Source organism: Manacus vitellinus, unplaced genomic scaffold (assembly GCF_001715985.3).
Source record: "Manacus vitellinus isolate BGI_N305 unplaced genomic scaffold, ASM171598v3 scaffold_3_pilon, whole genome shotgun sequence".
NCBI lineage: Eukaryota > Metazoa > Chordata > Aves > Passeriformes > Pipridae > Manacus > Manacus vitellinus.
The window spans coordinates 23566670-23636477 of record NW_021940535.1 but is presented as its reverse complement, the minus strand read 5'-3'; the positions used below and the strand labels follow the sequence as shown (position 1 = coordinate 23636477).

General features: G+C 39.8%; 2 protein-coding genes across 2 annotated transcripts in view; one reads left to right on the top strand and one right to left on the bottom strand.

The window, feature by feature from the left end:
* MALSU1 (mitochondrial assembly of ribosomal large subunit 1) overlaps positions 1 to 7926 on the top strand; it is a 9519-nt gene extending 1593 nt beyond the window's left edge. The window contains exons 2-4 of the mRNA XM_029961772.1: positions 1244 to 1422; positions 4251 to 4332; positions 5521 to 7926. Coding sequence (XP_029817632.1) covers positions 1244 to 1422; positions 4251 to 4332; positions 5521 to 5699 — 440 coding nt within the window. The 3' untranslated portion in view covers positions 5700 to 7926. The remainder of the gene's footprint in view (positions 1 to 1243; positions 1423 to 4250; positions 4333 to 5520) is intronic.
* A 1429-nt stretch (positions 7927 to 9355) lies between these two features.
* IGF2BP3 (insulin like growth factor 2 mRNA binding protein 3) lies at positions 9356 to 52554 on the bottom strand. The gene is made up of 12 exons (XM_029961793.1): positions 52509 to 52554; positions 52353 to 52416; positions 43863 to 44147; positions 41555 to 41689; positions 40860 to 40982; positions 38349 to 38484; positions 36380 to 36511; positions 21248 to 21367; positions 17181 to 17255; positions 14315 to 14446; positions 12874 to 12987; positions 9356 to 11965 (listed from the first exon to the last, which is right to left on the bottom strand). Exons 3-12 carry the CDS (start codon positions 44075 to 44077, stop codon positions 11864 to 11866), a joined length of 1284 nt encoding a protein of 427 aa, XP_029817653.1. The 5' UTR covers positions 44078 to 44147; positions 52353 to 52416; positions 52509 to 52554; the 3' UTR covers positions 9356 to 11863.
* Between the last annotated feature and the right edge of the window lie 17254 nt (positions 52555 to 69808).

Below are 69808 nucleotides of genomic sequence, written 5' to 3'. Positions count from 1 at the left end.
TGGGAAGCAGTTACGGGTGGCTGGTTACGGACACCAGCCTCGTGTGCACAGAGCTGGTGTGTCCCGGCAGCTGTTCTGCAAACCTTCTCCAGCCTGGATCTGGCCGTGCCGATCGGCGTGGCACACCGTGCCCGGGGTTGTTTAGGCCATTCGCTCTCTAAGGAGGCACTGGAGACTTCACATGTGGCTACCAAGCAAATATTTAACTTTTGTAACCACTGCGTCTGGAGGGGCTGTGGCCATCGCTAATTTTCTGCATGTGTGACCACAGCAAAAAGTTGAAAGAGTGCATGAGTCCCTGAGCTCAAAGGCTTCCATTTACAGAAATCTGATCCAATTTCAAATCCCCGTTCATGCATATAATTGTATGTAGCTGTTGTTCTTGTGTTTGGTTTTTTCTTTATATTGGGAAATATGAAGTTTGGCTCTGTGCTGATGCTCCGTCTGCACTAACGTTCACTTTACAGTGGTAGACTTGCATTGCTGACAGATTCAAATTATGTCTTAAGTGTGCACACAAATTGCATCTCCCTAATTAGGACAAATTATAAATAAACTGATTTCTTGGTGTGAACACAAGGCAGTTGCACAGATTTAATGGTTTCTAAACTGGCTTGCTTAAACTGTTGAAGGACTAAAGCATGGTCTACAATATCATAATCTTCTGCAGCAGAACAGGCTTGGGAAAAAGAAAAAAGTGGCTTTACTCTATGTGCAGATAAAAAATATCTTCACACTGCATCACGTCAGCTCCATTTTCAATACATTGATTTCACCTGCTTAAGGCTCTAGAATAATTTCATCATGTATTATCACAGGTCTGTTGAAAAGCATTGTTTTGAAATATTTTCAGTTTTGTCTGTTGTTTTAATAATGTCTGTTGAATTACATAGGTTTCATTCATTTTAGTTGACAAGTGTCTGATGATATCATTGACTTGTAGATGCTAACAACAATAAATAAGTAAGTTAGCAAACATCAGAGTTTCATTTAGGTAACTTATATGTAGTGATAAAGTGTTCTTTACCAGAACACTGCTTAGTTCTCAGCTTTGATGATTTTAAAGATGTTTTTGAAAAATCTGCAGATCATGTTGCATTATCAGTATCAAACCAAACTTCATAATGAGTGACTAGCTTAGGCTATAATTCAGTTAATTGCTATTTTATGGCTTCTTAAATGGTTGATTTTTGGAATTAAAAAGATAAATTGCCACTGTGTTATTTTTTCCATCTGCTCCCAGATACTGTTCTTCAAAAATTCAGCATTGACTTTGTTGTAGCACTGCTGAGGCAAGAAAACGCTAAAGACATCTGTGTCATCCAGCCACCTCCAGAAATAAAATACTGTGATTATTTTATAATTGTGAGTGGATCTTCAACACGGCATCTCCATGCAATGGCACAGTACATGCTGAAAATGGTAAGACAGTTTTTGCTGCTCTCCCTGAGTTTTGGGGAATGGTTTTAGATGTTGTGAAAGGAGTTTCCTCAGGTTTGCATGTATAAGGTTGTGCCAGGTAAGATGAACCTGATTACATTATATCACTTAGTCCTGAATACATCTAGCAACTAACTATGCTTTTTCGCTTTGGCAGCACTACACAAAATGTAGTAATATGTTTTAAAAACAGACCTCACTGGATGTAGAACAGTGATGACATCAGCAGAGTTTGGTGGCTAGGACAGGAGTGATGTGAAATGGTGATGATGACCTGTGTCCACTTTTATCTTTGTCCAGCAAGCATCATAGCTGTTCCCAGTCATTCATAATACTTACTTTGACTGTTCTCAAACCCTAATCCCTAAAAGTTCCAGATTCTCAGGTATATTGTAAGGCTGGGAAAAAGATGGCATCCTGAGGGGCACAGGATCCCCTCCTGGGCTTAGTAAAGCAAACTGCTGTTTAATATTCACCCTGCTGTGCATGAAGAGGAGGAAAGGAAGCGCAGTGGTAGCCATCCTTGCATAGAAATCCTGCGCTGTTTGGCTTTGGTGGAATGTGAGCTTTTCAGTATAGAAATAGAAGTCAATAAAAATACAAGTAGAGCTTAGGGATGAGGACCAGACTCAGGGGAGGGGAAACTTCATGGCCAGAAAAGAATCATCTGACTTTAAAAAGCGCAGTGTGAGGAGTATAACCAGTCCCCATCTCAGTCAGCTATCTGGACTCAGCCTGGAGTTTGCTTTCTCTTCACCCACTTTCTTTCCCTTCCTGACCCCATTTTTCCTTTGGCTCTTGGTTTTACATTCTTCCTTCCAGTCCCATTGGTTTCAGCTGTGAGACTTGAGGTGGGGAGGAAAGAGGGAGAGACGGATTTGCTTTTCAGTGTATTTCTGAACAGGTTAGGGGAGCTTCTTTTGTTCTTTGAAGGAACTGATGCATCTTTGCAAACCAAATTTTTGCCTTAAGCTGGAAGTTGCATTAATGTGATTTGAATGTACTAAATCTAAGTGCTTTATATATATATATTCTGTTGTTTGCATAACTTGCAACAACTTAAATCAACAGCTTTCCATCTCCTCCAGACCAGGAGATATCAGTGAGTACTGCCCACCCTGCAAAAACATGGCTGTGCTTCATAGCTGCACCCTCTGGTGGCTGTAAAAGCAGCGATTTTGTAAAGGCAGAGCCTCTGGGGAGAGAAGGTGTCCCTCCTGGGCCTCCTGAAAAACCGGGAAGCCTGACCAAGTACAGGGGAGTGGCTGAGCTTGTCTCACACTGAAAGTTTTCTAGGCAAAAATAAGCGGAGTAGGTGCTCAGGAGTACTGCCAGGCACCTGGCAAGCTTTACCATTACCGTACCTAAAAGCTTATGTCAGTGCATGATTTAGTCACAATAAAACACAGAAGTGCTCAGGTGTAGCATGAGATCTTCCTGCTTTGCTTCCAGGAGCTTGTAAATGGCAAAGTCCCAGCTACTGCTTACCCATTCCCATCTGGTTTCATGTTAGAGGAAGAAGCTAACACTTGGCTTTATTATAATCTGTTCACCTTACACAGCCTCTAAAGACGGGGCTTGGAAACTTGCAGCAGAGATCAGCCTTTGCAGGCTGATGATAGCTGATGGCAGTGCACACAGGGCTTTTAGCATTTTAAGCCGACTTTCAGAGAGTCTTTGACAATTACCTGCTTTTGAAGATGTCTCACAAGCCATCTTAAAGATAGGAAGGTAGAACTGGTTCTGAGTTACATTTTGAAAGTAACTCAGAACTAGTAGATTTTAAAAGTTTTCCTGCTGGTTTTCAAAAGGGTCATTATCTGGCAGCCAGCGTTGTGTGGAGCAACCAGGAACAGTTGCATTTGGTGAGAATTGCATTCCCAGTGAAGTGGGACTCATTTCTTAGCCAGCTATGCTAGTATATGTTATTTTGTGTTTTGCCTCCATGGCAGAAAGGACTGTTAGAGCCCTTTCTATTGATGCTTCTTGTAGAGAAACAAGTAGGTTATGGGCAGATCCAAAAGTGACCATGCTTAAGCATCTAGTTGTCAAATTTCCTCATCTCTGGTGGGTGCTTGGGTTCTTCATGTACTGGGTGGGGAGAGCTAAGCCTCTTAAGCTAGCATTTACAAAAGCCACCCTGTGTTGCAAAGGGAACTACCACTTTCCCTAGCTGAGTGTGTGTTTTGAGCTGCCCCCTCGCCTCTCCCACAGCAGTTCATAGCTTGGAAACCTGTGTGCCTGTCATACTTTTCCCCAGCTTGCAGTGAGTGGTGAGTGTGTGCACTCCAGAGACAGGAGGCTTGCTTGAATGCCTTCCTCATGGCAGGGGGTGAAACTTTTTCACCTCACTCCCCTCTGAGAAGAGGATAAGCTTCCATTTCTGCATCCTTAACTAGCCAGTGTAAAACACCAATGAAAGGTATTGGAAAGGAAATAAAACTTGGTGGTAGTGGCAGTTCTAGGGACCCAGTAACTGAAAGACTACTGTAACACTGAGCAGTTACAGTATTCAGTATTTATCTCAATAAAATATGGATAACCTACCAAATTCATGGATAACTGTATGGGAATTCAGAGCATTAGGTTCCACGTTTGATACTAAATCCCACTGAGAAATCTCTACTTATTTTCTAGTACTGCAAGTCTATATTCTTTTTTTTGTGCAGACTCCAGAACCAACATGAAGTAATCTAACCCATTTAAGCTTTAAAGCAACTCAGCAAAATCTAGCTTCTCTGTTAAGTTTGAGTGCTTTTAAATAAATGCAAAGTACTTAATTTCTTGCCATTACCTTTTTTTTTTTTTAGTACAAGCATCTCAAAGAAGAAAGTGATCCTCATACACAGATTGAAGGAAAAGAGACAGATGACTGGCTGTGCATTGATTTTGGTAAATATTTGTGAATCTGACAAGTACAAAGTTCTGCATGAGCTCCTTGTTGACAGAAGCATCTCACCGTGAACCCTGGTTGCTATGGAGAATTCGCAATACTTTCCTGTTTTGGAATTCCAGTTGCTGCTTGAACTCATTGAGATATTAAATGATTGTTCATTAAAGATCTTTGGCACTGAGAAAAAAAGCAGTAACTACTCTTTAGTGGCTAAAACACATTTTAATAAATTGAAGATAACAGTAGTGGGGAAAAAAAAGATACTTTTGTCAATTTTCTCAGTTTTCTATAACCACTCTTTGGTTAAGTGGGTGCTTGCTGTATACTGCCTCAGTAGTGAACTATTAAATGGACTTTTTCACTGTCCAGATCATACCATGACATGGGGTAAAACATCAGTCCTAAGAAACTGAGTGTAATTCTTTATTCTTTAAGTTTGAAACTCTACACAAATATAAAAGACTGCATTCAAAAAGCATTTCTCCTTCACTGCTAATTCTAGAATATCACCCTCCAACTTGGTGTTTTGGCCTAAAAGAGAGGATAGATGAGTGAGGAACACTGCAACCAGTGATATTAAGCCTTGGGTACTTAACTGTCATAATACTTGACTGTAATAACTGAAAACCAATTGAAATTTAAGGACATATATATTTCCATTCTGTGCAAACAACAGTAGAGAATGTTTATTCCAGTGTTCATCTAATGCACTTTTGTCTAAGAAAAACTTATCAAAGTTTGGACCTATTTCATTATAAAAACCACCTGAGAAGTGTGAACAACACAACTAAGAAAAATTACTTGGCTATAGCTGGATGTTGTTGGTAATAAAAGAAAGCTGAAAATCCATCTGTCACCTTGCAGGACTCTTTGAAGTAAAATTCCTTTTGACTTATTTTCTTCTGTCCCATAGAAGTCATAACTTGGTCTGGAGTCTTGTGATAGTGTCTTATTGTGAAGTATTGTGCCTCATTTTTGTGACTGTAGTCTTGGAGTCTTTTGAAGGACTGACCAATTCCTAACACTGTTTACGAACTGGAAGCAGCAATTTAAGAAGATACCTCTATGAGCTGACGTGTTATATTGAGCCAGAATAGGGGTGGAAGACTTGAACTCTTTGCACAGCTGAAGGTGTAGTAGTGCTTTACAGTTCACATTAATTTATTGTGAATTTCTGTTCTGCACAGGTAACATTGTGCTGCATTTCATGCTGCCAGAGGCACGAGAGGTTTATGAATTGGAGAAGCTGTGGACTCTCGGTCCCTACGACGACCAGTTAACACAGATGACTCCGCAGTCCCTGCCAGAAGACTTTATATTTGGACTGACTGCTAACAGCAGTGACCATCTTGAGACAAGAACTTAATGCAGCTACTGTGTGGAAAGAGAATGAGTGTGCCTTCACAGATCAGAGAGAGGCTTGGGAACTGACTGAGCAGTCAGTACAGTTAGCAGTACAAAACAGTGTATTTATTGGATGTGCCTAAGCAAAGTTCTAAACAAACTAAAAAAGTGATCAGAATCATAGAATCATCAAGGTTGGAAAAGACCTTTAAGATAAAGTCCAACCATAAAATATCAAAGAGGCAATCCTATCAGAGCTTCCTGGGGGAGCTACTGTCCCAGTGGAGTTTGCAGTGAGAAGAGTGGGCCAAAGACAGCTGCTCAAGCTACTTACCCTGAAACTCATGCTCATCCTCTGAAGTAATTGTTTTTTTAGTATCTTTGAAAGACTTGCTTGTAGTGGCAGTGCAAAACAGATTTGAGTGCTGCAAGGAAAAACTGAAATAGTACAGCTGAGATGACGCTTCTTGTGTTAAGCTGTTTGCTTCTGGTCACAATAAAGCAAGTCATGGTCTGAGTTGAAGGGGGACAGAAAACAGACTGGTGTTACTGAGAACATAAAAGCCAAGAGCAGCAGTGACAAATAAATGTGCTTTGAGTTAACAGAACAGTAAGTCAGTTTTTTGGCCAAAGCCAATCTGTTTTTAATAATAATAAAAAACCCAAACTGAAGTGCTTCAATTAGTTGTCTTCAGTTAAAACATTCAGCTCAGTCTGCATGTGCAGTTGGCTCCTCCTCTAGCTTTTCTCTCACCTACTTTCTGAAAAGGGTCACTGAGACACACTCTGGCAGTATAAACCTTCAGCTCTTCGAAGTGGCCAAAAATAGTTCTATAGGAAGCCCTTGGTCACTGAGCATTACATACTGCAGATGTTGGGCACTCTCAGAAGTTATCACACAGCTTGTTCTTAATCTGATTGCTGCATGCTCTGCTCAGTTAAGAAGACCTTCAGGGTGGTAAGTTTGTCTGTGTAACACACTCCACTACAGGACAAAGTTTTCATCACTGGATTAGGATCTCTTCCTTCTGGAGAAATTTGCATTGCTATGCATCAGGAAGCAGAAACAGGAGATTCTGAGGGTAATCACCTTTTTCACTCCATAGCACCACACATTACTTCAAGCACTGCATAGTAGCTGCTCTTTGTAATGCTCAAAGTGAGCCTGGTCATTGTGCTTATAGCTGTGGTGTTTAGGAGGATGTGTGTGTGTATTTAATTTAAAACAAACAAACAAACAAAAAACTTCTCCCTCTATTTCACATCATATTCTTGCTCTGCCTAGCCTCTCTTCTTTCAGGAAAGACTGCCCCCAAGTTCACCTGCTCTTTGATACAAGGCAGCAGATAGTTCTGCAGTTAAGCAAAGGGCATTTATAAAATATAGTTAAACTATACAGATAAAACATCTTTGCCCACAAAACAAACATATTAGTGTTAAGTCTGAGTGCAGAGAAGGACTTTCAAAATGCTTCATGATAACTTTTCAAAAGTAATCATATGGGGGAAAGATAACCTGGCTGTTTTACAGCCTGATGCTTTCTAAATCAGGCATTTCCTCCTAGGAGTGATGTGTAGGAGTAAGTGACTCATTCCCTGAAACAATTTGCCTTTTACTGCTGCTTGAGGATCAGTAATACTAGATGGATAGAGGCAGGTTTAGCAAACATTAAACCATTATATGAACCCACATTTAGTAACCAGAACCACATAGAGTATCCTGTCTCCAAGAGCACAGTAGCAAAAGGAGCACCCAGAAAAGAACATTAAGAGATAGGGAATAGGTTCCATGGGAACAGGTTAGGACTCTTAAAGGTGAAAAGGGGTAATAGTCTGTAAGACAAGACAAAAAAAAAATTAACAAAGGAGACAAAAAAAACAGTAAAATTAAAAAGTGTAACTGACTTTACTGCTAAAGTATAATGTAAAAAGGAGTTCTATGGAACATCCACTGCTTGCTATTAAACAATCAGAACTACCAGCCCAGGAAAACAACTTTGTCCTTAGCCATTTAACAGAAGCATTGACAATATGTGCTTAGCTACTGCAATGCCTCAGACAGGTTACTTGCCTGCCTTGGTGAGACTTTGGCCTGATACTGTTAAAAGCTGGGGACTTACAAATTAACCAAGACAGTCTGGATGATCAGTAATGTGCAACATTGAACCCCTTTTGGAAAGAAAACTTTTGGAGAATTAGTTCAATGGGTCGGGTGATTTCTGTGTAAAATAAAAATAATTGAGCAGCTTGTGCAATGAGTCTACAGATTCATCGTTCAGTCCTCCTGTACAGAGGTACACGCAGGTTTGGCTCTGTGCAGGATCCCCTGATGATGAATGAACAGGGGAAGCCATTGAAGTGGAACTTTTGTCGTCGTTTCACTGATTTCCTGCACTGCATTTGAGTAACTTCATTTTCAAGCACTGTTTGTGTCCATCAGTTGAGCTAACATCTCTGTTACAGCCCAGCTTGAGTGCTTTCTCCACAATTTTTCATGTTTGTTTAAAAATCCTACACCCTAATGCCATATCAAGCCCAGGCTGTCTTGCACAGCACACATGCTTCATTTAATGGAAAGTATTATGAAGAGCGCATGCCTTGGAAATTGCAGCTTAGGAATAAAAGCTCTGGAAGGTTAGAAGCAAATAAAAATGTCATGATTAAGCAAATGCTTAAAAAAAGTCAGGAGTTGAGCTGTCACAAATGCACCCGCAGTACAGAGCAAGGCCTAACTTTATACATTGCTCAAATGGCAGGATGCTGGTTCTGAGAAGATAGCTTGATATCAGCATGGAAAAATGAGCTTAGGGTGCCCTGTGAAATACAATACTCTACACAGTGTCTTCTACAGACATAATTTCTTCAATTCCCTTTTTCTGCTGGTTGGACCCAGGAAACGAGCTGTGAAGACAAGTAGGCTGCAAGAGTTTGGAAAACAAGTTGAGTTTTCCACTTCTGTTCAGAAAGATACAGAATTGTGTAATTCATGATGTTCCTTCATTCCCCAACCCCTCCATCTCACTCTGAAACGTTCAGTTAAACATCTAGTCTCATTTCTATTCCAAATAATGTTAACAAGGATCTAAATGTATTGCCATACCACCTCACAGGCAAGTGGTGTGTGTTTGGGTGGTCATGGCTGGAGTGAGATACAGGTTGCCAGCACACTGGCTTGCTAGTGTGACTGGTTCTGCCTATAGGGCCATGTTCATTACACAGCTTCATCACACCAAAACCACCACAGTAAAGACTGGGTAGAAAACTGCCAAAAAAAAAAAAATAATGCATTTCAGATCTCACTTCAAACCTGGTAAAGATTCCTTCACATTTGCCCTGGGACAGGACTGTTGAGTTCACATCTGTTCCACAGCAGATCAACCTAAGAGAGCTGTGCAAGACAAACCCTGAACTATAGGTTCTACTACAGACTGTATGGCATTGTTAGATGGGAGGGAGAAGATGAATTATAAGCCACAGAAGTCACTGCTTATGTTGGGAAGTGCAGACATTGTAACGTGGTTGTCCTAGCAGCTATGGAATACCTGTAGGTGACAATTCATCCTTATCCAGTTGTTATTGTGGACAGAAAACAACTTGATCAAAGCACCGTAAATATTTAGAACAGTCTGTCCCTATGCCTCATTAATTTAAAAAAACACCACACAACTTTATCTGATGATAGGAGTTAAACTCTTTATTCCATTCAGAGGCATCTGGCAAGTAGAGCTGCATTGGGGGGCACATTACAGATGAAAAATGATCCATACTTTGTGGATATTGAAATCATTTACAGCATTTACTTTCTAGCTATTCCCAAATACTCCAAATTACCAAGTCTCAATTGAAAAGAAAAACATGAATTACCATATTAAGTCTAGAAATTTAAGAGAGATGACAGTATTTAAATCAGCAGATGTAAATGCAGCGCCTATCTGTAAAGTAATTTTTTATGGAAAATAATGAAGTCAAATCCTTCTCAAATGTTAAGAAAGGAACATCAGACTGACTTAAGCCTCAACAAAATTTAAAATGCTATGTACTTTTCATACTTCAGTAATTTTAAATTCATTGTAAGAAAAAAAAATATCCTAAAGGCTAGATGAAGGTCACTGTCAAAAAAGGAAAAGAAACTCATTTTTCTTTGCTAAAACTACAACATAAGTTTGTGGTTTTTAAACCAATTAGTAAAGAAGAGATGCAGGAAAAACACTTCAGACCATTTTCAAAATTACCTAATCTGTACAACAATGATCTTTGGGAAAATTATCTAGTCTATGTAGTAATGCCTCTATCTCAACATGAACCTAAGAGGTAGATAACAAAATGATGAAACAAATGTTTTTTGCTCGCTGTGCCCCTCAAATCAGTGCAGCATGGTGATTCTGATCATCTCATGCACAAAAAAACATCACAAAAAAGGTTCAGAGGTAATAGCATGGCTCTGTCGACCACACACACACAGGCGCGCACGCGCACACACACACACACAGCAGTCTTTATGCACCATGTGTTGCCACATTTTTTTTTTCTTAAACTGAGGTAGACTGAAGTTTATTGTAGAAACTTGAATGTGTCACTATTACCACAATCATCATTCAAATTACATTTGGAAATTATAAAATTTGGTAACTTTCCTGTTATCCCTGCCTTTTGACATTTTTTGTTCTTCTCTAATGGTTGGTTGCAGAACGTGCATAAATCCTGCTGCATCTATTATAAGCCAGGCTAGAGAGGTTGTTGTTTTGTTTTCTTGTAATCATTTTTAAAACCTTCAAAGTGGCTTAGTGTGGCCCATAACAGCGGCTGGATATGTAAACTTAGCCTTTCATTATCTTTCAATGTGATCAAACACTGTTTGACCTTCCCCCATCGTGGTAACTGAAAGCAGTATGATGTGATCTGCAGACAGCAGAGACCATCCTGGCCTCAAATATGCTCTAGCAGATCAAGTGTTCTATCAAACTGAAGATGAAGCTTGCTCTTTGAACAAAATGGCAAAGTCCAAATGGGCTGCAAATGGTTAAATGTAGCATTATTAGGTAGTGATGGTCAAAGGCACAAAGGGTTCATGCATTCAATCAAGTAGCACAAAAAAAAAATTCAGCCTCTTGCAGCCTTCTAAATTTTTCCCCCAACCCCAGCCTCTTGCCATCACTTCCTTGTCCTGTTCCCAAAAAAGTACCGTCACAAACTTTTTCATCCCATCTTAAAAGAAAACTAAACGGCATTGCTGCTATCAGAATGTTGGCATCATTCACTATCTTTTGAACATTCACTGAATTTTTTTTTTTAAACAAATGATGGTGTTGAAGCCCTCAGGAAATCTGAGGCTGTGTTTTTTTTACCCACCTTACTCCCATCAGCCAGCAGCTAGAAGTGCTCTACTATATTTTTCCCCGATAAGTCTGTAGTACTCCTGGCTGGTGGCTGATCAAATTTTAATTTTTTTTAAAAAAATAAAATGCTCAAGAACTATTAGCTTTATAAAGTATACAAAATACCAAAAAAAAAAAAGCAAAAAAGGAACAATTTCTCATTGAGGTACTAAATGCCTGAGGTAGTTTAGTAAAATGCATATTTATCTTTTTATGCCCTGGCCAACACCATTCAACACTTCCCTTAGGTTATTCATGGCAGTGTTATGTAAAAATGCAACCAAATTATTTTTAAAAAATGCCACTTGTTTCAACATTGGGACTAACACTTAAACTCTTGTCAATACCCTTGCTCTAACCCAAGCCCACCCACAATCCCACCCTCCAAATGTGTTTCTTCTTTTACAACTGGACCTATAAGAGCAATGCCTTTTCTTTTTTTTTTGTTGGTTTTTTCTTTTCTTTTTTTTTTAACCAGTGAACTCAGAAGAGAAAGCTTCATTAAACCAAGTTCTAAAATTGTTGGGGAATAATAAGAACAATAAAAAAGACTAACGAGTTTATGTTAAATTGTGAGAATAGAACAAAAGGGAAGTGAAGGGGTCCTTATTTTAAAGCTGGGTTTCAAAAGTTTGAGAGAGCCTAAAGAATACATTCTCAGAGACAGCGTTCAACGGTTGCCTGGTCCTCGAACAGGTGATTGGCTTGGTGGATCTTCTGCATAACTTCAACAGGTGCTCACCACCCGTCTCTCTGTCGCACAGTCTGTCTTTGGTCTGGCATCTGTCTCTGATGGGCCATTTCCTAAACCTTTATTTTCGTCTTGGCTGAGGCTGTCCGCTTTGCAATGTTTTTTGCTGTTGCTGCTGCCTTCTTACCTGAGCCAGTATTTCCTGAATTTTTCTCTGAGCAAGCTGAAGGACACAAAGAAGAAAAAACAGCCCATCATGATGCCATGCTGCAGTGACTGCTGTTTACAACCAACAATAGATGCTACTGGCATTAAGAAAATATGGAATGACCAATGATTACTTGTTAGTTAAAATACACTTGGGTTATCCTGATGTACAACTTAAAATTTAATTCTTCTTTTTCCACCTACCACAACTACCTGCCATGGTCAATTTTCACATCTGTAATATAGAAAGCATGAGCATAGGAAGATGACTACCCATGTTAAGGCTAAATCTACAGGCTACCTTCATTTTACTCCTCTGGAGATACTAATGTTTTATAAGAACAACTGTTTTAATAGTGTACAAATTTTTTATACACCAGGGAATCCAGAAGGTCAGACTTACATAATTTCCCAGCCCCCTCCCAACCCATCTCCTTTCTGAAATACAAGTCACCTGTAGCAAAATATCAAAAGCAATTGGTCTGAGTTAAGACTCAAGTGAGGGAAGGAATCTTGTGATCCTTTTCTTTATGATATTAAATCAACAGATTGGGCAATGTAGACAAATTGCATATCTGGGGGCAGTTCTTGCCAAATACCATGATATCACCTGTGTCTTAATTCCTTCTGAATTTCAGTCCAATCACAACTTGGGTTTTCTTTTGCTTTGAAAGTTTTAGCAGTGCCAGAGCCAACATATATTGACAGAAGAATTTAAAGAGATTGTTTTACATATGTAACCACGCAGATTTATTATTATAAATCTCTCAAAGGCACGAGTAAAGTTTATTGCAGCAAGACAAGCAGAGGAGCCTGGCAAGCAGTGCTTTCTGTATCCCAAGTAAAAATCTTCCACCACATGCTTATAAAAGAAAGAACATGGAAACACCAAGCTAATACAGAAGATCATTTCAGTCCTCCTACCTGGCATGCATAGAAGTGACCAGTTATTTTCACAACCACCTGATCATTTTCATCAGGTGTCTGGTCACGAGGGACTACAACTTCTGCACTTGTCAAGTTTTGAAGCTCATTTACCTATAAATAGAGACCAGAAGTCAGAAAGTCTTAAACTAACAAATATTCCACAACAATCAAGCCTCAAAGATACTGCCCACAGAAACATCTTTCTCTTAAGTTACACTTAAAAAACACCCCTCACTAACACAAAGCATCTTTATGCAGCAGTGTGCATTCTGCAAGATGAGCCTCTTGTGTCTCTTAACATAAATTAGCACCAAGTTCTCTGGATTTGTAGAAGTGTTTTAAAGACTAAATACAACACACAGAAGGTGTTAAATACATGACTTTAAAAAAGCAAATAGATGCCACAGTGTTTTACAGTTGAGTTTAAAAGTGTAAGGTCAGAAAACTCATATAATGTAGCAAGAAGAAAAATGCCAAAGTATTTATATGCTTTGCCTCGAAAAACCTCCACAAGATGGAGAACTTCAAACAGAACAATGAGAAGTTCTATTTGTTCAAATTATTTTCAGTAGCTTATTGGTTTCTATAGTGTTAAGTACAGGTAAGGTTAAAGCCTTTGTCCCATTTACACTCATTTTATTTTAGAAATGCACAGCATTATTTTATTAAAAAGGTTTTAGATGAACAGCTTCTCAGACGTGTTTGTCCTTAAACCTCTTACCACTGCAAGTAATGGAAGTGGCCACATTGTCTTCTGACACTGAACTTAAAGACCTCATTGTACTCAAGGATGGACACACAAGACTGAACCATTTCTTTGCAAATATCATCTAGCTCCTGACTAATAACCATATGAAAATACTAGAGCACCAGCATCTTTTCATGAGTGAAAAATTTCAGTGACGTTATTTTATACAATAAACTAAGCCTAAGAAATGCCATCAATTAAACTGAAACAAAAGTAGACACAGGGTTTTTTGTACTACTGAGGTCTGAACATGTCTTAATTTCCTACCACTTGTTTAGAAGTTATGTTTTCACTCAGTTTTGGACAGCAAAATCTGGCACATAAGCCAAGGTTCACAAAAGCAGATCTTGAATGGGAATGTATTCATTCTAAATGGAAGAACTACATTTCTACTAATAAAAGCCCTGCAGATCTGACTGGGGCTATCGATTTTAGTTAGACTATTTATTTCTTTTTTTCCCTGCCTTTTTTTTAGATAAAAGAAATCATTCTGAGATTGGCTTCTTTTGAATCTACACTAGAAGAAAGGAAAGCCTAACAAGTACAGCTAAGGAAATAGCTCCTGCTTTAATGTAACGTCAAAGGATTAGCTAAAAGTTTAAGCCTTATGTGTATATATATATGTGTATGTGTACACTGAAGTAAGAAATGTAACTGAGCAATATTAAAAGTTTTATTTCAGCTACTTACTGTTTTGCCTCCTTTACCAATAACTCTACCAGCAGCATAGGATGGCACTTTTATATGAGCCTCAAGTTTCACTTCTTCTTTAGGTCCAAAGAAATTTTCTTCTTTAAGTTTTCCATAGATTCTCCCTTGAGCCTGCAAAAACGCTTTCAGTTAGAAAATGTGCTTATTGGGATCTAGTTAACGTCAAGAAATTCCACAGAAAGGTTCTCAGTATGCAATCCTGACACAGTGTTTTCCCTAATAAATACATTATTTTTCTAAAAGAAGTTATTGTACCAAACTAGGAAGCACCACTGTCCAGCTTTAAAGACTGCATGACAAACCAGGGAATCAAACAACATTTTAAAAGGAACCATTATTCTGCTATTCAGTAGAAATATTGCTTTTAAAAGAAACTATTGCATTTCTGTAGAGGTAAAGAGCGGTAGAGAGAGCAACTGTCTAGCTGAAGCTTTTTTATTGCACCCAGAAGCACAGAATGCAATTAATTGACTCAGTAACCCATTCTTTTAAGGATGCTAAACAAAAAAAGCCACAACACCCCCAACAAGTCATGGGATAAAGACTCCAATTAGCACAAACAGCTTGCTTTTACAATCCATTACAACATATTGTTTAAAAATAAATAAACCTGAACTTGCTCAATTGTCTAAAGTGAAAAATCTATCTGCCTAGATCTAAATAGTACCACAGGAACAGTATTACTCCAACCAGTACATAGTTCCTTTTTCTCAGAAACACAGAAGTGCCAGGTAACAAGAAGAATGTCCATCAAGACTAAGCTTGTAAATCTTGCTGATTTTTAAATATATTTATTTCCTTATTCCCTGCCATTCATGAGTAAGTTCTTGAGAAATGGTAACCAGATCTTCTTCTGTGCTTCAAAAGAACACACATTACTGAATTATAAATCAAGGTGGGATGTGGACTTTTAAAGGGCTGTAGATGTTCTTCCAACATCCCAAATCTTTCAGCTCTTGAAAAGTCTTTCAGGCTGCAGCTGCTTCACAGCAAAATGGCAGCTGAAGTACGCTGTCTACACAAGATTCCACTTCACTTGCACATCCCTAATCCAAGGCAATGCACTGCTCCCTGAATATTGGTGTAATGGATATGCCTAATCTCTAGGGAGCACTGCACCAGAGGCTGTAAACAGTGGCATATTCTCTTCCCATTGCCTTGATAATAACTAGCCCTGCATACTGCAACATCCTCAGGCTACTGCAGCTGAGGAAGAAGGGGCACAGCTGTTGTGGCCACCACAGACACAAATAAGACAGCAGAGCACAATGTACTAAGGAAAGGAAGCCAAACTCAGCCTCTAGGATGACGCTGACTCTCCAAGAGCTGGTTACTCACCTGAGCAGCAGCTATTCCCTCTTCAAGTTGTTGAGCACCAGTTTACATTCTTGGTGCCCAAAAAACAATAGCCTACCCTCAAAGAGAAAGAACACCCTTCTTAAACAGAGCTTAAGGAGAGCACTAATGAGGCTTGGTCCTGACCATAAGGCATGCTTTAGGTTAGCAGTGGCAATAAAAGGAAGGACTGAGCTCTGCCTCTGCCCATCTTAGTCAAGGGGGCATTGCTCAAAGAGTAGTTAAAAGACTTACAAGGGCTAGAGCTGAAGGAAGCCCCAAGAGATAATCCCTCTCCTTCACAAGACCAGCATACTCAGGAGCATTGACTGTGCTAGTACATTGATCCACCTTTGCAAACAAAAGCCCAGGTGTAGAGAAGTGATTGATTGATTGATGTCATTTTAGTCTTACGTATGGGGTGCAGAAAAGGGAGACTTTTCTCCTTGCATGATCCAGGTTGGAGAGAAGAGCTGCCAGAAGAACTCCAATTAGTGAGGAAGCCTGAAGACAAGCCTTTGCCTACATAAAAAGTCAAGTTAAAGGATGTCCTTCAGCATGCTACTCCCAGAGGGTAAGTCCACTGCTATCTGATGAAACGAAAGGGTAGCCAGTATCTGACCTAGTGCTGATCCCAGATCACAAGAGTACCCCATATGTAAAATATGCCACGTGGCCAAGCCCACATGCACACAAAAAACATCATGGAGGCAGACCTTCAAAGTTACCTGCCCTGATAGTTTTCCAAAAATCCTAAAGGCATTAACGAAATTGATTCTAGATACTTCTGAAGTTTGTGCACCTCTTTCTTGCAAAATTACGAAGTCAAAAATAAGAAGATGCAAGAGAACAACGCCTGGACATAAACTCTCAGTGACTTTCTGTATTCTCTGGGCCTTATCTGTGATGAGGTCAGGCTGCTTCACTGAGCTGTTTGCATCACTCCTAGCCTGGTCAACTTCTTTTGGGGTAAGAAGGCTACTCCAGAACTCAATTGAAACAAAAATGAGATAATCAGGTTGACTATCAACCTGTAGGTGTAGTGGAAATACAGTTAGAAATCTTGCATTTATCCACAGAGCTATCCAAAAAGCATTTTCCATTCGGCATACAACAGCAACCTGGGAAGACTCAATCTCTCATCTTGTCAGCTTTATTATTTCAATTAAGCACATGAAACTGTTGCACATATTAAGGCAAAATGGAAAGACTGAACTAAATGGTGCTTGCAGATAAAAGGAAAAATTAGGAATGTAATATGGCCATATTTTTTGCTAGACTCGATTCCTACTTACATGAAACTCCCAGTTTTCAGATGATCAGAATGTGGCTTCTTATAGTACTGTATTACTCATATTCTTATGAGACACTTTTCAGCAAAACGAAAGCAAAACCCCAGTGTTTACTAAAATTCAGAATAAAGCACGCTTGGAACCAAGTGTTTTATTTTCAATATCGTACCTCATGGTCCAAAGGCCACTACAGATTAACAAGTTTTTATATGTTGTACCTTGAACTGAGCTTCTGGAGGTCCAGTGATGATAACCATTCTCAGCTTAGCATCTGGTCCTTCAGCAGGGGCAATCTGGAATGGATAAACATAGCTTTTGGTAGCTGTCTTTTGAAGGAATAGTTTAAAGCCACCTCCTCCCCATTTCGGTCTCACATTCTGTTCAAGAGTGAAAAATTATTCGTTACAGCAGCAGCATCACACTTCAGTCATGACGGGTTTATTCTCTTTAAAGTGCATTAATGAGCCATAATGTAATATGGAGAAACTGGGTAAACCATAAGCAAATTTACTTCTGAAAATTAAAGACATAGCTATTCATCCACATATGGCAGAATCCCACATGCCATTTTCATGTGGCTGTGAGTGATATAAGACATGTAGCCTTCAAAAAGATAAACATGGTTAATAAACTGAGATTCTCATCCCTACTCATTAGCTTGAATGAGTTTTGCTCATTAGCAAAATGTTGCATTCATCACCCTGAGAACAGAAGATCACTTTACTGTTGTAACTAATCGGATCCAAAACATTCCTCTATACTGGACAATGAGTTCACAGTTTCCAAGAGGTTTGTATCTACAGACATGTGTGACCCAAATAAAAATTAAGCTCCACCAGAGCTGAGACAGAGATGCCTGTAGGGTCTTTAGCAGTTCATGTCACCACAACAGTAAAATTTCTGTGGGTGTTGTTCTCAGACTCCAGTGGCATTAAATAATTCAAACTAGCCTCTGACATTCCAAATGAATCTTTTGTTTATCACAACTGACATTTCCATTGTTGCATCTAGTATTACATAGCTGTTTATTGAATGAGCAATATATTAAACACTACAGAATTTCATCTCAGCTGTTGGCATAGGGATGTTATTCATATTTAACAGCTGTAGTTTATTTCAGACAAATTACCAGTCGCCATGCATCATTTTCACTAAAGAATTTTGCTAAGGAAAGTTTATAAAATTATTCATATTGTACCCTAAGATGGAGAAGGCATTATATCATTACATTAAATATGGTTTGCATATCTATTTTTCATAATTTCTGCATTCCAATTGGATATATCTAAAAATACACTAATTTTACAGCAGTACATTTTTATGACATGACGTTGTGGTAAGAGCAAGCACAGACTAAATCCATTCATTCTTTGGAACACAAGTATTTTAAAGGGCCAAAATTTCAAGGCACATTTAGAGGCAACTGACTGAACAGAGCTCAGCCTGAATTGTCATTTATGAAAAGTGGACACTGTAGTTTTTCTTTCAGTCACATCATGTTTTTCTTAGTGAGCACCAGCACCTTTACTGAAATTTGAAGAAAAATATTTTCCATCAAGCCTTCATTATATTTTACATGTGTTCAAATGTTCTGGGACATATCCTGCTTTGCTTTTATCTTAGAATGTCCTGTTCTCAGAAGCTGGGGTAAAACATGGCTGAGGGCTGTGAAAGAAACACATATCAACTAACATTTCAGTTTCTGAAGGGGTAACCTAAGAGTCTTCTGTGTTAATTTTGTCATCTGGTCTTGGAAGAAGTAGTTATATACATACAAATAGTATAGAAGTGGTGAATTTAACTTTGGAAATTAAATAATTTTACATTCCTAACCAGAAAACAACCGATCTTCCATATGCCAAGCCACAAGCTGACAACTTCATACTCCCAAAACCTGTAAGGGTCATCCTTCCATCACAAAAGGCTACTCTGGATAGAATTTATAACTGGGGAGATGACAGTGGGTTCCCAGCTGTAGTACAGGATGGGCAGACAACAGCCCAGAAGTCTCTGCCTGGCTCTTTTACTGAACAATTGAGTCTGATGGAGTCCCTCACTGAGCCTGCATTGCCAAGCAATGACCACCAGCACAAAGACACAACCTGAGCTCATCAACAGCCACATGCACCTCTGAATTGACAGCCTGAACACTGCGGCCCTGTACAGAACCCCTGGGCACCTGCAGTTTTAGTCTTACTTCGTAGCTAAAGAATTGCATCAGATCTACAAAGCTCAGCATGAGCACAATGAAGATGTATAGGGATGTAAAACATTTTCAGCTGTAACAAGCTACAGCACAACTCAAAACAAGTGTTATGCACAGAGACATACTTCCTCCACAGAGTATGATTACTGCAGCTTGGCAAGTTAAAAGTTACTCAGGCAGCACTCCCTCCAACTCTTAGCTAAAAGCACAGATTCCTTGATTCACAATGTATTATTTTGCTCCAAAGTTATGACAAAGGGCAGGTGGTCAACACGAGGGAAGTTCAGGAGCTTTGAATAATTTACCAACTGTCATATTTAATACTTTCACATAGAAGCAAGCATAGTGCTCCATATTGTTCTGCCAGATTACAGATGAAGTTATGTTTTTATTTTAATTGATAAGCACACATGCAACTTCCCAATTTAGCAAGCATATCCTGTATCTGTATAGTTTTGCTAAGACTTAATCCCATTTTCACAAAAATTTCTTTATTTTATCGCTACTAAAGGAACAAAAGACCAGAACTTCAGAAAACTTTTAACTGAATTTCAATTAATACAGAACTGTTAAATGCATTGGGTAGAGAGGTGCCAGCCAGTAGAGGAAGCCTGAGGCCACTGTTAGCCAGGTGCATGAGAAACATTGGAAACTCCCTTTCCACTAAATTGTCTTTCAAGGACCAACTGAAGAACTAGTTTGGACGGGTTCTTGGAGGTCCACGTTGTTTCACATTTCTCTCTCCACCTAGCAGTACCTTCCATACACTGCTTAAGCTTTAGATACAATGGAGAGGGAAAGAGGAAATCCATGTGATATATTATACCTCCATGCAAGACAGATTTGATAAAGAAAAATCCGCACATCTCACCGTCTTCTATTCCATTTTCCTCCTAAAAATATGATTATTAGTGCTCAAGTAACATAAACCATCTGGGTAGTATAACAACTATTTAATACACTGCTCAAAAAAAGGATGGAACTGGGCAGCGTATCAGTTGGTCGACTGATCGGCATTCAGCAAACCACACACAAGACTCATTCATCAGGATCCCCCAATTACTTCGCTCTGCACACTTAGATGAACACCTTCCAAGCCAAGCCCGCCTCACTGGCTTCACCAAGCTCAACTCAACTCGTGCTCCTCTGCCCCTGGACTTCTGGCAGCTCCCTGCCATAGCACTTGCTACACAGGCCACATCTCCTGAGCAAAAACAAAGAGCTGAGAAGAAAATCTTTGCTTTACCTGTGCAGGAAAACGTCAATCTAACAGCACATATAGCTAAACACTGTACTTTTATTTATTTTTTTTTTTAATTTAGGCCAAAACATTATTTTTACAGCACAGAATAGCAGAATAGCCTAATTAAAAGAAAAAAATGCTCAGGTGTTTAGAGAGGATACATGTGGTTACAATGGCATCAGTAGCAGAAAGCCAAGGCCTTCCTACAACTGCGACTGGTACCAACCCCTAACAACACTCAAGATGGATTTCACCAAGAGGTCAACCTCTGCAAACCATCTTTTACATGAAATGTCAATACACAAACAGCTGGATGTTAAACCTGGGTAACAAGGTAAATATGATGTTAAAGAACTGACTGACCCCAGGAGCTTGGAGCACATGGATGATGCTAAAACATGAACGCTTCAGCGTGGAGCCATCTGAGCTTGACAGCCCAGACTGATCCATCTGAAACAGAGCAGGCAGAGCAGTAGGAAACTTCACCTGTGCTGCTGTTTTTAGAAGGGGAATTTACCTCACCAATTTTCACTGTACCGAAAGAAGAAAGCCTTTAAGCACTGCATCATTAAGACGCAAGTCTGTTTCTAAGAAATCAAGACCACCAAAGTAGTTTTCTTTGCACTTATATTTCACACCTCAGGAGACGTTTGAAAACATGCTTCTAATTATCTTGTCTTAAGGAAGATTAAAAGATGATTTATAAACAAATGTACCATTTATCACATCACATTCTAAGCACGGAGTTGGGGAGGATGTTCACGAAAGCACGGCTTGTGCAAACTTGCTAGAAGTGTCATGTAGAATAGACAAAGTTATAGTCAGTGTAATAATACCTTAATAGATGCGCCTGCAAAACGAGAAAGTTGTTTGATGTGCTGTCCCTGCTTGCCAATAATAGCTCCAACTGCCAAGGCTGGGATGAACAGATGAACAGTCTCAGACTCAGGCTGTTGCTGTGGGGAAGAAGGAAAAATGCAGTGAATGTTTTTGAACATTATGAATCAGACTGACAAGAAAACGGGTATGGAACAGGCATGCATGGAAATGAGGGGGAAATCTTATTTCCCCCTGTGATGTCTGAATATTAAGGGTCTGGCTTTTTCTGGGAATCACAGAATTCACAGAACATGATATACAGTTTGAGCCAAAAGAGGATTCTTTCATCTTGTATAAAATACTCGTAATTTTAATGCTTAGAGCTTTAAAAAACAATTGAGGTGTTTGCAAGGCTTTCGCTCTTACCTGTTGCTGTCTGAATTCTCTTCCACATGCAAGACTCTGCAGGTGAGGCTACTACAAGCAGAGGGGCTACAGACTGACTAGGCAAGCTTTATAGTTTTCCTAGTTACATTTTTAATTTTAGATTGTGTTGAGTGCCACCAAAAGCCTCAGAGTTACATATATGCTACAATTTCCTTTGTGTGGGAGTGATCTGGAATGATAGCCAGCTTGAAATCTGCCAGTGATTCCTCCTGTGTAACATTATGCAACAGTTGGAGCCTTGGCAGCAGTCCTCACGCAGGCTAGTAAATTAAACACCACATTAGGAATTCTTCAAAGCAAGAGGACCCTACCACTGCACCCACTGGGTATCAGGCATCACTGCATCTTCCTATTGCTTTCAAGCAGACATCCCAGCTGGAAAGCACAACATAATACTCGAGATCCTCTCTACAGGCTGCATAGCCATGATCAAGCAGCAGGGTTACATATGCCACAGTAAATCATAACTATTTTAGCAGCCCCAGAAGAGCCTGTCTCAGATTAACAAGTATGGACTATGCTACCACTAATCCATCTACTTATCTCAGGGTTACCTCTCAAAATCATTTCACACAAACCTTTCTTTGAACTAGGAGGTATTTAAGACATTACATCTCCTCTTTTAAAGCATTTCTTCCTCTGTGTAGCCCTCTTCTGTATTTTCAAAATCTGTTTTGCTCATCCTCAACAAGACAAAAGCCAACAAGCCCTTTTTGTGCCAAGGTCTTTTAAGACAACACAGACGTTCTCATCCTTGCTTTCTCAGTGCCCCAGCGCAGACCAGCACCAAGCACCAGCAAACAGTGCACATGGGACCAACCACACTCATCTAGCTTTGCTCGCTTGTATATTTGGGTAGGGATACAGACCCAGGTACAGAAGCTCACCAAAGCAGCTTTTTCCATGACATTTTTGGAAAAAAACCCACTATATCCAACACAAAGCAAAAAGCAGCTGCAATCCTAAGAACACTATCTCCCACTTAAAGTTTCAGTAACTTCTTTCAGTAACTGGAAGTGAAGCCCCACTGCATTAACCATAAACTAATCAGAACAAAATGCTTGTTTCCAAGTTCTACCACTTCATTTTTGGTAAATACAAGTCAACTGTAACCTCAGGGGAAACAAATTCCAGGCACAGCTCCATGTACCAGGTGAAGAAACCCCAAAATAGGATATTGAAAATAGAAACACATTCTGCCAGTCGCTTCAGGTGATTACAACAGTTGCACAATTTACCCTGTGTTTTCACATTTACAAGGTATTAGGATTCACAGTCATTTCATGCTGGTTTAAGTCCCTGTTTTCCCTGGATGCAGCCCTCCACACCCATCCTCCCCACTGCCCTGTGTGTTTTGTGGCCAGCAGGATTGCACATTCAGACGATTTTTAAGACGGGCAGTGTGTTCCTGACCTGAATAACCAGAGAGCCACACAAGCAGCAGTCAGGATCAAGGGAGGAAGAAACAACAATTAGGTCAGGGAATGGGAAAAGGTGGGAGCACCCCTTCTAATCTGCCTACAGATCAGTTTAAAATGATCTCAAAACTACACCCTAAAACTACGTATTTGTAGTGAAAGATATCAGTCACTTCAGTATATATGTTAAAAAGACTTTCCAGAAGATTACTCATTTTCTCCTCCTATTACAAACATCCTGAGTGTTTTCATAGTAAGTCCTTTTACATGTTCACTGGGAGTCCAACAAGATTTCCAGTAATTTGGAAATGCTACTGTAGGTACTTGCTCAATCTTACCACTTCAGAGAACTCTTTCTAAATGGTTACAAGTTCATGAGGCATTTGGGTTTTTTCCCAGTTTTGTTGCAAGGACCTATACTAACTGCACCGGGTGTAGAAGCAACCCCTCATTCCAATCCAGACAGCTTAGCCACCTCACTTCCTCACTCATCTCCTTGTGCCCTACCTTCAGTTGTCCACACATGCTTCAGCTCCTGCAAAAGTCCACTGCTGAAGTTCTCCCTTCCACATGCAACTCCAGCCACCCTCTTCCAGCTAAACTTTGAGCTAACACACACAGACCTTCCAGCTAGTTTGCACAACAGTGCTGCAAATCAAATGTGTAACTTGACTTGGGTTTCAAGAATTTAAGCAGTTTCTACCTAAACCCACCTCCAGACACATTTCTGTACCATGGAAACAAATCAAACTTCATTATTTTTGTTTGCATATATTTCCTTCCTTCCCTCTGTTGCCCATCTGTCTGCAGCACAGTTTCCCCCTCTTCTTCCCAAAACTTAATTTCAGGGCATGTTCTTTACTAGATTCAACTTATCACTGAAATTCTTTTCTGCTGCCTCACCCTTAAACATGAAACATGGGCAAAGGCAATGAAAGACAGAAGATGCACATGTGCCTTTCTAAGTGTACAATCAGCTCACTGTAGCATTCTTCCCCCATCCCTCCTTTTGACTTGTTGATACATTTCAACTTCTCTTTTTCCTAAAGGATTTTGTTATTTTTATGTGACTGAGGATCTTTAACATTAAACTTGTATTTTGGTGTAATAGTGATATATGTTTACTAAAGAACAGCAGAGAATGTGGTGATACTGAAATGTTCATATACTCATTTTCAAATTCTTGTCTGGAGAAGCACATTGGCACACATGTATAACCAAATTCATCTCCAGTATAACATGATACCGGATTTAGACAAATCATATCCATTTCTTTACCCACACTGATTTTTAACCACTAGAAAAAACCCACTGTATATCTTTCTTTTTTCTTCTGGCAGAAACCAAGTCTAGCTAAAGCTAGAGCATCATAACACCAAGTTCAAATTATTTTCCATCCACCTCCTTACCCACAATAATTTTTAAATTCTTTTGTATTTACTGGAAGACTATCCTGCAAAAGAAACACATCCAAATATAATGCAATGACTGTACCGCCCATCAATCTTACAGATGCTTCTGGGGATCTTAGAATGGAAGAAAATCAGCTATAATTTAATCTTACCCATGCCATGCCACATAAGTCAAAGAGCTTTCCAGGAACTCCTAGCATGAGTTATATCAGAAATAGATTCCTAGATCTTAAACATATGTTAGAAGCACTAAATTTAGGGAACTGATTTCCCACTCTGTGAAATTTGAGCTTCAATGTTCACTGCCTTAACAAAGCCAAGCTTGTTTAAACATATACTTAAAATTTATAAACTAAAATATACATGTGTATGTATTTTTAACAACAGTAAGGTCTCCTGTACAATTTTCTCCTCTTCTCCATTCACTTTATTTTCCCCCCACACATAAGAAAATATTTTATTCAAAGCCAGCCCAACCCTGGGAACTGACAGAAATGTGGAAAGAAAACCTTCTAAAAGTAGTAACTTAGCTTCACCAAATATAGTCCATACATCCACCCTAATTTGCAAGTAACCACATCCAGTATCTGTGATGCACAGATCACCTCTTCTGCCTCAGCAATATTTGTGATACGAACTCATGAGTAGTCCAACCTAACCAGAAAAGTTTGTCTCGTGTAGCTGTGGCACACAGATGACACTGCAGTGTTCACACAGATGGAAAATCTATGTTGTTTTGGGGTAGGTTGGTTTTTTGTGGGTTTGTTTCGGGATTTTTAATTCCAAGAAGAGTTCCAGAAACAGAGATTTTTTTAGATATAAGAAACAGATTCTTCGAGAGCATGGAGACAAGAAACAATTAATTCAGTTCATAAACAGCTAATAATACTTGCTTTGTTTCTACAAAAATCAGTCTGCTTCAGTCACAAAACAGGCTTGATAAGGAATTTTTGTCTATATCCAGAATACTTAACTAATGAAAACAATTTTAAATGCTGGTTTTGTTCATTGATTAGATTCCAATTTCCATCCAAGTGTTGCCTGATGAAAATCAGAAGTTAAAAATTAATCAAGCAAATAAGAAAAGCACCACTCATCATTTTTTAACAGAAAATGGAAAAAAAATACACTAAGCAAAGCAAATGGCAAACTGCATATTTGTATAAATACAAAGACATATTCACTCTGTTAGCTAAGAGTAGCTGTGGTGGTACAGAATACACACTAAGGCTTTTAGAAAGGTAACCAAAGTACACATGTAAAATTTGATAAGTCAACTTAAATCAGATTTCATGCTTGCTCATTTAAATAACAATTGAAAACAGTGACCTAATGCAGAGATGTAAATCAATCTACCCCACTGGATGACACTAAGCAACTGCTGCTGCACACCATTGGCTCTAATATTTTGCACTAGTCCAACACTTTTTCCTGGAGCAGCTTGGATACACCTCCTTCCATACCTCCTGCAAGTCCCTGAGCACCAGCCATCTGTCCCTAGCCTAACAGTCCATGCCAACTATTTTTTTTATTTTTAATTTTTCCTTTCAATTGCCACCACCTCCATCCAAGATCTAGATTAATCTGCTCCTAAATCCTGTCACCCCTCTCTGCTTCCCCATTACACTGGGCTCACCTGGAGCCCCTGCACTGCAGGTAGCATCATGATGATGCTCTTCATTCCAACCAGACCCTGCAGCCCTACAGAAGATTTTCCCAGGCCAATCATTTCTCTGCTGCCAACCCTAGCACATTGTATTTAACTCTTAGCAAACCACCTTAGCACAGCCATCATCTTTTGGTTTCCAGAACCTCAGCAGGAGTGAGGCTCTTTCTCCTCCTTGGGATATTGCCACATGTCCTTCAGCACAAGGGCTATTGCTTCACACCAGAGCTAGAAGCTGAGGACTCCCACTCAAGAAAATTTGCAGGTTCACTCTTCTTTCTGCAACTCTTGCTTGCAGGGTTAGAAAGATCTGTAGAGACCAAATGCCCCTAGGATAAGGTTATCATAACATTTCTCTGCCATCTCCTGATGCATCAGTCCTACAAACTGCCCAAAAATCACACAGAAGGAGAGCTTTCTCCCTTACCTGATAGATTGTTAGAAGAAAAATCATTCCTTCTCATCTCACACTTGGGTAATAGCCAAAGCATGGCCAGGCAAGAATGAAAACTCAGAAAAAGAAAGCTATGATCCTCTAGGTAGACAGTGACAGGTAAAAAAGTAGGTCCCAACTACTCGAGCTGGGGGAGTGGACATTCTATTTGGGGAATGGTATTTAAAAAAACTGAACCAAAAAACCAAAAACAAACCACAAGACAAAACAACTAACAATACACAGAAAAACCAAAGGAGTTTTGCCTCCTCAGTTCTTCCCTCCTCTTTTGCTTTCAGCTGATGCTCCTGCTAGGTCAGTCCACAGCTCCCTCAGTCAGCATGAGTGTGTGATCCCACCCACTGCAGAGCTCGTTAGGGGGCACGTTTGTTATTTATAAAGTTCATTTGAGAATTAATCTCTGTCTTTTTCTGCAAGCCTGCCAATAATACAAAATTTTTCCAGTCGTGCGTTCAAGTGCGTCCATAGACCCCTTGCTCCATCAAACACATGTGGTTGGTAAATCCATGGCAACATTTGGGATAAGGCTATAAATCTTTAAAAATATTGTACCCACTGAAGTAAATACGATTTTTATGCCAGACATCAATGGGAGCAGAATCAGATCTTTGCTAGCTTCTAAGCCTGTTACGTTTCATGTTGCCAATTAATTACCTTAGGATGAGACACTTATTTTAAGACACAAAGTCACATTAGCCATCTCAAGTCAGAATCAGGTTTTTTAAGTTGTGAGGGAAATAATTTAAAACCATTTTAAGACTGCATTGAGAAGTCTCAGACAACATTTGTCTACCATCTAGCCTAGTGGGCTACTGGTGTGTTTTGGGGTTTTTTAATAATAAACAAATCCACTTTGTGAAGTAAACATATACAGACAGTAGGTAACAGCATTAAAAAGCTCTCTTTTGCCATTCTCCCCCTTCCCAACCACCATGATCACCATCACCAAGACAAGGCAGACTTACAGACAATTTAGTCTTCAGAATACCCTGAGTTTTGTCAGAAAGTGAGGTATCATTTTATTCAAACCCTGTACCAGACACAAAGCCAAAATTTAAACCATGTTTTTGCAATGCACTCTGAAGAATTAGTCTGGCCTACAGCTATATTAAATGTTCTTATTTAGTAATAAAGACTTGCAGCAACAGGAAACCAGCATTAAGCCAAGTATCCTTGAAGACATCTAGTAGGATTCAATGCATTAATAAGAAATAAGCTTTAGATAATGGTGAAAGAAATCCTACTGCATTCATTTTCCAATACTAATGCTATAAATTTAAGCCTCTGTTGGAAACAAGAGGCTCATTAAGGACAACTTAAAGTCTTAGTAGACAGGTCTAACATGGTTCACAGTTTTACAACATCCTTGCAAATACCTTGAGTCACCATCTTGTACATCAGCTGAAGTGGTGCTGCCAGTGTAGATCATCAAACCATAGCCTGAGCTCCCCCACCCTCCAAGATTTTGGATTTATTTTGACCAGACTGAAGTCCATGCTGCAAGTCTAAAGCTTTCTGCCATATTCACTGCCTAAAAAGCCAGGGCAACAATCAGAAGGTAATGGAGTTCTTCACTGCTGACTTCAGTCACTCAAGAGGTAGTAAAACACAACTTAAAAGAAGCAATGCATATTTTTAACTTTGATCTGCACACCCTGAAGCATTGCCCATTTTCCCATAGACAAACTGTACAGCCACCATCCTCCCAGGGTTTCACCTTCACATGAACCCCAGGTTAATGCAAAATGCAGGAGCAACAAGGATTTCCAAGTATGGCAAGAAACTCCCCCATACCCGCTTCAACATCACACTTGCAGAAACTTTCTACTGTGGTCAGGAGCTCCACCACCTCCCTCCACTGGGTCTGTGTTCTGGGCTGGGAATCTGTTGTGTTCAGATCAGAGCTGGCTCCCCTTTGCCATCTAAGTGTTACTGCTGCATTAGGTAAGAAACACGTGTCACTAGGTGAACCGAGAACATGACCCTTTCTGAGACACACAGCCTATGGCAAGGCCATGTAGCTGTACCTCTCTCCTCAGCAATCAGTCCCAGACCCCCAAAAATTGTGTAGGAGTCTTCTGGCTGTCCAGTTGAGCTGATCCTCTCCTCTTGGTTGAAAACTTAAGCAATTACCCCTGTCTGCGTTTCCAGTTTGGGAGCTACTGCATTTAAACACCTGAAATTCAAAGACAGCTTGTTATCACACAGTGGTCAAGAGTGAGATGCTAGTAAAATCCTTTCACTTAGTACTACTCACTCCACCTCTTGGCTCTTAAATTTAGCACTTTCCATCACCATCACCTTTTACCTGGTAAGACATGGGAATCTCCTCAGACTACTAGAAGTCACAGTAGTCACAGGACCACACCTATCAGAAGCGTTTCCCACATGAGAGCCTAGCTAGGAACGAGGGGGTAGAAATCACAGAAGCAGAGAAGGAATGTTTTCTGGCAGGCTGGTTATAAGGCATTTCACAAGCAGGAACTGGTCTGACATATTTCTGAACATGGCATGAACTTTTTGTTTTTGCAAAATCTGACTGGCCACAATGCCAAAAAAAGCAATCTGCCACCTTTTATTCTGAATAGACAGCCAAAAGCAGAAATCAACACAAGGAACAGATTGTGAAACTACGTAAGCAGTAATTTTGCTGGTCATTTACAAGCAGCAAAACACAGGTATTCAGAGTTGCAATGCTGTATGACCACCAAAACAAGAAGTGTATGTATAGAAACACTTCCATTTTAAAAATCATAGCTGTAACACAGGAGCCACATGGGTGCTCCAAGCTCACAGAAGCTGCCCAAGAAATCAGTGGCTTTGGAAGACACAGGTAGTCATCAGCTCTGGTTTACAAAGACACTGCTCTCAGATTCCATGACAGCTGCCAAAAAAACAGGTTGTGTAAACACAGAAAGATCACTTATTTTTCCATCATGTTGAACTAACAAACAAACAAGAGGTGGAGCCAGATACAAGAGAACAAGGACTTGACCTACTTTTGTTTCTGGCCTGAAGGAGCTCAGTACACTCCAGTAACAAAATATTTGGCACCCCGAGGAATTAAATTTCCCATTTAGTTTAACATTCAGAAGGTGCTGAGCCTGGTACTTAAGAGCTTGAGAGTCTGAAGTGCTCCAGGGAACACAGATTATATCTTCCCACAATGAGAATCTAGGAGCACAAAACCAAATTCTTAATTCTCTTGTTCAAAGAAACTACAAATATCTCTACAAGTATTCAAATCCACAGAGGAAGACATTTTTATTTTAAAAAGCATGGATTAGTAGTTAGCAAGTGATGTTATTTGCAGTATGACAACCTCAGACTGTAAAAGACCTACCATTGACTTGCCAGATCTTTGTACATCATACGGTGACATTTTTGCTTCCCTCACAGGGGGATGGTCCATCTCTAGAGGCAGAATAGTTTGATTGCTTTGGACATGGGTCTCTGCCAACACAGCATGGCAGGAGCAGGAGAGTTTCAAGGCAATGGGAGAACCAACCATTTTTTCCACAGGGTAGAACAACTCCATACTGTTAGGCACCATGGAGTGAACATCTTAGTTGTCAAAAAAATGCATCATTAATGAATTTAAGAAATTAATCATTGAGAAAGGTCTATTTCAAGGCACTGAGGTTACAGTCTTCAAAAGAAGTCTAATTAGCAGGTAGATTTCTTTGGTCAGACAATGCTGTTGCCCTGTAGTGCCTTTCTCAAGATGGTATGTGCTGCACGTGTATGGTTTTAATTTCACTGATAAAACTACTTTATAAGAACACCAGCAAATCCTTCTTCACTCCCCAAAACCAGATCCTCTTTTGGCTGCAGCATAGCTCCTCACAAAATCATCTACTGCTTAACAAGCTAGCCAAATTAGGGCAAAGCCACTTATGACTACACACATTATAGATGTACAGACATTACTACCTTTGGGTAGGTCAGACGTAACAGTTGCAAGAGCTAATCCTATCAAACCCAGACATCCAAAGGAGCCCAACTCCACCAAGTAAGAGTCAAAGTACCTGGAAACACAGGACAGTTTTTCCTCTTCCTTGTCTCTCTCATCTATGCTCAGGGCATCAAATGAAGGCCCTCAATGAAGCAATTTTTCATTTTAAATTACTTTTCTTTCCTGCCAAAAGCATAATACAGTTATTTCTTCTCTTACTTCTATGCATTATAGAAGATGTCTTCTTTACTATTATAAGAAAATTGCTGGAGATTAAAGAAGGAATCTTTCTCTTGACCACAACATCTTCTAAGGAGAAAGTTTTCCATTGGCATGTTCCTCACCTGCAACAAAAAGCTTCAAGAGATGGCAAAAAGAATAAAGGAAAGCAACCTATCAGCTGTGCTGTACAAGACTTTGTCATTAGAAAAAGGTGGTTTCGTTTTTTGGTTGTGTTTACTGTAGGAAGCTACCTTTTTTTTTTTTCCTTTCCTTTTTTCCCCCTCCCTTCCTAGAAGTCTCTACGCATATCACATGACCTGAAAATTAACTGTGAAGCTAAAGAAAAGGTTAGAAAGAGTGCTTTTTGAAGGTAGAGCTTCAAAAAGCTACAATGGTTATGCAAAGAGACCAGCAGAGAAAGCAGTCCCACTGTGAGTGGAGGAGTGTCTCTTCACCTTAGCTAACTTTCACAGGGCATAAGTTCAGCTGTCTCTTCCATGACCTTACAGATGCAGGAGAGCAGCTAGTATGAACTTCTCCTGTGGAGAAAAGCTGTCTACTTCTCACCTTACTTTTAGTTTATTTGCCATGCCATAAAGAGAATTAATTCTACTGCCCTGTTTCAGCACATTCAAGGGCAGGATGAGGTCTCCACATAGGGTCTTCCCCCATACTCTTGGAATGCCAAATTTCAGACCCAAAGGCTACAAAAGAAATGCAATTGTATGTAAAATTAAACATGCAGAGTTCCAGTTGTAAAAGGAAGGATGGTGCAACCCGCTTAACCCAGTAGTTGGGCCAAGTGCATTAAACTGTACACAGCTGAACTTTAAGATAAGGATTTCTTATTTGTTTGGAGCTTTAGAACAAACTTCTATTCTTGAGAGACAAGTATGTGCATATTCTCCCCACAGTTCAGAAGACAGAAGCAACAACTCCATCAAAACAGCTTTGAGCAGTACAACACTACATCTGAAGCAGTTTGGCTGGGATACTTGTTAAAACATTTTTTGTGGCAACATATCTTCTAAAAAAAAAAACAAGCACAGGGCATATTCACTTTTACTCTTCTCCTCATACAAGTCCCAATGCTTTGTGCAGGTGCTCAGGTCATGACACTTTGTTATGAATGACAGTGGGCAGACTAATGAAGCTCTTTGCAACTGTGTCAGAACTGCAACACACACGAGCATTGAAGTGCAGAGCTAAGGAGAAAGATTTAAGGGTAAACAGAAAGTGATGGTTTCTCCAGGCCCAAAAGCAGCTGGACAAGACATCAGCTACAAATAGGCACAGAAAAGCTACTGGTCCTTAGTATGGTCACACAAGGGCATACATCGATCAAAAAAACACCACTAGTTTGATCATCACCAGGATCACAAGAAGAAAATCTGATGGCAAAAAGAATCTTTAACTCCTAGTATTTTTAATTTATCCTACTTCTTCCTCAAACCTTGAAACATTTAAATGATTCCTAATGTTTATCTGATTTGTCTTTTAGGAGTCCAGAGTAATATAAACAGATCTTGGACTTTTGCAAATAGAGAGAGAAAAATTCAGAAATTGAAACAATATACAATTCCATTGCATTCCTTTTAAATGATGCACAAAACAAGTGCTTTAAAAACAGGGAAACAGAGTTTGGACTCCGCCAATTATACAATTGCAATATCAACAACTATTGCTAGCAAAAGGTAAAAATACAAAAAAAATGGATGGTTAGCCTGCACTAGATGTGGTGCTCAGACAATGTTAGCCACATGCAATAGACATGTGCACACATGCATGTTTGTATCTGTAAACAGAAAAGTACCCAGGACAACTTGTGCTTTCCTGTGTGGACTCTACTGCCAGGACAAAGTAAAGCAACACCAAGATTCTTAGGGAGACAGAAACTGCATCTCATTAGATTAGATGAGACTTTGGTGTTATACACCAGTGTGAACCACCATGGAGATGGACATAGAGAATAAGATATCACATGGAAATCATTCTCCTGAGTGTGACCCAGTCCAAGGAGCTAAATGTGAACTGGTGTTTGACAACATCTCCTAAGTTAGTGACACTGGACTGTACCTGAAGCAGCTGGAGAACAGTGTTCATGCTCTTGTCAAATAAGCCTTATAGGTTTGCATGAAGAGGGATAGGATGAAGCATCACACACATTAGCACAGCTAAACCCACATTAATACAACTAAACCCAACTACTCAGTCCCAAACTCCTGAACATTCAGTTTTAGGAATACTTGGCTCCAGCTGTATGTATGGGTGTTCAGACCTGACACTAAGCTCTGGCACTTTAACAAGATCCTAGATCTGCCTACTATGTAGGTTTTTCATCTTTACACCCATATAAAAAAACAGCAGCAGAAATGCAACAGACACTTGTTTCAATAATTAGGATGACACCTCAGTTTCTTCGGTAACAAGTCCTGCAGAGGGTCATAGCAATATTTTGTCACTAGAAAACAGTACATATGAGGGATCAGCTCCATATGGTAACTGCTGCAAATGCCCAAAGTTCAACCACCTACCTCTTCTGACCCAAGGGAGAGCCACTTGTGAGTCCATGCCCACAAGGTGAAGAAAGGGTCCATACAAAGATATTACAACGAAAGTTTCATAACCTTCAGGCACATCACAGTGGAGTCTCAAGGCTCACTATGTGGTTTGTAAGCACACAAACAGAATTCAACGACATTTGGATGCCAAGAGGCCCCTGACGATGGTGTAGCTGAAATTGCCAAGGAACACACCTTTCCTCAGTTGAACAAGCAGGAGACAAGGGAAGAGCCACCCATGTCCAGTCTGGACAAAGCAGCAAAATTCACACTACACAAAAATAAGTGAGACAGCAGCTTGTTATACCTTATACCCTGGTGCCAGCAGTGTTTTCAGAAAGGATTTTCAGCTGACTGAAAGGGATATCCTCAACGTCAGCTAACCAGTGCTCCCAAGCATAAAAGAACATCCACTCAAAACAAGCTAAAGGGACTTAGGTTGCTCAAACACTTTTGCCAGAACAAGGAAATTGTTAGCAAATAGCTCAAAGGTAAATGGACATAAAGTCTCCTTGCAAGTTCTTCATTAATGTTTCTTCTAAGACCTTTTTTCCCTGAAGCCTCTTTTAGTCACAGATTTTATTTAAATCCCTCACGTGCTTTCCTAGATCTCCCTCCATGTTTACCTTTAGCATTTCAAATTGTTTCCTTTTCTCCTTCAAAATACAGCCAGACTTTTCCCCCCCCCCTTTCTACTTCTGTATGACCCAATAACCTATTTAATTAGTGTCTGAAAAAATTGTTCTACTAGAGGAAAAAAAAAAGAGGAGAGTAAAACTCAATTACAGAAAATTAATTCACACAAGGTTTAAAAGTCTTCAAAATGGAAGTTTTGTTTTCTGAACAACTGCATCCATTAAAAGAATAGACTCATAATTTTCCTTGTTTTCTCTCCCCAGAGAGGGACAGGCACTCCAAGGAATCTGAGGGGCTAACTTGCCTGAAGTCCACAGAACCACCTTCTCTTTTCCAAATACGGTCACTTGTAAGTACAAAAAGGTGAGATAGTTTCAATTATTCATGTTCAGTTCTTCAAATTGTTAATTTGTTTTAGAAGCCCATCGTATCAGGTTCAGGGGCTGTATTGGTACCACCCCCAACCTCCACAAAAGCTGTCAGAGTTTATCTCTTTTTGCATGTTAGCTTGTCACACATCTAGACTATATGGAATGAAAGCTTTTTCAGAAGACTGAGCATGAACAGAAGCAAGGGAGTTCAGACAGTGTGGTCCTTCCAGATGCAAAGTTTCTACAGTTTTGCACAACAACACTTGTTTCTTGATGCCTTTTACCAGATGTTGCCACTATTCTATGTCCAGAACCCTGGAAATTGCCAGAGATCTTAGCAGGCCAGAAAAGGTGCATCTGGGGGGGGATAAAGGTGCACTAGCAACAGGGGGACAGACAAGAGTAATCACCAAATTCAGCGTTGTTTAGGTGCATATTTAAAGCAAAAGCAAAAAGAATCACAACAGGGGGAAAAGGTGGAAAAGAAATGAAAATAAACCAAGTGATGAACAGAACTGTGGGCTTACAGTATGCATCTCAAGAATAGCAAAGTAGTTTGTAAATCTGAAGTAAAAAGAAAGGAAAAGCCACACTTTTCATTACCACTACAGAAAGTTATATACTGTTAACAAACCACATCCTTTCTCTTAAGAAAAGAAGAAATAAATTGAGGCAATCCATTATCAGAGATAGCATTTTATATAATACAATGAAGCAGAAACCTGCAGTTTAGTTTAGTCTGCCAATCTAATTGAAGTGCAGAAGGACTGGGAGAGAATTTGTCATAAATAGAGGCTCTACTATTAACAATAAAATAACTAAGTATAAACATATTTCCATTGTACTCTTCATTGAAGCACTTTTTTCTGATAAAGCCACTATTATACTCAATATAGTTCATAATACCAAAGTTTTTCATTCCCAGAAACAATGCTATGAGTGCGGAATTTTTCCTGTACCTTGCAGAGACTTTTTCTTGGCTTCTTCCTCTGGGAAAAATATTTAGGCAACAACTACCCTTTAGTGCAATGTAACTTGAGTTATTTGATAAAGTTCAGTGTGCTATTTTTTTAATTCATGAATAGTCTCAGACTTAGCTCTCTAGATGTCACTGCAGGGCAAAGAAGGGGACAAAGTGAGCCACAGCAGAGTTTGTAAAGCTCTCTCATCCACTTGTTAGAGTTGCTCTGAAAATTCACCTTCCATTGAGCTGCTAACAACCATCACCCCCAGAAACAGGGAAGAGATGAAAATCACCTTCTCTGTGTAATGAGGTAGTGCTTTGCTATTCAAGAAAAGAATCTCAATTCCAGAAAGACTCTGGAGCTTTCTGATATAAAAAATTATCTTCTGCTCCATAGCAAAAGACCTCATTATCATTACTAATCAGCACTGAATTTGAGTAAGATTCTATTGAACTTTTTCACATATTTATTAGAGAGCAAAGTGGCAAGTAAATCACAGCTTTCTGGCGATTAATCCATGTAATTTAAATCCTATATATTTCGCAGTACTGTATTCAATAGGGCTTGTACACTTCTAAAATTGCTACATTTGAACAAACATTTTAGCTGCATATAGATTCCCACTTTATGACAAGAGATCATTTCTTTCCATATCAACAAGAATAAACTTGCAGACTAGCATTATTAATTGAAAATTTCATTAATTTTTAAATTCTATTTTATACGAGATTTCTTTCTGTAATAATTCAAATTCTCTATAAAATAGGTTCTACCACTTCTCTAAGAAACACTATTTTCTGGTTTCACTGAGCATTGCACTAAACGAGCAGTGACCGCCTGCTCCCGACTGCAGCCACATGAAGCTTTTCAGTGTGCAAGCAGGAAGACAAACATTTGGAACAGAACACAGCACCAAAACACTATTCCCAGATTTTTCAGGTAATTTGGCAAAAGATGCAGCAATCTGCTCAGTTTTGAACAGCAGCATCGGACAGATTAGTATCACCATCCACTAACCATCCAAAATCAGAGCTTCCCTTACCCCAAATGGTGGATATGAAGCAGCAGCAGCAGCAGATGCAACACTCACTGCGGGAGGTGGTATTCCTGAAGAAGAAGGTGGGAACAGACCCAAGGCATTCAGATTTAATCCAGGAATTAAATGTGCTTGAAGCTGCAATGGCAGAAGAGTTATTTAAGATTTACAGTCCTGGTTATTAACTTAAATAAAATCTGAGTTGACATAGTCTATCAACCTTTTGGGATGTTATTTAAAAGAAAATTCATCCCCATTACTCCAAGAACTCTGCTTCAAACCTATTTCCCAGACACATGCACAGACCAATAACATTAAAAACATGTAGTAGGAAAGACATCTGGCAATCACTTGCTACAATTTAGTAAGTGAAATATATTTCAAACTCTATGGCAAGACACCCAGATAATAGTACAATTTACCTTCAGAGTGAACAAAATTATCAGAAAAATAATAATTTTGGCCTTATACTAAAAAGACAGTCCTGTGGAAACAGAAGGATCATGCACAAACCCTGACTTTTCATACTCTGGGGACATAGATACATGACACTATAATCCCATCCTCCTTCCCCTATCCTTTCCCTCACACTCCTTGCAAAAGATGAAGTGAGATACCTCCAGCATTTGCTGGGAAAGGATCAGCTGTAAAGTTGCACGCCTCTTGCTTGACCACAGCTGAGAATAGTGGCAGCATCATACAGTAAGGAAAATTCTGTTGTCAGTGATACAAAACTTTTCAGTACCCTTTTCCAGATAATTGCCCAGTAACATGAATATACTTTAGAAATACCTCAGACAGATGCCATCTCAAACCATTAAGATAAGTCACCAAAAATCCCAAAACTTCACCAACTCTAAAACTACCCTAATCACTACAAACTAAACTTTAAATCCATACAGTAACAAAGGCAGGTTTTGGCTTTCCACATGTTTGCCAAACAGCAACACAGTCTCTAGCTCACCCCATGTTATATGAACACAGTTTCTAGCTCACCCTGCTTGTTATGTGAAACAAAAATGCACCACAATAAATTACTTCATGTCCTCATGTGTAGTTTATGTCCTGCAATTTGCTTAGCATGGGAGGCAGGGGGGAAAAGCGGGAAGAATATTCTCCCTAGTCAGTAGGAAAACCATGAACACACATTTCTAGAAAATCAGGACTACTGTAAACTGAAAAATATTTTCAATCTAATTCTAGACCATAAGATTTAGATACACATACACAAAAAGCTCTTCATAACTTATCATAAGTCTCAATCATTTCTCAATATGCATTAGTAATACTTTGGTAAACTAATGAGATATGTTGTTTTCATTACATAAGATCCAATCATCTTCAAATAGCTAAATGCCTTTATCATCTATATCAAGAAAAAACTTTTCATAAAGCCTTCTTAAATTAAATAATTGAAAACAGGAGAGATCCTTCTTCCATACATATGAAGAAACTGTGAATCACTACTTCATAAAACATGCAAGGTAGAGCACACAAACCACAACACCACAAACACACCTTCCTTCACGTTTTTGCAACAAAAAAAAAAAAGTGAAATGGTCATTCATTTCCTCAATCTGAATCAAGTTATCAGTTCCCCCACTCAAAACCAACCAGAAAAGGCCTTCATTAAAATAACATACATGTATAAATAAATAAATAAACACGTGCCCACACTCCCACAAATTAATAAAAGAGGCAACAGAGGCTGCAACAGGAAAATTCTGATATTAGGAAAAAAAATTCACCATGAGAATAGTGAGACAGGGCACAGATTGCCCAGAGACACTGTGGGCTTTCTATCCGTGGAGATGTTCAAGAGGAGACAAATCCCTACACAACCTAGTTTAACTTGGAAGTGGGGCCTATATTGAATAAACCCCCTGCTGGGCCAAGTGACCTCCAGGAGTCCCTCACACCTAAATCTTTCTATGGTTCTAGTTTCAGAAAGAGACCACACCATAAGAAAACTCACATTCATAGCAGCAATGTCATTTTCATAGGACTCCCTGATTTTCTTCATAATTTCTTCCTCGGCCTTGGCACAAGTCTCAATACTGCCTTTAACTGTAATGGTCCTTTCCGGATTATAGAGTGTCAAGTCCTGCAATCTGCAAAGGAAACAGAAGCACAGTTAATTAGCAAACAAAAAGAGGGTAATCCACGTTTATCATTCAAGAGAAATGACACCCGAGCGTGTCAAGTTTGCTCTCCAAAGAACCATAGAATCAATTCATAACAGGGCTCAAACAGAGAATCTGGAGAAACTCTGTCCTCCTAGGAAACACAGCAAACTACCACAGTGAGGTTTGGCATGAGATGGTTGAGACATGCTTAGGTGCTATGCAAAATGGAGACCATCACACTGTGTAGGAATGCAAGCAACATTCTGCTTCACGCTCCACATCAGCCCTACCAACAGAGAGGGCTTCAGACACTTTAGACACCCCATGAACACAGACCATAAGAAACTTTCTTTCTGTGAGAACTATAGTGTATTCCTTAAGGATGGAGGGGGGAAAATGCCCAACCCTCAGTGAAACTGCAGGAGAGCCTCCAAATACTCAAAATGGGAAAAAGGAAAGCTGTGTGCAAGTCATTTGCTGCAAAACGCTAGTAACTCCCCTGGGAAAACAAAAGGGTGACAACATTAAGCGAGTGCTTTATTTGGTAACAAATGCTAACTTCCTATGGTAAAATGGAATAAACAAACTGGGAAGCCATGGCATATCCATACACTGAGAAACGGAAAAAGGGGTGAAGACAAAAAGTTCAGAGCAAGATGCAGGAGTGAGGAAGCCCGTGGCAGAAAGTAGAGAGGAAGCAGAATGCAAGGCTTTGCTTTCTTGCACAACAGGTAGCATAGCAACCTGCACATCTCAACTGAACAGTGGCAAGCACAAAATGCATCCACAAAACAGGCCTTAAGTTTCCAGCGCAAAAGCCTCAAGTTACTGTCTCAGGAAGGAAAGTGATGGAAAATACCCCAAAGAAGAACGGAAATGCTTTCCCAAACCATCTGCCTTACTTTACATTTATAGACAAGCTTACAAAATAGCCTAAATGAAGAGATCAGGAGAAAGACTAATTGGATAGAGCAAAATCAGTGGGCAAATATGCTCTCTTTACGTATCGATTATATCAGGCGACTTCATGGGGCTATTTCAGGCATAGCATGACAAATACAATCTTGAGACCAAGATTTTAGTGCAAATAAACCATTAACTTACTAAATTAAAAAAATACTGTGTTTACAGACAATATGTTATTTGTGTCACCATCAATAAAGACAAGTTGATTTCACAGAATGAAGACTGTTATCCCAGTTACCCTGTACACATTTTTTTCCTTTAAGCAATAGCATTAACAGTCTGAGTACTGTTTGCAAACAGAATATTTATGCCAGCCCAATTAAGAGAGCATGCTGGCCTTACATAATCTATTATTGAAGCACACATTTCATTTGTTTCTCTTCCTTACACTAGTTCCATAAACACTTACACACCTTTAAGGAGGGCCTCAGGTTCTTTCACCCAAATTTGATTTCCTCTTTTTGAAGAGCCACATTCACTCCAAACTTCCTTGTCCTCATTTGAGCTATTTTCTGCTGTACTTTTTTTGTCTCCTGCATGTATTCACACCCCTTCATCCATCTTCATGTGTCTTCCAAACTTTTTCCCCTCCCTACAGCCTATAAGCCTTATTCTCACCCTTTCTGGATAAAGCCAAACCCAAGATGCCCTCAAATGCTTGGAAGTTCATGCCAGAGCATTCATTATTCAGAACAGGAGGTTCTCTGTGGATATTACTCTGGGGTAAAACTACTATTGACTGCCAAGCTTCTACAGAGATGTTAATCTAAACAGTGATTTGCAGATTTCCAGTGAAGGTGAAAACTCTTGTCTAATCTCAGCTAAATTTGAACAGGTCTCACAGTTACCTTCACAGACTCATGGACCAAAAGCTATTACTTTGAAGCAGACTAACCAATGTACCACAGTTTGGCTGCTAGCGGTCAAGAGGGACAGAACTGCTACTAAAAATACGCTTTCCAGTATTCATTTGCTTTATTTCCTTCCCTCTAGTCCAAAAATTTAATACATAGCTATAACTAAAACATCACTAATTTCACTCATTTTTGCACAAAGCTCAGAACTGATCCAGACTTACAGTTTCAAACACTCATCATTACATATGTTAAAAACAACCAACACTTAAAATATAGTCTGACACAGGCTCCACATAGCCTATGTTATTTTTAGGCTTGCTCTTGACTGAGTTTGCAGTGAAGACTCACTGTTTACATAAAATTTAACTGAGTTTAAGTAACAGTTTAATCCACATGATGGAAAGGCCTCTGAAGGGCTGTTATCTCAGCCTTCAACACACATAATATTTTTCTAAGAACTCTGTACCTGAATGTACTGCAGCAGCATTGCTGCTATTTGAGACATCTCACCAAAACCTTAGGCCACTGAAAACTTACGGAGATATCGTGATTTTAGTATCTGTGTCCTGTTCAATTTTCTTCAGGTTTCTTCCCTCTTTGCCAATAAGTCGGCCAACGAAGTTATTGTGTGCCAATATCTTCAGGGGAATTTCTTCTGTACTGTAATGGAAGTTATAACCAGTGAGACTTTAGGAGACCAGAGCATAAGTTTGTACGTGTGTTACGGATTAATTTTATTTTCATAAAAACATCCACAACTCCCATTCACTAACACATGTTTACACTAGATGCAGAACAAGTCCAAGTGCAGTGGACTTCTCAGAACTATCACCTAGAGCTTCATTGTAACATACCTTGAGCTAAAGCTCAGATTGAGGTAGCAAGAGCTATTGGGAAGGAGGAGGTATATCTTAAAGCTTTTAGCGAGGGCTCACAATTTGTTAAGCTCACTCTGACTAAAAGCTATCAGTTGCTCAAGAAACTTCTGTATTTGCTCCCATTCACCTCAAAATCACAGGCAGACAATGACTGAAACAGCAGATGTGTGCTGGGGCTAATTAAGCAACAAGACTGTCCTGAAAGGTAAAACGTCTTAATTCCTTTACATACTTAGAAATGGATAACGGCAATGAAGATTCACTTGTTAACAGTTTTTAAAGACTACATCTTTAAATGAAGTCAACAAGAATTCAGAATTTTTAATGCTTCGACAATGAATGCCTTTTACTCACAATTTAGTATCTTGAGCTTCCTTTTGCATGATCTCCATAATAATTTTACAAGCCGTTGAGCAGCCTTCAGGAGTTGAGTGGATGGTAATTGGTTTCTCAGCAGCACCTGCATTCTCTTTACGATGAATATCAATTCTTGAAAGAAAGAAAAACGCTAACTGTAACCATGTACTCTATGGTAAGCCTTGTGTATTTTCAACTCTCATAAAACTAATTTATTTTGAGCTAACAGTGACTACACTTAAGTGATTTAATATTGAAACATTTACAACTACTTAAACATATCCTAAATACTAATTTTTATGTGTTATAAAGAGTATCTCCTATCCTGATTTTACCGGTTAAACCCCATCTTTGTAGATACTGGGATCTCCTTTCCTCAGTAGGGTCCCATCCAGATACACAAGGGAGTTATTAGAAAATCTGTAGTAAACCACTGAAGACATCTCATCAAGCTTTCCCAATTAGCCCCATTGCTTCACTAAGAATGACTGTGCAGCTACAGGACAGTCAGGCTTTGCCCCACTTTGTCTTTAATTAGCTCAGCAGCAGAGTTTCCCAGCACTCCCCTGCTAGCAAGTAGCATCACGGTACTCACATCCATCCTCAAGATTAGTTTCTTATACTTTTTCATCCTGGATTTTGTCCTGACATTACCTTTCCCCTAGCCCCAGCCTCTATTACCCTAAAATCACTAGCCTTGGTCTACATCATGGTTTATGTAGCTCTAGGAATTTAACAAAAATTAATTTTGACCTGCATAAAGACAATGCCTAGGATATTACTGGTCCTCTGCCAATAACTGCAGGTCACATGCTCTTTCCATCTCTGCTTTTTCCTTTTGCCCCTCTTCCCCAAATCATAGCTGTTTCCAAACTGAAACAACAATGCTGCTTTTCAATAAGGCCCTTCATTTTTGCAGTTCTTTCCAGTACTGAAAATTCATTTAGTTTCACAATGAAGCACTTTCCAAGAAGCCCATGACAATCCTTGGTAGAAGTGGAAGTATATGAAATTTCTTTTTTTATCCCTAAATCAATGAAAACATCTTTCTTGAAGTTGCATATCTGTGAAGTTAACAACCTGCAATTATTTCTGCTCTATCCACCCTTCTTTTAAGATATAAAAGTTTTCCTTATGCCAATTTTCCAGGATTTTTAGAGTTGGAGAATTAGATGCTTTAGATATCACCCGAAAAACTGGTTACCCATAGGCAATCTACAGCCGAGTCTTGTCAGGACACCACAAATCTCTTAAACCTGTGCAGTTAAACACACTAAATAGTCTCCTGGGTTACAAAATGCTAATGAGAATTCGGAAGGAGCATCATGATAATCCCAGGTTTGGAGGGTGGGGGAAAGCCTGTTTGTTGGGGGTTGGGGTGTAATTAGAGAGGACTCGTTTATCCTCATTAACTACTCTCAAAACTGAAGCCGCCACCCCCTCTCATACCCCTCACACACAGTTTATTTCCACATCCTGCCTGCTGCAACTACAGAACTGGGGGCTCCTACCAGTGTACTGCTGAAGACAGCATTTTAACTCTGCTTTTAGAGGTATCCTGGAAAAGTTCTCGGAATAGGAACCCCACCTCCCTCTTCATCTGCACTGAGCTCTTCCTTGTGGGTAGGGATTTAACACACATTGGAAACAATCTCCTCCAGCGTCTCTAGACCCCAGTTCTCTAAGCTTCTTAAGTCACTTAGCAGCTTGCTTTTTGCCTCCCGTGCATTTCCTTAATCTGCGTCTTGGTGTGGTCTGCAACTTGATAGCAACAAATGTGTTCTCCAGAAATACAGGGGGATGAGGTGTAAGGAGCAGCGAGGGTAGATAAGAAGGGGTTTCGTTCATTTTTATTTCCCCCCCACACCTTGAATTGGCAACATTTACAAATCTTAAGAATGTCATAAATCAAACTAAAGCTAGAATAAACACCTGAAGACTTGGATATGTCAGCACACTGACTGTATGTCCCACAGACCAACATAGAACAGCTCTTTCAGTTTCACTTTTTGTGCCAGAACCATAACAGTACATCTGTAAGCAAAACTCTCCAGCAGAGTACTATCCTGCTAGCACTGCCTAGTTTCCCTCTTCTAAGAAGGGAGAAACAAGTCAGTATTTGAACATACACCAAGGACAGAATTTAGTCCTTAAGTAAATCTTGCAAAAGACTTCCTGTTCACCGTTACCTTCATTTGCTCTCTGACCACACAGGTTAGCTGTGAAGTTTTACAAATTCCCCTCTACATGAGCAATGAGAACACAATATGAAAGCTATTAATTACAGTTTTGTAAAATAACTTACTTGGACTGTGTCTGCTTTGTAATGTTTCTGATTGTTGCTCCTTCTTTCCCAATAATGGCTCCTACAAACTGCGTGGGAACCAGCATCCGTAGAGGAACGTCTGACTGTGGTTTCTGCCTTGTGGTTGCGCCAGGTGACCCTTGCCTAGGAGGACCCCTCTGTCCAAATCCACGTCTTCCCTGGGGATGTTGTTGCGGAGGTTGCTGGGCTGCCATTTCATCAGGGATGTATGCAACTTTCAAGGAATAGTTTTCAAGCTGAAACCCGTTCAGTTTTTCTATTGCTCTGTTTATTTGCAAAGGGGAGGAGAGAGGAGATTAAAAAAAAACCACAATCACATGCAGGGCCTTATGAAATGACAAGTCATTCAGACACCGACTTTTGGTCTTTATAAACTGCATGGTAAAGCTAAAAACTGGTTCTACAGTGAAGAGTTACATTTTAAATTCTTCAGCCAAGATTTTGATTACACAAAGTCACAATATTAAGAACTACAAGTTAGTTCTTGCTTGCTCTGGGCTTCTGTGCACTTTATAGGTTTTGCTGGTCCAACTCTATCAGCAAAACCTCACAGGAAACAGAGCTTATACACTCAAAAGCATTCTTTTGCCCGATTTAATTTAAATCAATTTCCCAAATAGAATTAAAGTTGCACCAGAGGGAAAACTTTTTAGTTGCTATCACGGCACCTTCATTAGGGTTTTTGCCAGCATAGCTATTTGGCTGTAGTTTTTGCAATAAATGATATAGCTGTGACAGGAAAGAAAATAAAATATGAAAGAAGACAGTACCTAGTTCATTCTCAGCAGGAAAGGAAACAAATTCAAATGCTTCTCAATGGCATCTGAAATACCACTTAGCAGATTACAATAGCAAAGTGCAACTTACCAACTAGTCATGTTGTAAGTAAAGGTAATTTTTAAACTAGGAAATTAAAGCCCACACATGTTAAACTCTCAAGAGATGCAAAGTTGTTAGAAGGCATTTCAATGGTGCTTCAATTTCTCTTTTAATTAGACATTACAGAGGGATACTGCCCAAATATACACAGCCCACTCCCACCATGGGGGGGTCCATCACACTGAATAACCTTTTGGTTGCTCAGCATTCCCCCTCTGCTCAGTCCCTCTTTCTAACCAAGGTGGGGGCAAGCCAGCCAGCCTGACTTGCTGGTGGTCTTCCTTTTACAGGGGAAACACAAGTCAACCTAAAAACTTATTCTGTCAACTAAAGATCCAGCCAATAGTAGGAATAACTAAGCTACACACAACACCCTGGTGAACTAGTGGCATAAAACTGACACACTTGCCCAAGACAGACATTTCAAATTTTGCTTTGAAAGGCATTATTATTGTTCAGATTATCTGTGATATATTGATCACTGAAATATGCATTGATTTGGAGAAGTTTAAAAATGCCAGGCTTAATCTTGGACCAATGATTACCAGAAGATTTTCTTTAAGGACAAAATTTAAACTAAAAGCAGTAGTGGGAAGTAAGGGGTTTCCATCTGATATTAAAGAAAAGTTCCAAACAACATATGAGCAAGGCCTGTGACATTCGGAAACTTAACCCAGTCCCTCCATTCACACATCTGCAGGAGCTTACTGCCAGTTTACCAAACACTCAGTCTTTGCAATACTTTTACTCCTGCCTCTACTACAGAGATGAAGCATGGTGCTAGCTAATCACCGGCATTTTCAGTAGCCAGTGAAAAATACTATTAGTTTCCTGTCCCATTTGATAGCTGGGTCTCTAGCAGCTGTTGAAGCCAAGCAGCAGCTTCAGAGGTAAGTGGTGTTTGGGTACTGAGGATAACTTGCCCTTGTCTCTCTGGAGTTGAAACAGCATCCTCAAAATACTCCAGTCGGACAGTAAAGAGCTTACGTGAAAACAAGTAATTTGTGTCTCTGGAATGGTGTTTAATAAGGGCTGGTAATAAATAAGGCTCAAGGCAATGCCAATGAACAAAGAAAGCAAAATATTGAATAACTGATCACTGCTCATTAAATACTTGTGCTAACCAAATGAAACATAGGTCCTCTGGGAACTGAGCAGGAGAGTAATTACTCCCCTAACAGAAGAATCCCTTACAGCATATGGCAAATGAGCTGGATTCAAATTTGGTAAGGCTATTTCAGAGCTGACAATTCTTAACTTTTACTCCCATGGACTTTGAAGAACATTTTATTACACAATAAAACACGTTTACAAAACAGTAAGGGCAGTGAGCAGACTAGTGAAACTGGTGTTTCTCTGGATTTATCTCTCAGTTTTTAGTTTCTGGATAAATTTCCAATGCCTGAAAGGCATTTCACTGAAGTTCCTCTCTATGGACATCCTATCTGGGAAAGGGGTCTGGAACCTTTTCTTTTCGTGCAAACATGAACATATTAAGTTCTTGTTTGCAAATATCTGAGACCTTTACTTCTGGGTTGAGTTTTACTGAAATCAACTAGAAAGGTGAATTGCTACCAGGGAGGGGAACAGCACTGCCAGACAGTGCAGTTGCACAAGCCCTGTTTCTTTTGGAGTCAAACCTCAAGATGCTGGAGACATGAATACCAACAATTCTGCAAATGTGCTGGTAGGCTCCAATTTGACGTCCATCCCAACTCACTGTCTTCCACACTTTCATCTGACAAGTTCAGACACTGCTTCTTTCCCAAAATGCGTCAGTCTTCTCTGGCTTTAAAACATCTTTGACCAGAATCCCAGTATTAATACAAAACCTTACATTAAATCAGTGCACAAGACTTCTCACTGCTCCTCAGAAGTGGTATGGAAAGAAAAGACTAGGCTTTCTGTTTGCAACCAAGCTACGTACCTATCATGTTTTCACAACAAACACTTTATAGCAACAACTAGTGCATATATATGTGTATGTATATCTATACATACATTTCTATATGCACCATCCTTTTCCTGGAAAGAATGTCGGAATTTTTCTACTTAATAACAATTTATAAATTGCTAAATGGTTCCATATGACTATAAGTACCTTAAATTCAATGCAAACTGAGAAAAGTTCATTTGCCATTGTGGAAAATCAATTATGTCATCAGTGAACAATCCCTGGCCACCAAAGTCATATGATGACATGGAAAAATAACACACTAATTCACCCTGTGAGTCACAGAGTTCTCCATATTTTATAGGCTGACTTATTTTATAATTTGACTTGTTCAAGTGATGAGAAGTCAGAGGAGTCAGTAATTAAATGCTGCTCTCCCAAGCCTTTTGCGGAACAGACATTTTCTGGGTTGGTGGTCCCGTATTCTGCACTGATTTGGGCACACACAGTGGAATGCCAAGGTAACTGATTTTCAGTGGATGCACCACATACACAGTTCTGGTGCATTTCTTACGTAAGACACAACCCCAGTTTTTGAAAGGTCCCTTTGGCTGTTAAGTCTGGCCTTAACATTCCGAATTTGACAATCTGCACTAGGTTTTTAAAATATTGTCATACATCTTTCTTTAGCTGTTCTGAATTAATTTTTATCAATTTTGTGGTACAAAACTTAGGGTTGGAATTAGGCAATGTGATGACTCAGCAGCCATTCAGCACCATAACAAACTCAATTTTAGAGGCATCTAGGCACTGCTTCGGGGGTTGAGGAGAAAGATGTGGAAGAAAAACCATGAAGAGACACAAGTGACTAAGAACTATCTTCTAGATGGATGCAGAATTCCTGTGAAACAGCATCTAGGACAGCACTTGCTATCAGGAGTCATCCCTGCTCCCTGGGAAAGTCTGAGCCTCAGATAAAAGCAAGCGAATGGTTCTTCACAGCACTAGAGCCATCTGTTTCAGTCAAAGCTATCATCACTGCTGCAGTCCACCAAATACACTTTAAATCAAGCTCCTCTTGTGAAGCACACACTCGTGTTGACTGACCACCTTGGAAACTCAAATCCAAGCCACAGCAACACCACCTCTGCCTTCCTACAAAGGCTCTGCTCTCCCAAACAGGTTGGGAGGGAAGGGGGGGAAAATCTCCTTCCATGACCACAAGTTAATAAAGGTCAAGCAGATTACCTCTGTCAGAGAGCACTGCTGGTACCTACTGAAACGAACCACAAACCATCTTTTACACAAAGGCTAAAAGCCTTAGTCACTTAATGAGGACAAAGATAGAGAAAAATTCAGTAAACTGCCTCATTAAGAAGTGTCCTCCTGCCCCAAATCATCTTTAAAAATTCCTATTTAGTAGAAGTAGAAAACGTTTCCATTTCATATACCAGCAAGACCCAGTACACAGACACCTCTTAGTGTAGTTCAGAATTTTTTAATAAAACAAATTCATTAAGAGACTGCAATGACTACTGCCTATGCACCAATAAGATGTATAGCAGCCTGGCTTATGTTCATGTAACACCTGCTCAGAAGCAAGAGAATACCTATATAAAAAGGAAAGCTTTAAACAAACATTTTGTAAATTCATTACCAAAGTTCTTCCCATCTAAGTTACATCTCACTGCTGTCCTCTCGTGAGCTCCCTAACAGAGGATATTTGCCCAGCCTTCTCCCTTCTGATGCTAGTGGAGGTTAAACATCCTCGAAAATTATTACAGTGAAAGCACTGAGTCTTTTGCTGGAAATCATTCTTCCACTGATAGCATGATGACACTAAGCACTAGATGGAGAACATATTTCACTCCCACATGCAGCTTGTACATACACCACTTCTCTTTTTTCTTCCCTGAACAGATACATTTGCATACAAGAAGATGGATATACATGGCAAATTTTCTTTGACACGATAATTTTTTTTACATTAAGTAAAAATACAGTTTTCATTAGTACTTCTGAAAACAAAAACAAAGAAAAAACAAATCTAAGCTTATAATCATACACTGCTGAATTTTCACTATAATCGTTCCTATGGCAACATTAGCCCTGACCCACAACGGCATGTAGAAGTATTAGTTATGTGAACTCTCATTCATTCATCAAGGATGCATGTGTGCACACACAGGCATGCAGACAGACTTGTCCTTCACTGAAGGGGTAAAAAAAAAAATTCTTTGTCAAGTATTCTAATTAAGAGGTGACCACTAGCGGACTTTAAAAATCCCAGGTAGATCACGTACTAGACACCTACACTGGAACATTTTGGGGAGCAAAAGAGAAGGTGGTGTAACTTTTGAAGGTAACAGGCATAATTTAGGTGGCAGCATGTCACAAGGACACAGTCAGCGTGTCCTGCTGGTTGCAGCCAGGGACCGATATTGGGAGAAGGAGAGGTGTCTTTTGGCAAGCATATCCCAAGCTGCCACAGCACCGGCAGTTGGGTTGTTCAGAATGAATCACAGGCTACAGGTTCTGTTGCTCACCCTCTCCTCTCTTCCAAATATTCCACAACCCACCACGATGTTCACAACTGCATTGCCACAGCAGCGTGCACATGCTTTGTAAGGCCCTCTCCAGTTTCTGAAAAGGACAGCAGCAGGGGCAGTTTGTGAGATGGAACAAATTCCTCCTCCTCCCAAGTAGTTGCAGGAGAGGAGGGTAGGGATGTGGTCACAGAGATACCCTGGTATTTCCAGCCTTCTCCTTGCTACCCACAATCCTGGAGAGCGAAGGGTGGTTTTCCAAGGCCCACATGTGGCTCTGTGCTTGCTGTACACTCCTCCACAATGCTACCAGGCTCTCCAAAAGCACCTGATTTGCCATGTTGGCTCCCCTGCTCTGGCCACATAGTCAAGGAACAGCATCCTGCTTTTACTGACAAGACAGCCTCCTGCCTCTTCAGCTAGGAAAGAGCTGCCACTACACAGGTCAAAGACACAGACCGCTGTCCCAACTGGAAGCCAGTAACTGTGCACATCTCAGATTTTGGGTGCTGTGTGCTCTAAGACTTCTTTCTCAAAAAGACTGCAGCATTCTTTGATGATTTCAGCTTCCAAGTTAATTTTGAATGCAGCCCTGTATTAAACATGCTGCAACGGCAGTACCAGCCTAGAGGAAAAAACCTCTGTCACAACAACTTAGACTGCAAGATAGAAGAATTCTCACTTTCCCAGCTGGGTGGAACCAAAAGTTTTGTTCAAAAGTATCATCCTCCAAGCAATGCATACCACACTTGTTTAGAACTGCTTATCAAAAGTATCTCTAGGTTTTGTTACAGCACCTTCATTGCACAGTACTGCTGGTACACACCAGTAGGCATGGCAATGCCATACAGCTATCCAGAGGGGACGTAGCCAACTCTGCATGTTTTGTCAGCCAACACTCTGTGAGGTTAGTACATGCACTGCAAAAAGTGCAGAAAAGGTGCATTTAGAACTAGGGACCCACTATATGTGTTAGCACAGAAATCTTCAAGTCATGGTGTTTGATCCAAAACTCATGGCAAAGAGCCTCATTTTCCCTAACCAGTTAAATTTCAAACTACAAAGCTTGTTAGCAGCTGCTGACTCCTGACAACTCTAAATAGCTTTTGATAAAGTCAGTTCCTGTTACTGCACGTGCTTCATAGGATGACCAGCACTGCCTTTATCAGCTATCGGCACTTGTACACTGCTCCCTCTCCAGTGCCACTGCTGTTCACCACAGCCAGTTCACATCTGGGAAAACCATTTAACTGAAACAGCATCACAGTCACTATGGAAAAGCCATGCACGTACAGGTCCTGTAATGACCCTTCATTGCAATTTCTCACAGTTTTTTCCATACCTCAATCTAGCCACTTCTCCTACAGATTTCCACATGGTTGCAAGGTCACCTCCTGAACAGAGACAATCTGAGCTAACATTTTTTTGAACAGAATGTAGACTCATCCACTTAGAAACCCATATATCCCTATTAAACCACTCACAAATGCAAATCAAGGTTCCTCTGCTCGCCCTACCTGTTCAAGGGAACCAAACTGGGTCAACATTCAACCTGTATTGCTTCAGGTCCCATGCAACATTCACACTGGATACCAATTCACCTGCTTCGAACTCAAGATGTTTCCAGTCATTGTCACGTGATTTCTTATGCAAAACAAAATTTTATCTTGGATATTTCCTTTCCAGTCTTTGCTTATCCCAGCATTTCCTCAGGATTGCTTTTAAAATTTAGCAAGTACAGTTTGAAAGGGGAGAAACTGCACGTTGCTTTTTCAGCTTCAGAAGGGAGTGCACAAGCCCGGGAATCCACATCACAGACAACAGACAGCTCAAAAAAAAATCATGCTTCTTTCCAGGATATTTTTGGTACTTCCTTCTGCAGAGGAGGAACTGGCCTATGTAATACTAATCTGTAACATTTCATGGTAAGTTTCTTCAGAACTAGAAATTCAGCCTTTTTATTAATGACTGGGCAATAGAAGAACCTGAAGAACTTGTTGAACAATTCAGATTTTGAGAAAAGTTAAAGAGGGAATTCAAGGAAAACATTGTTTCCTTCAGCTCCAGTGCACACAGGAGATACCACTGACACAAGTTTCCCATCACATTTGTTTATAATGTACTAACAAGTAACCTAACACTTTGAAAGATTAAATACATGTGTTGCATTCAAGTTACGCACAGATCATAATTACTTAATTATATGTACAAATATTATTTCATTTGTAATTTTGAATTAATGCATACCATAAGCGCACTCTGCATTTTAACTGCTGGTTTTAGTTAGCCACAAGGTGGCAGAAATTTCAAAGTTAAAATAAAAAGATCATTGTAGGCTATTCCATGGGTTCGGTTTTGTTTCACCTACTATGACTAAAAAGGGGGAAGTATGCTTATGTCACCAGATTAAAACTTTAAGAACACACAAATCCTTTTTCTGTATGTGGGTAGAAAAGCAAAATTAAACCTATAGCACAATGTATAATATAAATTTTTAAAGTATTTACAACCACTGATTAAGAAAGTAAAACATTATATTTTAAAATTTTAATATATAGATTAAAAGTTATCAACTACTGAAGATATAAGCAAGCATAAAATGTGGCCTGAATTTCAAAAATACCATAAAAGTTATTTTAGGTATTCAGATTATACTTTTTTGTGTGCTTGAAAGCAGCATTAAATTTTCTAATCTTAAAAAAAAAACAACACCTGTCTGTCTTCTGGTTAGTAGCTGCATTCTTCTATTTTTTCCCTGTTATTTTGCTATGATTGTCCATTAAGAAACAGACACAAAAGAATGAACACTGTAAAAGGGTATCGCTAAAACATGGCTAAAAATCATTAAACAGTAACTCCTCTGTCACTGGCAAATTACTAACCTTCTGCCCTCGGCATTCAAATAAGTTTGCTCGATTTTTCCGTTTCTTGAAATTTAAAATTCATTTTTTATCAAAGCGCAAGAAAAGTTGATGATAAAAATAGTTAATGAAGGTAAAGCACACTACACTTGGTGGTGCAGGGAAAACAGACTTTCTTAAAAGTCAATGCTTAACTTATTGTTAAAGTGATGATGTAATTCGAAACAAAGTTGCATATGAATTCCAAAGTGCAAGTCAGATGACAGTAACAACTAAGTAAGATACTTACTGTCTAGCCTGGTCCTTATTGCCGTACGTTACATTTACAACTGCAGTCTCCGTGTCAGTGTTCACTAGAAAGGAAAATGCAATGGAAACAAGTTAAGTTCAATGTGCACTCACTTCCCACTACAAATTTGAAAGCAACTTGAGAGTAGAGCTGTACCTTGCTCACAGTTCTCCACTGTTCCATACTGAGCTAACAAACTGTCCAGCACCTATAAGAGGCAAAAGAAATGACAGATTTAAATTTCAAAGCAGACTAACAAAATAAGAGGCCTGTAAAAACACTAAAATTTGTAAAATAGTTGTATGAGAACATAGATCATTCAAGACAGCCACTCCAACAAGGAAGAAATGCTAACTGTTCTGGGAAAAACAAGCATACATTGTTTGTATGCTTTTTCTCCTAACAGAAAATCTGCATTTGGAACCTCATTAATGTGAAAATACAGAACATAACTCCAAGAAGTCACACTGAACTGTACCTCCCAAACTTTGAAAATAAACCTCCAAGTTCACCAGTTCTCAAAGTGGGCTAAAGCATAAACAGAAAGAATTAAGAGAAGAGCAAATCTGGGGTGAAACTTTCTCCATGTATTCCAAGAACACATATCTACTTTTGTCACTGTTTGGAGTTGTTGGGTTCTTGCCTCACAACACCCTTAGATAATACATAAAAATGTTGTTTTCTTTCTTAGTGGGGTATTGCCTAAATAGACAAGGTAACCAGAATAACCAGCACACCGAGAGCTGTTTCACAATTATTTTGACAGCTTTCCCATAGATCCATTCCAGAGGAACGACTCATAACAGTATCTTCACCATTATTTTAAAGTCACAACTAATTTTTCCCTCAGCAGAAAGCTAGGGAGAAACAGGTAAATGTGTATGACAAGGAGCAAAAGAAATCTGCATGAAGTACTTTTATCTTGTATAATTTCCTTTATTCTAGTCAAATGGAGGATGGAGAAGGCGGAAGAACACAGACTTCTGGGGAAAATCAAGGTGTCAGAGTATTCCAGTAAAAGCATTAAAACACTCACAGTTGTACTGCTTCTAAAATTCATATGGTATATATTTTATTTTCTTCCTGGTGAGAAATAATGTTGCAGAAAACAGTGACTGTGGCAGTAACTAGCACAGGACACAAGTACATCATTGTGGTGTGCTGAGTCCTAATGTTTTGTATCGGAAATTAAACTGATTCTGGAGAAGCTCATCATTTACACCAAGAAGTGAAAAAGTAAACTTGCAATCTCTTCTCTGACCAAAGTGTCATTCTCCAGCTAGTCTCTAAAGCCAAAATGTCAGTAGGAAAGGGAAGAAACCCCTTCAGGAATGGGAGGAAACAAGGAAGCAAGGACAGATGGAAAACAGTTAACGAAGTTTCTGTGCAGCTTCCCATTCCACTACACTTCCCTTCGCTATATCTAGCAACTGAGTGTGCACAAATCCCCAGCCCTTAAAAATGTAAAATTTAGTCTACGCCCTCACTAGATTAAAAATCCCAGTTTATGATCTATCAATGCACCCTATACTTTGCATGGTATATGTAAGAGACATTTTTAAGATAAGTTTGGGCATATAAACTGCAATTTAAAGACAACTTATATCAGTATAATTTCTACTCTTTACCACCTACTAACATTTAAACTGCACACAGACATTTCAAAGGTAACATTTCAGAACAGATATTTAAAGGCAATGTGGTGCTCACCAAGTTTAAGCAATGCATTACTGCTTCTAACTGCAGAATTTCCCCATCCTTCTTGTAGAGACTCTAGTAAAGTTTTCTTGGCAACTGTTTTGTTTTCATAGACAAGTTGTTAATTGTCCTCTCCTTCTACAAGTAGAGATTAGCCTAGTCTGAGAGTCTGTCTTTTCAGTTCCCTGAAAAATAATTTTTCTGCCACTCCTCAGTTCTGACAATTGGAAACTAAGTGAATGTTTGCTCTGAAATTCACTACATATTACTGAAGCAGAGATGCTCCAGGGGATTAAAATAAATTAAAAGTCTGTGGAAGATCCTTTTAAGACAATTAAAATGTTGGCACAGATGAGTGGGAGAGTTGTGCGGTCTTGCAGGTCTGCAGCTGTACCTGCACACAAGCCAGGAGAGCCACCACATGCGATTAGAGGAAAGCCTTCTTCCACAGACAGCTTAAGTGATCCACTGAAATCAGGAGGTGAACAGAATCTCAGGTGGGGTCAGGGGTTTAAAACAAGAAAAGCAGAGCAAGTCCCTGGCTTAGAGATCCATTCTGAGAAGTGTAGTTGAAATAGGACACTGAAGAGTTCATTAGTCTGATAAAGCATTTCCTTTGTCCCTACAGTATGCCATTTGGCGAAATAAACACTTGAAGAAAAGTACAAAAATCAGTGTTTACAGAGCCATTGTGCTGTCTTACTCTCTTATACAGATCTGAACCATGGGTCATTTACCACCACCACCTGTGTCTCCTAGAACACTTCCATCAACGTTGTCTCCGTTCAATCCTAAACATCCACTGGTCAGATTATGTGACCAATACATCTGTTCTAGAACAAGCAGCTGTCACAAGTATTGAGGCCATGTTGCTGAGAACTCAGCTGTGCTGGGCAGGGCACATCTCAAGGATGAAGGACCACCACCTCCCTAAGATCTTGCTTTATGGTGAACTTGCCACTGGCTGCCGCATGAGAGGAGCCCCGAAGAAAAGACACAAGGACTCCCTGAAACAACATCTCAGCCTTGGCCATACTGATCAACATAACTGGTCTACTCTGGCCTCCAATTGGGAGGTCTAGAGACACAATATCTTTAACGCTGCTGATGCCTTTGAGAAAGCACACAGGATCACTCTCGAGGAGAAAAGACAACACAGAAAGAATTGTGCCTTGCAGAATATACCACCTAAGGAGTCTTTCTGCTGTGCCTTTTGCAACCGGACGTGCCTGTCTCGTATTGGCCTTTTTAGCCACCAGCACACTTGTAACAAACGTGGGTAGAGCCCTTCCCAAATCTTCCTTCACGAGGCCTGGCCATGATGATGATGACAATATGCCAACACTCATGTCGTACTACACAGCAAGCGTACTACAGCGTAAGCTAAAATCTTTAGTTATTACTATGTCTGAACTGTGCTAACCACCAGCTCATGCCCACTCTGCCCCAAAGTTGCATCACTTCAAAACAACAGAATTTCTTTATCATCCTTAATCATACAGGAAAAGACCAAGCTAGAATGCCAGAAGTTTCATGAGTTTGCTGGATAATAATTGATATTTTGTAAGGTAGTTCTATACTTAAAGTCACCAGCTTCACCAAGAAAAGAAATACTTTAAAGCTGAATTCACACAACTTTTCAAAGATACTACATTTTCTTGAGAACTACTTTCAGCATGTTTCTGATCAGCCATCAGAAACATCTCAACACACTATCCTTGCATCTGCTCCAAGAAGCCTGAGAACTAAAAGGTTCCTTCTCTGTTACTGCTGAGGAGCAGCCCAGGATGACACATTCAGCATCCCACTCCTCTTCACAAGGAGTTCTCCACTTATGCTATTCCTTAATCCTCTTCTGAGTCATTTCAGTCAGAGACAGTGTCCATCTGGGCTTTAATCCAAGTGATTTGAGTTCCCATGTTCTTAGAAGAGTTGCTTTACCAAACAGATTTATGAAGAGTTTCCTCAAAGGATTGAAGCTTGCTTTAACAGAAATGAGAAACAATCCTCTTCAGTCAAAGACACTTGCTCTCCACAGCACTGTTCTCAGTAGAAACTTGAATTTTCATCACTATCAGCCTCATGCAGCAAGACTTAAAGCATGATAAACACCACAGGGGTGTTTTAATTAGATTGTAGTTAAAATGCACTAGTAGGAAAGTTTCTGCAGCAGTTGAGGTATATGTGTCCATGTGTAAGAAGCAAACTTCATGGGTGAGAACACTTTTAACTGAACCAGCTGATCCAGATGGGAAAAGTCATTGCAGCTGTATTCAAAGCTAGATCCTCTATGGTAATTCACTTTCAAAACACAGAACTCAATTCCTGCATGTCTTTCTTGCTTCATATGTATTTACTGCAACAGTTAGTTCCTATACACATCTTTCATTTCTTCATGTGTCTTTCTCGCTATCTTTTCTCTCTCCCCAAATTTTTCTCCCTAGCCCAAAGCCTCTATTTCTGCTGCAAAACAAACATGTTTTGTTTAAGCTGCTCTTCCGTAACACTCTCCGTGTACAGCCTTGTTGGGCAATCAGAACAAAATTCAAAGCCAAGTTGGTGGTGCAGCAGCAATTCTGATGAGCAGCTGAAAAGTTTATTTGTACAAATATTTAATCTAAGCTAGAAAAAAAAAAAAAAGTCTTTCCTTTTCTTCAGCTCTCCTTCTCGCAGTTGTCTAAATTGGGTCTCCTGCTCTTGTTATAGCACAGATGTCTCTCTCACAAAAAGCTGCAGTCTTATACTGTGGACTTTCATTCATCAGGCTCTAAAAGCCAATTCTGACTTCATTATAAACAGCATTACCCTACACCAAGACCCACAAATCGAGGCTGCTTTACATGGAAAAAAGAAAGAAGGAAACATCACTTTTCAGTAAAGCCAAGAGCTTGATGCACACATTAAAATATCCCTGTTCTCATACAAAATTTCACAGATTTAGAAGTAGCACCTCTGAACAAATCAGAGCAGTTGTTTTCTGCACTTTCAGAACAGACTATTTCATACACATCGCTTTACAGTGCTATAGGATTTCTGCTGTATGCCATAAGCAAATTAGTCTCAAGATATCAGGTCCGCAAGCACAGTTATCCATATTGTTTCTCTCTCACACACACACTTCGCAACAGGAACTTCACAGTGGTGCTGTAGAACCTGAAGTTATTTTCTCCACTCATGTAGAGCAAATACATTAGACCACCACCCTTGTTTCCATGACTTTTGTGCCACATTGACTGGGAGTTAAAATTAGTCAACACGACTGAAATCATAAATAGCAGAGGCAAAAAGAGACAGGAGGATTAGGGTCATTCAGTAAAAAAGGACATGGAAATATTTGCCTGCAAAGACTTTGAGTGTACTGTGTGAATTAACAAAAACAAACAAAAAACCAAACCAAACCAAAAAAAGGCAGGTATCAGGCAACAATATGAGGAAAGAGTAGTTGCGTGTACACATGGCTATTGATTTAACAGAGGAGAGGTGGGGGTGAAAGAAAACAAAAGAGCCAGGTAAGGAGAGTGTGACTAGGTACAAAGCAATGCTGATATCACTCCAGATATCAAGCCTGGCTGAACCATTAATGCCATCTGCACACTTCAGGTACTGTCTTGGTATATTTGAGTCTACAAAAAAAAAAAAAAAAAGCCATAATGCCATTTTCAGTTAATTATATTAATGGAGCCCAACTAGTCTGATGTGGCCCCCCCATTGGGCCCTGGTGTACCAGAATTTTCTGTGCAGTGGGAGCAGACCGGGCATTTTGTGCCTTTGAGGTGTGAAATCACCTCAGCAGAGATGCTACTCTTGCAGCCACACAAGCTGCCAATGGCTGACCATGGCAGAAAGGCTCTTTAAAGTTCCTTCAGTCTGGCTTAACCTTTTTATGGGTAAAAGTCATATCCCCAACAAGGGGCCCAGCTAGCATGACTTTACAAGGAAAATTAAATACGAATAAGCCCCTAATAAATCCTTGAGGAAGCAATCATTTTTGAAAGGTTTAATTGGGTAACACTGTGTTGCCTGATTGGTGGCTGTGGTGGACAGGTGAGCTTGGTTCCAGGTTGCCCAGCGCACCTCCCAGTCTGGCAGCCTGTCTGGACTACTGCCACCCATCCAGAGCCCAAAAAGAGCAACTTTGCCCATTTTCACCAAAAAGGAGAGTATGTTGGTTCTTTGTAAAGGCAGAGTAGCATTGACATGGAGTATCCAATCCAGCACATGGTCTGCAGGGACACAGTTATTTGTCCAAAACCTTGTGAAGGCATTTGAATAGGCAAAGCCAGTCTGCAATGGCTCAATACATTGCAGCATGTGGTGATGGTGTTTTTCATCCTGTAGGCCCTCCAATACCCAGTTTACTGTCTCATGAAACCATGACCATAGTCTGGAAGAATCAGAAAAATAAGCCTGGAAGCTGCTGGAGTCATTGTTTGCACACACCAGAAAGGCAGCGCCTGAAAACAATAACTCTGGCTTATTTACCACATCCCATACAAACCCTGGAGTGAATTCTTCTCCTGGGAACTTACAGTTATATCCAAATGTTCAAAACTAATAATAAGTTTACCCTATAATACAATTCTGTTTAGGTGGCATTACCAGGGTTTTAAGAATGTAATGCTGAACCACAGAGAACAAAGACAAAATTGTCAAAGGGACTTCTAATTGAGTGACCAATTTGGACACCAAGGGCTTGATTTTCCACAGTGCTCAGCACGTCTGCCTGTTCAAAGGGCGGCTTCAAAGCCACTTTTGGTAGTAAGGAGAACACGGCACTTCTGCAAGACCTCTGGCTCATCACAAGACAAGCTGAAGACAAGGCACACACTTAGCAACTAACAGTGACTTTTGTTTAAGGAGTTAGCACAGCACCGGAGACTAGAACGTGCAGGATTCAGTTTGCCATGGCAACATTCAATTCCCCTAACCAAAAGGGTCTGTCTTCCTGAAAGTCCTCAACTTGCTGCAAAATTAAGAAAGCATGTGGTGAGTAAACTGGGTCACAACTCTTACAAGACTAATCATCTTCACTGCACAGGCTGGACTTGTGACAGCAGAGCCATCCTCTGGCCTAAGCCAATGTCTCTCCCTGCAGTGCAAAGAGCAAACATAGGTCCCTATTTACCTTGCTCTCATTATGGAACATCTGAAATGCTCAATTAAAAAAACTGAGGTAAGTGATGATGTGAACTATCACAATTTTGGTGTTTCAAATTAACCAAAAGATAGACAGCAACTGAAAAGAGGTCTCAAGAGCACCCCATGCAGCCATGACTACAACTATTGTAACTAGCTCCACATACCACATATGTTTGTAAGTATTTCCAGATAGTACTGCTGGACCATTTAAATTTTTATATATATACACATCCACCCACTTCTGTATATAAAATAAAAAAGGTAACAGAAAGAGAGTGGACTAAATGCTTTAAAACTGGTATTCAAGAACAACATTTAAAAGAACCCGCCTTGAATCTGCTAAGTCAAAAATTGTTTGAAGTATAATTTACATGATTTACCAGTGGAAGAAGGTTGGCTTCCAAAAAAAAAAAAAAAAAATTAAGCAATGCAACAAGAATAAGCAACATGGTAAATCATTAAAGATCAACATCAGTACCAGAACTCCCTCTCCCTTTTTTTATATAACAATTCACACAATCAAAAAATTCACTGAGAGAATATTCTAATGAAACCCTGAAAATAGAAGAAATTGAAAAAGAAATTCTTAGGCTACAAAATTAGCCCAGGTACTGAATGTAGCACACAAAAAGTTCTCCTGTGCTTTCATGTTCCCACATTACACCCTAAACTGGAAACAGTCTCTTTAATGTGTGATAGGGAGGAAAGATTAGTGTGGATTACGCTAAGGAGGTATGTGATGGGGGGAAAAAAAAAAACCCATAGTATCCAGGTAGATAAATAGCATTAAATGGTCTGCAAGGCTAAAAAAAAAGTACTTGAGAAATGTTTAAGAGAAAGGTAAAAAAATGCCACTTATTAGATGCATGGGTGGCCTCCTTCACAAAGAGATTAAAGGGAACAGGATAATTCAGTTTGGAAAGGAGTGAGAGGGAATATGATACAGGTATTATGAAATAACGAATCATGTAGAGATGGCCAAATTGGCAGCTTCTATTCACCCTTCATGTAAATTAAATGAAAACAAGTTTGAAAACACAGAAATAAGTATTTATGCAACATTATCTGAAACACCATTAAGCACTGCACAATATCTGCTACAATACTTCATTAATCTTCCCTCTCTTTACACTAAAGGTGTAACTTCAAGAGCAGTTTCAGATAACATTGGAGTTTATGAACCAGGTTTGCACTAATGCAAGTGCTCCTGATTCAGTCGCCATTCTTATTTCCCGAAAATTAAAAAGCACCGTCACACAGATTGATCCTTAAAGGAGGAACTGCTGTTTTATGCAGCTAATCCCCTTTCCCAGAATCTCTGCATGGACACTGTTGGGGCCCCATCCTCCTCAGGCAGACGGGCTACCAGGACACTTCTGCGGCTCGGCATGAGGAAAGGATCACATGCCGGGCTGGCAGATGGGTGTTGTCAAACGTAGTAGGATGCAGCAGCAACACTAGTGTTCATCTGCCTCCTCTTGCACTGAGGCGGCCAGTTTAAGTGGAAACACTTGTCACTACTTCCACGATCTCATTTGTAGTTTGCCAAAGGGAAGGAAAAAAAAGAGCTATAAAAGCATTACTATCCAGTGAACACCCACTGCCCAACTCTGATTAAACGATAGACTACACAAAAGCAAGGGAGCCAGCAAATTTTTAAAGAATGTTTGGAAAAGACACTGGGATAAAGGATGATTTTTCTGCTTTACTCACAGCACTATACCAAAATACAATTGGTGCCTTATAGGCAGTTTCAACACTTTCCTGTGGAGGCATCAGGCACCGGTCTCCGTCAAGAAGACGACAGCTCAGCCCCACAGTGAGAGCTGCAGTGCCCTGCTCCAGGCAATGAAAACTAGAACAGAAACGGTTACGTTTTTTTCCTTTCCCCTTCAGCCTTTTGGTCCTCTCAGTTTTGCTAACTCCATGTCATTAGAGAAAAAGTGTTCTTTTTAATTGCAAAATTTATTAGGGAAAATTATACTTCTCCCATACGCTTTACTCTCTTCCGTGCGTGTGTGCACAAAAATAGCACTTTTAAAAGGTATTCTGTAGCTATTTAAAAGTCTTGATGCCACTTCATACTGCCCTACAAGGCTAGTGCTAGCCTGATATTTCTAGTTTCAGTATAATAACAGTTTGTTCATTTAAAAAATGCTTTCTATAAAGCTGGAATGCTGCAATTATAAGAGATATCTGTCAAATTGAAAAAAAAAAATCAATTTTCAGACCATCTTTTGGAATCTATCAACAATTAAAAATTCCAAGAAATCTCTCCACAAGAGCACAGGCATAATTCAAGAAGAGGCCATATGTATGAAAAGGATTCCCTCTAGTACAGGTATGACAGTGCATTACAGAGACAGAGCCAAGTCAGTGCTTGATACCAGGGAATCTTTCCTGGGAAGGTTGTCCCATAATTTAACATAAAGAATTTCCTCTAAGATCTGCTTGTAACTATCCAAAAACGATAGAGGGAATAACAGAGGCAAATCCTGTAAAATGGATATAATTCACAGATTAGGGTAGATAAAGAGGAATTATATTAGAACTCAGATGGAGATCACATCTGAAACATCCCCTCTATTGTGCACAAGATGCAAGATGACAAGCTTTCGGGAAAAAGAATTCTTAACAGTCACTTCATGAATACCTTCAATCTCTTTATAACGAGGAAAAACTATAAAAAGATTGAAGCATTTTTCTGGAGTTATACTTATAAGACTCCCCTTTCCCCTTTTTAAAATGGTCATACATAAGATGCACGCCATGCCTTTGGCTTCACAGCAGTCCTACTAAAGTACGGCACTACTATTGACCAGACACACCAGGTTTGGCCTCTAAACAACAAGGTTCTGAAATACAGGAGACTACTGAAGGGAGGGAATTGTTATCTGCATTTACTGAGGCTTACAGACATGTTTGTTGCATATTCTCATACAAAGCTTTCCTTTGAGCTATCAGTGCATGTCACTTGCCTCATCTCCCTAGTTATCTTGCTGGCATGACAAAACACCTGTACCTGAATGCAGAACCACCAGCAGCAGACTCATAACTCACAGGGCAGCCCAGTTACTTGAGTAGTTGCAACAGCTACACCTGAAATTGCAGAAGTCATCCCCACAACTGGAGAAAGTTTTTTTTTTCTTAACCCACCTCTCCTGTTTTATATGGCTATTTCCAGGGAGAGGGAAGGAAAGAGGACAACCTTATCTAGTCCCTGCTGTGGGGACCAGGCAACAAAAGTAGGGGAGGTTGTAGCGGGACTCAAGAACTCAAGCTTGGGATCAAAGACAAGCAAAAGTTACATACACTTTAGGAGTGATCTTGGTAGAACAAGTACCCTGCCTTCAAGCGTTTGAGTCACTTCAGCTGCAGAATTGAACTGAAATAAAGTAAAGGTCTCCACAGTGCTAACATAGAGGTGAGAGCTTTGCAAACAACAACTATGTGCTGTCAAAGCCTTCAGACTGCAAAAACATGAACCTCGGAGCAAAGGGGAAACAGAGGAATTTTGAGTGCAGAAAATGTCTCTAGTAAAACACATTATCTAGCAGCTACCTAACTATTCGAATAGTAATAAAAATGAAAGTATACATATTTTCAACACTCAAAACCAAGTTATTCAAACCTCCCTTAAAAGGATATTACTTTGAAATTCTGTTAAACACAGATTTACTGAGATCTACGAGATTTCCAAGTCTACCTTAAAGAATCCCAGCATTAAGGCCAACTCATGTACTAATCTGAAAGATAAGATTTAAGAGGATGTTTACAAATAGCCACAAACTTCTGAATGCAATTATCTAACATAGAAATTAAGACTGCAAGAGATGCACTATGCTAATACAATTTGACCTATATATGCCCAAACAAAACAATTTAGAGTGTGAATGCTACGTGCTAACTGACAGCTTAGAGACTATAAATTACTTTCAAGAGTCAATTTTGAAGGAGAGTCGAATGACAAGTAAGATGACTGGAACAATTCAAGGAGAAGGGTCATAGCTGAATGAGCTAATTACACCTAAAGTGGAAGAGTGATCTGTTTCCATCTACTTGCATTCAGAGCCCTCTACAAAGAGGTAAAAGAGTTTTCTGTTTGCAGTCTTGCGGGATGCATTCAGTCACCAGCAAGTTCTCAACTCCGAAGTTCATTGTTCAGCCTCATCATTTATAAAACTAGAATATGTTTTTCCTTCTTATAAAGGGACAATGAAAGAGATGCAATCACGAAGGAAGAAAGTTTACACCGTTCCACTCACTCTGCAGTAATTATTACTCTGTAGTTGTACAGACCTGAAAACCAAAATACCCTCATACTTCATAAGCATTGGAATTCATAGAGGAAAGGGGGAACACTAAACAACATGGATGATATATGGTTTTGGGTTGTTTGTTTTTCCTTTATTCATCATTTATTCAAAAAGAACTGCTTGCCTAGAACACCATTGTCTGCTATTCCTCAGACTTACTTATGGAAAGCAGAAGAACTCAAATACAGCACAACAGAGGTCTGCTCTATTCTTACTGGCTTCAGCAGCCCTACAGGAAAGTTTAGACTCAAGTCTCTGTCTTCTACTTTGTTCCTAAATTTTAAATTCAACTAATCCTTTCTACTGAACGCACCAGGCTTTAGCAGCTAAAACAACAGTAGAGCTGTTCTTTGCTAAAGTCATCCGTGTGCCAGCATCTGAGCACTTTCATAACATCAGATGCTAGACTGATACTCCCAGTTTTGAGAAAAACCATCACAAACCTGCTATTTTACAGAAACCTGGACGCTTAATTTGGATGCAAACTCTTTCTTATGCTCTGAATCAGGAACTGCAAGTATTTGAATAAGTGGCTCTAGTCGTGTTTCACTGTTGTTCCATAAGTAGCTGCACAAGCTGTCCTCTGCAAAAAGTACTTTAACTCTCTACAGCAATAGTCCCCTAAACATTAAACAAAACCATCTCTAGTAGTAATAAATTTAGACTAAAGGTGAAGAATACCGCAAAGCATGGAGAAGTTGTATGCCATTTACCAGTTTCACATTTACTGTACAATAAACTATCTTCCCTTGTCAAAATAACTCCCTCTCCTGAAGCTTAAAATTTAAATTTTTTGACATTTAAAAAGCCAGCACTGTTTAAAATAAGGGAAGTGGGAGTGTAAATCCCCAGTATACGCCTGTATGAATGCACATTTCATTCTGATTTTTCACTGATTCATAGCTAAATACTCAGCCCAACAGAAGGGGAGCTAGATTTTTAGGCACAGAGGGAAAGAGTACTTCAGTGCTTTGCTATTGACATGGAAAGAAAGAAGAGGCGGTGTAAGAGGAACTAAGAAATCTTGGTTATTCGCCTGTTGAATATTTAGGGAGCCACAGCTCTTAAATCCCTGCTCATGGCACCTGGATGAGAATGAAACGTGCTACTTGGAGCTGAGCATAGCAAGTAGATGCTGAGAGCAGTAGTAGGAGACTGCTAGAGCAGAGGAAAATTTTATTTCCAACCATTAGCGGCACTCACCTCTTGCATTAGATCAGCAGCTGTGTGTAACAAGCAGCAAAAAAAACAGGGTGGCCCAAAGAGCTTGCAGGTGTAAGCAATGGGTGTCTGGGTATCAAAATAAAGAATAGGTGGCCCAAGTGCTGAAGCAAGTGTAACCCAGTTGGGAGGCTGGGGAGATCATGAAGGGACCCAAGGACCCGGGGCCCAGCCATTGCCTGGTCTTCTGGGGATGGAGGTGAAGAGTGAGGCAGGAGTGTTCAGGAGAGATTTCCCAGGGAACACGATCTATGCCTTGTAGAAAAAGACATTGGTGAAGTCTCCAGCTATCATAGAAGTAATAAGTACTAGAGATGCTTGTAAAATATGAGGAGCATCATAAAAGCTCTCAAAAAAAAAAATCTGAACAAGAGACTTTAGTGATAAGCAGCATCACAATCAGATTAGGGAAAGGAGCAGATAGGAACATCAGCATCCCAGGTCAGTGACCACTCAAAAACAGCTTCTGAGTGCAAGGGAATATAGGATGAACATAAATGAGAGGTGGAGACATGCAGTAGCAGAAGCCTCAGTAGTCAACTAATACACTCCCTTACAACCACATACCATCACACACACCCCCTGCCCAATGCTTGGTTTCAGGGAGATGGAAACAGCTCGGCATGCAGAAGCAGTCACATACAAGAGGCCTTGAAGCCAGAAAGCATGAAGCTATACTGATGACATGATTTTCATCAACCAGATACTTGAAAGGGAAAAAATCAAAAGCATGACAGAGACCCTCTAAGAAGGCATGGCAGAGCTGTGCTCAGCATAGAGATGCTCCAAGATGGTCTTCAGATATGAGTCAACTGAATAAAGCTGGGTCTGTTGCACATATTCTACTATAAAGACAGGTTCTTAAGTTATGAATAATGAACACGGGTCACATACAGCACAGCATCCCAGAAGAGATGAGAAATAGTTATAATGCTAAAAAAACCACACAGAACCCCAAACCAGAAACTAGAAAGCAAACTTCCCAATAAGCAATGAGAATGTGTCAGGACCTCTAAATAAAGCATGGACACTGAATGTGGAGAACAGGCTTCTGCATCAGCACAGCTCCTGGAAGTACTACAAATGGCACCTCTCTGCTGACTTACTGCTCCAAACTGCAAGGCAGGAGGAGAAGCCGAGGGCAACCCGTTTTTTTTTACTTAAAAAAAGAAAGTGTTCTGCATATCGGGGACCTTCTACCAACATTTAAGGTCTTTTACTTTAAGCAAATCTGAGAGGTTCAGACTAAGAGGCTGCCATATTGTCCCCTCCAGGACATCACAACGTCCCTGGCAGCAGGACTGACAACACTAGAAGAATTGCTGCCAGGTACAGAGGCAAGCTTAGAAACCTGAACACCCTTGGCTAGAATTTCAAGTCTAAACACTCTATACCACCCCAAAAATACATACGAGCATTTGGCCATTCTTCCACATAGCAACAGTAAAATCACTCTTCCCCATGCTTACTTGATAGCATGCTTAACTTTCAAACCAGCATAAATAGTAAGCTCAGCTATGGCAGAAAAAAAAATTATGGGATGGGGTAACATGGCTGAGTGTGCTGCAACAGCCTGTGGAAAGCAATACCCCATGAGGTCTGGCAGCAGATCAAGGGCAGTCACTTCAGTTGCTTTTCAGATTATATAGCTTTGTGAAATTATTTTGGTAATATTCAGCCTTCTAAAAACCTCTCTATGGAAAGTGGTCTTTTCCAGTCCCTTATTGTTGAGCTCTTACCCACCAGTGCACAATGCACTACTGTAGTTGTGCTGGCTACCATGCCAGCAGCACAGTAGTGGTACATACTGCCGAACCAATGAGACCAGCCCAGAACATGAGGAATGTCTCCCTTTCCAGCCTCCTCTTTAATTTTAGTGCTCACGCAGCTCTGCTGCCAGAGCAGGCCATGCCAGGCCAATATTTGATTTGTAAACAGACACTCCAACATGCTCATCTTAGCTGCAGGCTCCAAGTTATCTGCTGCTATTCCCAACTAGCATGCAGGAAGATTTCTGCGTGTAACCTTATCTGCAATGGTGTGCTTTCACAAGAAAGAGGCAGACGATTAAATATATTTTGGTTATTATACTGGTTTTTCCTCAAAGAAGGCAAGGGGAGGGAACCCAACCCAGACTTTTCCTTTGTCACCCTCCAGCCTGGGTTCTGGGGTGTTCAGGAACAAAAGCGCAATCAAGGCAGAAACACTTTGCCTCTGCACACTAAAACATGCACAGGGTGTGTCCTCTTTATGTTTAATAAAGGCTCTTGTGATTTCCACTATGATAAAGGAATCACCTCAGGGTTAACGCTCTGAAAATATGAATAGAAGGTGACCAGGAAACATACAAGTTTCATTCCTCGCATTGTCTCCCACCGGTACAATGCAGGGCGCACCTTAACCTCTATCAGCAGTGGCTATCACAGAGCAGCTCCTGCAGTGTACACCAGGAACTATCATAGATGAACTTAACATTTAAAAATTACCTTGGACCCACCTTTTTCTGGCAGCTAGTTAGATATAGAGTTTCAGATACCCACTTTCAGTCAACTGGAGTCTTCTGAGGTTAAACTTACAAAAGTGTTCATTTTATGTTCCTTTCTGCATGCTCAGAGACAGACAAGACAAATTTCACTTTCAATTTGCCTGGATTTTTTTTTCTTGACCCTTTCAGAAGAATCATCACAAGAATGGACATCCATAGAGATGTCAGCAACTTCTTTCCAGATGAGAAAGAGACCATGCCTTCTGGACAGATGGACCAACTGGCTCCACTCTCATCCATCATTCCCTTGAAGTCACCTCAGTGCTAACTTGTAGTGTTTGCTTTTTCTTCTGTGAGTTTTGCTTAAAACTCAAGGACACAAGTTTTCCTTCAGTACAGGAAGAGTAGGGGATCATATATGAACAGATCTAATATGAGATAACCAAGCAGTAACAAGAAGCTCAGAAGGTAGCATTGGGCTTTCTGAGGGGAATCAGAAATCATTCATTCCTCTGCTCTTCCACTCCACCCCTACCTTTTTTCTTTTTCTTTTTTTTTAAGCAGAAAAGCAAAAGTTACCTCAATAAGTTCTTTTTTCCCCAATATCTCACCAGAGAAGAAATGTGCACATGCCACTAATAGAGAACCCTAGTCTCTGAAGAATGATGCCTGTATAAGATTATGTTCCTCACTGTTTGGGCCTTGTTAAAACTCCCATTTAAAATCTTCAGTGCTTATGGTATTTTTATACCTTTAGACAAGAAATCAGGAAATAATAACTCAAGAAATCTCCATCCAAATTCTGGGAAAAGGAAGCCTGATTTATCTGCACTCTGACTGCCTCTGTGACTACATGCTACATAAATAATCAGTCATTAATTTTTTAAAAAGCCAACAAATAAGCATTACCCACTTCCTCTCATCTGTTTCTTGTTACAGTGTAGGTATCAATGCCTTCAGCTGGCTTTTCATCACAGGGGAAATGCTAAAGGTAGGCTTTAACAAGAAGAATATGAAGACGGTGAAGATATTTGTCATATTAACCATGTTAGCATGTTCTCCTAGAAACCTCTTACAAAAACATTCAGACTGGTTTTCTGCAGTTGACAGACGTAAGTCTTAGAAAATCCATCCTCAGGATAATTTAAAGAATTTGTTCACAGAAGTGGTCCAGCCCCCCATTTCTCTCTGCGCTCCTGCACAGGTCTTCACTACCACTGCTACAGATGTGGATTACAGCTGCTTGTGCTTGAATACATGCAGCTGACTATATACTTTTTCTCGGAGTTTAAATAGCTTCCTTCCACTGTGTACAAATGCGTATCTACACACACAACATAGTATACATATTCATTCATATCCCTCCCACTTGCAGGATAGCAGGACTCAGCATGGAAGAGCAACCTGATAAGAGAACTCGCTTCAGGTGTCAAAGTATAGGTTGTGGGATGTGTACACAGCACACACACCTCAAAGAGCCCTGCACAGCAGCAGCATAAGATGAATAATGGTCACTTCACTCACAATTGGTTCATTTAAAAAGTGACATCCCAAAGTCAGGTAGGACACATGGAATATTGTTTACTGAATTCAGCATCTTGTCATAGAATTATGTGTTTATTAGGATAAATTCAGTTCAAGCTGACTTTCTGAAGGTATTCAAAACTAAATACTCCTCAGGCAAAACAGAAAAATACATGACTAGATCTCGCATCAACAGCTGAGAGCAAGGCTACCAGTAACAGTTTTAAAATATGACAGAAACACCAAAAATGACTAATTTAGAAAAAGGTGTACAGTAGCCCCATGCACTGGCAGGCTTCTTGTGCATCTTACTGTGAGACAGAAACCCTGAACTCTGAGCCCTGAACCCTGTACATGTACAGACCCTGTACATATGTTTCCTTATCTTAATATTGAGGCTTCTGTGGTGTTTTCCCCACGCAGACAAATGGGGACATTGTCCTTCAAAGCAGACAACCTCAATACGGACACACTGAAAGTTACATGCAGAGGTTATTGACTTAAAGTTCAAGTGCTTTCAGTGACCTTCTGTATCTGCTGAAATTCAGTCAATTCAACCACCACTGTTCGTGCCACAGTAGAACTGCAGCTGCAGTCTACAACCTGCCTCATGACAGCACAGCTACCTGGTGTCAAAACCAAGACTGGTCTGATGAAACAGATCCTTGACTGAAGTTGGCTTTAACTTTTGGTGTGGCCCCCAAATTCCAAAAACAGCTATATGAAACACCATTACTAGAGCTATTAAAGGTCTAAACAAGTCATTTTATCCAGCATAAGGTACAATCAGCTACACCTCAGCCATTTCAAGCCAGTGTTTGAGTCTGTATCACTGGAGTACAGATGACTTTTAGACACTCACCGCTACAGACACCCTTCCCATATCACCATAGACTTCATACTTATTAAAACGCCTACCATTTCACAGCAGATAATAAAAGATTTGATGCACTTGAAGACTTTCATCTTTACAGAGGGCAGTGAAAATACTTAATGACCTTAGGTCTTCCTTGGAGGTCAGGTTTTACTTGTCCTGCTGGAGATGCCTTCAAATTGGTCCACATACTTTTTAC

Excerpts from the sequence above, each read along its gene's own strand:
- IGF2BP3 (XM_029961793.1), bottom strand. The coding sequence starts at position 44,077 with ATGGCAGCCCAGCAACCTCCGCAACAACATCCCCAGGGAAGACGTGGA. Across the intron at positions 38,485-40,859 it reads ACTAAAATCACGATATCTCC|ATTGCAGGACTTGACACTCT; the intron begins GTAAGTTTTCAG and ends TTTCCTTTGCAG. Across the intron at positions 14,447-17,180 it reads CTCCAGAAGCTCAGTTCAAG|GCTCAAGGGAGAATCTATGG; the intron begins GTACAACATATA and ends GCGTTTTTGCAG.